The following is a 72089-nucleotide window of genomic DNA, read 5'->3' as shown; positions in this document are numbered from 1 at the left end:
AATACCTTTAACGTCCCTTGGATAGGGCATCTTCTCAATTGCTTCAACTTTAGCTCTATCAACTTCAATACCTCTCTCATAAATTTTATGTCCCAATACAATTCCTTCATTAACCATAAAGTGGCATTTCTCCCAATTAAGAACAAGGTTAGTTTCTTCACATCTCTGCAAAACTTTATCAAGGTTTCGCAAGCAACTATCAAAAGAATTCCCATAGACGGAAAAATCATCCATGAATACCTCTACAATACTTTCACAAAAACCATGAAAAATAGCAGACATGCATCTTTGAAAAGTAGCAGGAGCATTACATAAACCAAAAGGCATGCGTCTATAAGCATAAGTTCCATAAGGACAAGTAAAAGTGGTTTTCTCTTGATCTTTAGCTTTAACAAGAATTTGTGAAAACCAGAATAACCATCAAGAAAGCAAAAATGAGTATTTTTAGACAATCTTTCTAGCATTTGATCAATAAATGGTAAAGGGTAATGATCTTTCTTAGTAACTTTATTAAATTTTCGAAAATCAATGCACATTCTATACCCTACAACTACTCTTTGAGGGATGAGCTCATCATTATCATTAGGCACAACAGTCATTCCTCCTTTCTTGGGAACGCAATGCACAGGACTAACCCATCTACTATCAGTAATAGGATATATAATACCAGCTTCAAGAAGTCGTAATACCTCATTCCTTACCACTTCCTTCATCATCGGAATTAGACGACGCTGATGTTCAACAACAGGCTTTGCATCATCTTCCATATTAATAGCATGTTGGCAAATAGAAGGAGAAATCCCTTTCAAATCATCAAGAGTGTAGCCAATAGCTCCTCGGTGCTTCTTCAATATTTCCAATAACCTTTCTTCCTCAATCCCTGAAAGCTTAGAACTAATAATAACAGGATATATTTTCTTATCATCAATATGAGCATATTTAAGATTATCAGGCAAAGGCTTTAAATCAAAAACAGGATCTTCCTTTGGTGGAGGTGTTGTACCCAAATCTTCCACCGGTAAATCATGCTTGAGAATAGGTTGGCGAAGAAAAATTTCCTAAAGCTCATCTCTTTCTTTCCTAAAAACTTCACTCTCGCTATCCTCCAAATGTTGCTGCAAAGGATTGTTAGGAACAAGAACGATAGATGCACACTGTTCCATTTTAAAATCATTACTAGGCAAATCAGCTTTATAAGGAGTTTTAGTAAATTTAGAGAAGTTAAACTCATAAGATTCACCAGCAAATTTAGTCAAAATTTTCTCTTTCTTGCAATCTATAATAGCTCCACAAGTATTTAGAAAAGGTCTACCAAAAATAATAGGACAATAATCACTAGCAAATAGAACCAAGTACCAAAAAGTCAGCAGGATATTTAATCTTACCGCATAAAACTTCCACATCTCGAACAATACCAATTGGAGAAATAGTTTCTCTATTAGCCAGCTGAATAACCACATCAATATCTTCAAGTTCACAAGAATCAATTTCGTGCATAATCTCCGTGTAAAGCTCATACGGAATAGCACTAACACTTGCACCAATATCACATAATCCATAATAGCAATGATCACCAATTCTAATAGATAGCATAGGAACACTAGCTTGTTTGGGTTTATTAGGATGTGAAACAATATTAGAAGCATCTTCACAGAAAATAATATGACCATCCTCCACATTTTCAGTCACAAGATCTTTAATTATTGCAACAGCAGGTTCAACTTTTATTTGTTCTTCAGGTTCTACAGGTTTCTTTTCACTTTTATGAACTGCACTATTTATAACAGAGTACTCCTTCATTTTAGCAGGGAAAGGAGTTTTTTCAATATAAGCTTCAGGAATAATATGATCAGCAGTTTCTACTACAACACATTTATTAATAGATGAATCAATTTTATCTTTATACGGTTCATGATACTTATCAAAATTCTTCTTTGGCAATTCATAATGAGAGGCAAAAGCTTTATAAAGATTTGCAGCAACTTGAGAATCAAGACCATATGTAGCACTCATATTACGAAATTTATCAATATCCATAAAAGCTTCAATGCATTTATAATCATAAATTATACCTGATTCTCTATCCTTGTCGTTCTCCCAACCTTCAGTATTTTCTTGGATCCGATCAAGAAGGTCCCTTTTAAACTCTTCTTTGTTGCGTGTAAATGATCCAGAACAAGAAGTATCCAGCAAGGTCTTGTCTTGAAAAGAAAGTCTTGCATAGAAATTATCAATAATAACATTACCAGGAAGCTCATGAATGGGGCATTTGAGCATTAAAGACTTCAATCTCCCCCAAGCTTGGGCAATACTCTCTCCATCATGAGGCCAAAAATTATATATGCGATTCCGATCCTTATGAATTTCACTTGGAGGATAGAACTTAGAATAAAACCGGGGCACAATATCATTCCATTCAAGAGAATCCCCATTATCCAGTAATTTATACCAATGCGCCGCCTTACCAGACAGCGATAGAGAGAATAGTTTCTTCCTCACTTCATCCATAGCAATACCTGCACATTTGAATAACCCGCATAATTCATGCAAAAACAGTAAATGATCACCAGGATGGACAGTTCCATCCCCTTCATAGCGGTTATCCATAACACGTTCAATAATTTTCATAGGTATTTTATATGGTATCACTTCCTCACCTGGCGCCTCATCCACTACCATTGCAGTAGTAGTAGATTTCCCAAATAAAAATTGAAGAGAAGATCTCTCCATAATGACTTATAGCAGCAGGCAGAAATAAAATCAGCACAACAGTAAAGGTTTTCCTTACCAATTCCACTTACCAATAGCGCTTCACTCCCCGGCAACGGCGCCAGAAAATAGTCTTGATGACCCACAAGTATAGGGGGTGTATCGTAGTATCTTCGATAAGTAAGAATGTCGATCCCAACGAGGAGCAGAAGGTGTTGACAAGCAGTTTCGATGAAGGATTCACTGTAAATGCTCACAGACAAGTATTCAGGGGGTTTTGATGTAACAGTTGAATAAAGTACGAGTAAGTAAAGTGCGAGAGTAATAATTGCAGCGAGTGGCCCAATCCTTTTTAGCACAAAGGACAAGCCGGTTTGTTTACTTATGATGACCAAATGTTCTCGAGGACACACGGGATTTTAGTCTAGTGCTTTCGCTACATACGGCTAAATAATCTTCATTGTTATGATAAGTGTTGTGTGGGTGAACCTATGCTAATGTACCGCCCTTCCTAGGACTAATACATACTTGTGATTATACCCCTCGCAAGCATCCGCAACTACAAGAAAGTAATTAAGAATAAATCTAACCACAGCCTTAAACTCTGAGATCCTGCGATCCCTCCTGCATCGATATACCAGCGGGGGTTTAGGTTTCTGTCACTCCGGCAACCCCGCAATTGGCAAACGAATACAAGATGCATTCCCCTAGGCCCATAAATGGTGAAGTGTCATGTAGTCGACGTTCACATGACACCACTAGAAGAATAACACCACAACTTAAATATCACACCATTGAATATTACTCAACCATAGTTCACTACTAACATTTAGACTTCACCCATGTCCTCAAGAACTAAATGAACTACTCACGAGACATCATATGGAACATGATCAGAGGTGATATGATGATGAATAACAATCTGAACATAAACTTGGTTCAATGGTTTCACTCAATAGCATCAACAACAAGTAGAGATCGATACCGGGAGAGTTTCCCCTATCAAACAATCAAGATCAAACCCAAATTGCTACGGCGGTGACGGTGTCCAGCGGTGATGACGGCGGTGATGATGGTGGAGATGATGATGATGGTGATGGCGATGATGTCCAGCTCGATGACGGTGACGATGGCGTCGATTTCCCCCTCCCGGAGGGAATTTCCCCGGCGGATTCCTGCCCGCCGGAGAGCTCTTTTCTCTCTGGTGTTCTCCGCCCCGCAGAGGCGGCTGTAACTCTTCGCGAGGTACCCTCTGTGGCTTAGGTTTTCGGGACGAAGGATTTCGCGAAGAAAAGGAGGCGAAAGGGGTCGTGGGCCCCCCAAACCACATGGCGGCGCGGCCAGGGCATGGGCCGCGCCGCCCTAGGGTGTGGGCCCACCCTGGGTCCTCCTGGCCCCTCCTTCTGGCTTCCTTCGTCATCTTGAAAAATAGGATTTTTGGTATAATTTCCTCCCACAGTTGATCTTCCGAAATATTGCGTTCTGACGGTGCTTTTTCCAGCAGAATCCTGGCTCCGGTGCTTGATCCTCCAATAATGATGAAACATGCAAAATAGATGAAATAACATAAGTATTGTGTCCCAATATGAAATATATCAATGAATAACAGCAAATTATGATATAAAATAGTGATGCAAATTGGACGTATCAACCGCCTACTCTACCTGTCGCCACCCAGAGGACCACCGTGACGCCAGGAACACCACCGCGCCCTCGCCTAGCTCGCTAGACCACCGGAGACGCCGCGCCCTTGTCGAGTTCGCCGCAGCACTTCGGGCACTCGCTCACCTATAAAAGGAGGCATCGCCTCGACGATTCCTTCACACCACCACTCCTCCCTCTCCTTCCTTGATCTCCCAGCCACCTCGCCGCTCCACATTGACCACCAGAGCCGCCCAATTTCTACCTCACTGCCGCACGCCGCCGTGGAAGCTCGCCGACGATTGGAGCCACCCCAGGACGAGCCGCCGGTACCTGGAGCTTCGCCGTCGTCCACCACTTCGTCGAGCATACTGCCCACCATCGCTGGAGCCACGGTGAGCTCTCCGACCCCCTAGGCTCGCCGCCAGACCCTCGGCCTCTCGCCAGCGACGACGATGAACGAGCGCCGTTGGATTAGATTCTAATCCAACGCCTCTGTTTAAAACATACCGCTTCGGTGACGCTGAGTCACTGACGCGCGGACCCCACCCTGTCAGCGCGCCGCGCGTCTGTGGACCGTGGCTGGGCTGGACTGGGCTAGACTGGGCCGTTTTAATTCGAATCTGGCCCAGTTTAGTTTCCCGCCGGCCCTTTTAATTCAAACTCCATTTAAACATTTCCAAATAATTTCAATACTGCCCAAACTTTGAAAATCAATAGATTCAAATTGGCTTAACCAAATTCAATGAAATTTATATGGTTGGAAAGCTATGGAAAAGATCTACAGAATGCCCCTGGTCTCATGACCAGATTAGTTGTAGAATTAATGTGATAAAAAGAAGAAGGCAGGGACTTTTCCCTATTAAAACAATTATTAAAAATCAACCAAAATAGATATTAACTTAATTCCAACTCTAATAGCTCACATTTGACTTACACTAATTGATTATGTAATAAAATGGTGTGGTCACTTTGCATGATCATGCCCTAGTTTAATTAATGGACAATATGGCTAGTTTATGTAGTGGATATTGTCCAAAACTATTAAGTAAATTATATGAAGTCTTATACTTCATTTAAACTTTGTCTCAATTGAATTCATGTGATGTTTGGACCCCTGGCCAAACTCACTTATATGAATTACTTGGAGATTTAAATCATATGTAGCACTATTAAATAGTATGAGGTGGTCTACCTCATTTAAATCATTTTCTCAAATGATAATGATGAATGTTTGACTTAGGTCAATATAAGTTCATATATGATTGTTTGAGAAATTAAATCTTAAGAAGATTTCAATGAGAGGAAATTATTTCTCAAGAACCCTATGGAAACTATCATTTACATATTAAATAAGAAGAAGTAAATTCTCCTCAAGCAACACAACCCATGCACCCTAATTAGATTATTTGTGTGCATAGAATAGTTTGTGTGTTTATATGTGATACATGGAATAGCCATTGAATTAGTGAGTAATTATACTCGTATTCATGATTTAGACGCTAGCACCGGAGAGTACACTGAAGAAGAAGGTTGCTACCAAGAGGAGGAGGAGGAGAATTTTGAGAACTACCAAGGCAAGCTAATATTCTTGCAAAGTGCAAATTAAGCTCTTTGGGGCAAGGCACCATGAATCTTACCTTTTCTTACATAAGCCTATCCCAAGTTTATACATTACAAGTTTTTACTTGTTTTCTCAAGAAGTGACTTTTATAGTTAACTTGGTCAAAGTAAAGAAGTTTACTAGAGTAGTAAAGTTAGTCTCCATCAAGCAAAGCAAGATAGCACCCCTCATGATTTAGAGCTAGTGCTAATGAATAAAACTTGACTACTCTAGATGGGAACAATGTGACTTGAAATGAATTTGAAACCTTGGAATGATGATGCATTCCATTGAATGATTTTGAAGGTGAATATGACAAAGAGAAGATGGTGATTTTTGATAAACATGATATTGGTTTGAATGCGATACCTTTCCAATATTAAGTACCCCCACAATACCTGATTATGGGTAGGGCTTAACTGGAAGTTTATGCATCTTAGTATGGGTTCCCTCTGAACACACGTCATAGGGGTTACGCTTGAGGCTGCCTCCGTTGTTGAGAAATGATGTGAAATTGAGGTGAATTGTACGGCCAAGCCCTGTGCAGTTCCCAGGTTGACAGTTGGTCTTCACTGGGAGGCCAAGCTCATGGGGAGAGGTGCTCATACTAGGATTTGTAAGTGAAAGGTTATGGTTGATGATCCGCGTACTGTGTTACGATGATTCGGGGTAATCCCGACGGATGAAATCAAATGTTGTGGCACAAGTGTGCAACCTCTGCAGAGTGTCAATCTATTCGAATAGACGCGTCCACGGTTACGGACGGTTGGAAAGGCCATACAGTTTCCGATGTCATATCTTTGAAAATGATGTTGAAAGAGGATGTTGAAATGACTTGTGGTGAATTGAATTGAAATCACCACTTGAATGGTGGGAATGACACTAATGTTCCCACTGGAGTTAGTTAGCACTTGAATAAGCTTTTCTCAAATACTTGTGAACTAAAACTAGCTTTATGCAAATAAACTAGAGCTTAGCAAACCTTACTAGAATGTCTAGCACTTACATTAGTATTAGTTTGCGAGTACTTAAAGTACTCACGGCTTTGTCCCTGGCTATTCAAATGGCCAGAGTATGAAGATGAACAAGGAGATGACCAGCAGGACGCCTACGACAACTAGGAGTCTTCTGACGTCAAGCGTTGGCCTGTGGACTAGAGAGTCCTTGTATCTTACGCTTCCGCTATGAACTTGTGTTTGTTCGTTGATCAATAGATCAACTATTCGTGTAATATGGATGATGTGATTCCACTTGTAAGACATTATGGTTTGTAATGAATGATGACTGTGATACTTAACTATTATGCCTCGCAACAACAATATTCCTGGGATTGCGATGTATGACATAATAGGCATTCGGACTTAAAAATCCGGGTGTTGACAACAGCAGCGGTGATGGAGATGGCGGTGGTGTCGATGGAGCTGCCTTCCGGGGGCACTTCCCCATCCCGGCGGCGTGCCGGAACAGAAACTCCTGTCCCCCAGATCTTGGCTTTGCGATGGCGGTGGCTCTGGAAGGTTTCTCGTACCGTGGCTTTTTCGTATCGAAGATTTAGGTCAGGGACCTTTAAATAGGCGAAGAGGCGGAGTCGGAGTCGGAGGGCTGACGAGGCGGTGACACCATAGGGGGGCGCGCCCCCCTGGGGCGCGCCGCCCTGGCATCTGGTGGCCATGTGGCCCCTCTCTGGTTCCTCTCGGGTGTTCTGGAAGCTTCGTGGAATTTTAAGACTCTGGGCGTTGATTTCGTCCAATTCCGAGAATATTTCCTTACTAGGATTTCTGAAACCAAAAACAGCAGAAAATAGGAACTTGCACTTCGGCATCTCGTCAATAGGTTAGTTCCAGAAAATGCATAATAATGACATAAAGTGTGAACAAAACATGTAGGTATTGTCATAAAACAAGCATGGAACATAAGAAATTATCGATACGTCGGAGACGTATCAGAGAACTACTCCCTCCTCATCATGGGAGTCAGCAACGGCGATGGAGATGGTGGTGGAGTCGATGGAGATGGCTCCGGGGGAATTCCCCATCCTGGCAGGGTGCCGATACAGAGATTTTTGTCCCCCGAATCTTTTCTGCGATGGCGGCGGAGCTACGGAACTTTTCGTGGGTGGAGGCTTGTATCTCTAGGGTTTTTGCAGTCGCTTTATATAGGCGGAGATTTAGGTCGGTGGGGTGCCTGATGGCCCCACACCTACCCCTAGGTGCGGGCCAGGGCTAGGCCGCGCCTAGGCATGGTCTGGCCACCCTGTGGCCCTCCTCTGTCTATGCTGTGGACTTCGTCTTCGCTCCGGGGAAAATAGGAACTTTAGCTTTTGTCCAATTTCGAGAATATTTCATGTACAACTTTTCTGAAATACAAAACATCAGAAAACAGGGAACTGACACTGTTGTCAATATGTTAGTTCCAGAAAATGCATAAAAGTGCCACGAAGTGTAAACAAAACATATAGCAATTGGTGTAAAACAAGCATGGAGCATCAAAAAAATTAGATACGTTTGAGACGTATCAAGCATCCCCAAGCTTAACTCCTTCTCGTCCTCGAGTAGGTAAGTGATAACAAAAATATTTTTTGAGGTGACATGAAGCCAACACAATCTTGATCAAGCATTGTAAAGCATTGTGAGCTGGGATCAAAGTACTCTAAACATATGCATGATAGATATAATTCTAACAATAGAACTTAGCAACTATGTTATAACATGACAAGTAACTCAAACAAAGGATCATAAATAATAGTGCATTGAAAGCAACTGGTGTGTTTATGATCATAGAGTAAACATAGCAAAGTGGTACTCAACATGCCCTTTATGGAATAGCAAAACATAAATGCTAGGACACCTTCAAAGTTCAAAAAGTGACTAGATACAAGTAATTTTAAAATAAGCAATAGTCATAATCATGAATCAATCAATAATAACTTTGGGACTATGCACATTGCACTAATAATGACAACTATGCTCTCTTAATTGGTGCATAAAGTACAAGATGAAGACTCAACATAAAAATAAAAGAGAAAAACTTTTTGCAGAGTAAGCAAGATTAACAAGTTTTATAAACCTTCCAAAAAGTATGGTACTTATTAGCTTTGAGCTCTCATTACCCCTATGATACGCGTACAGCACGCGTCCGTTGGGAACCCCAAGAGGAAGGTGTGATGCGTACAGCGGCAAGTTTTCCCTCAGTAAGAAACCAAGGTTTATCGAACCAGTAGGAGCCAAGAAGCACGTTGAAGGTTGATGGCGGCAAGATGTAGTGCGGCGCAACACCAGGGATTCCGGCGCCAACGTGGAACCTGCAAAACACAACCAAAGTACTTTGCCCCAACGAAACAGTGAGGTTGTCAATCTCACCGGCTTGCTGTAACAAAGGATTAGATGTATAGTGTGGATGATGATTGTTTGCAGAGAACAGTAGAACAATTGCAGTAGATTGTATTTCAGATGTAAAGAATGGACCGGGGTCCACAGTTCACTAGAGGTGTCTCTCCCATAAGATAAATAGCATGTTGGGCGAACAAATTACAGTTGGGCAATTGACAAATAGAGAGGGCATGACCATGCACATACATGATATGATGAGTATAGTGAGATTTAATTGGGCATTACGACAAAGTACATAGACCGCTATCCAGCATGCATCTATGCCTAAAAAGTCCACCTTCAGGTTATCATCCGAACCCCTTCCGTATTAAGTTGAAAACAACAATGTACAATTGCATTAAGTATGGTGCGTAATGTAATCAATAACTACATCCTCGGACATAGCATCAATGTTTTATCCCTAGTGGCAACAAGACATCCATAACCTTAGAGGTTTCTCACACTCCCGCATTCACGGAGACATGAACCCACTATCGAGCATAAATACTCCCTCTTGGAGTTACTAGCAAAAACTTGGCCAGAGCCTCTACTAATAACGGAGAGCATGCAAGATCATAAACAACACATAGATATAAATTGATAATCAACATAACATAGTATTCTCTATCCATCGGATCCCAACAAACACAACATATAGCATTACAGATAGATGATCTTGATCATGTTCGGCAGCTCACAAGATCCGACAATGAAGCACATAAGGAGAAGACAACCATCTAGCTACTGCTATGGACCCATAGTCCAGGGGTAGACTACTCACTCATCACTCCGGAGGCGACAATGGCGGTGTAGAGTCCTCCGGGAGATGAATCCCCTCTCCGGCAGGGTGCCGGAGGCGATCTCCTGAATCCCCCGAGATGGGATTGGCGGCGGCGGCGTCTCTGGAAGGTTTTCCGTATCGTGGCTCTCGGTACTGGGGGTTTCGCGATGAAGGCTATTTGTAGGCGGAAGGGCAGGTCAGGGGGCCACACGAGGGGCCCAGATGACAGGGTGGCGCGGCCAGGGCTTGGGCCGCGCCGCCCTATCATCTGGCCGCCTCGTGGCCCCACTTCGTTAGCTCTCCGGTCTTCTGGAAGCTTCGTGTGAAAATAGGCCCCTGGGCGTTGATTTCGTCCAATTCCGAGAATATTTCCTTACTAGGATTTCTGAAACCAAAAACAGCAGAAACAAAGAATCGGCTCTTCGGCATCTCGTTAATAGGTTAGTTCCAGAAAATGCATAAATATGACATAAAGTATGCATAAAACATGTAGATATCATCAATAATGTGGCATGGAACATAAGAAATTATCGATACGTCGGAGACGTATCACCCTATCATAAGCATCTTGAATGGTTAAAGTTAATGTGAATCAAAAATGTGCTATATGCTTGCAAATCACAAGTTGAAAATCTCATGCCCCTTGAATGCGAGTACCTAAACCTCATGCTACTCAACTTAGGTTCCAAATAAGTTCTTGTCATTGTAAGTATACATGTATCATTGAGAACCGCCAATGGAGTACCTCTTGCCCGATGATATGGAGGTACTCTTGTAGGAGCAATCCCATGTCAAAATGACAAAACAAACAGACAGTGAGCATCTCGGCAATCTTTTATTTACTATGGGTATAGATTTTTATTGAAAATGCTTTATAGAATGCTCACTATGGTTTAGTTTTAAATTTCCACCATGAATGATGCATGGCTTAGATTAGCGGACAAAGCGTTTCCCTAACTCATATACAAACTCCATGTACTTATAAGTTTCCATTTTATTTTGCACCGTTAGGCATCTATAGACAAAAGATCATGACATCAACTAAATACAAGTACAATGTCGAAAGTGTTCCCCATGAAAGCATGGTTCTACTAACTCCCAACTCGCAATTTGAAAACATATAAACTACATAAGATAGGCACAATGATTAAGTTTATTAAGTGCAAGAAAGTAAATGTGCCATCAAGTTCGTGAAAGCTTTACTGACTAATTTTCTCATGCCAAAATTTAATTTGGAATATAAATAAAAACATAATGAAGATACTTGGAATAGCAATAATTCTAGTTGGTAGATATGGTGGACACAATTGGAAAACTTTGTTTCATGGTGGTTGGATGCACGAGTAGAGATTATACTCACTATAGGCGGAGGCTAGCAAAAGACTGGGAGCGAACAACAAAGAGAGCAATAATGGTCATAATCATGCATAGCGACAAAACATTATCAACCAAAACATAAAGTGATATTACAAGTAAAAAACTAAATGATCATATAGGCTTTTGACTGGTTATAGTCATAACATGGTATAAGCATGCGCCAAGTCAACCCAATAAAGCATCAAAGGAGAATACCATAATATTATGCTTTTATGATAGAACCAACACACGATTGTTTCAATGACGCATTATGCACTCTCAGCCATTTGAAATAAGTCATGCTACAACAATAAATAATAAGCATATGACAAGAATAACATACAACATGATATGCCAAAGTCTATGCCACAGTCTAGACAAGCTTCCTTTTGCATCACTGTAGTCATGAAATATTTTACTCGTATCCAATACCAATCAACTTATTTGAAATACTCCCAGAGATGAAATACATTATGGACCAGAGAGATAATCATACAAAAATAAAGAATACTAACGAGCTATGAACAAATTTCAAGTGACAGAACAAGAGCTAAACGCAGTACTAGAAAACTAGAACACACGCAGAACAATAACCGCGAAAACTAGTGCAATGAAAACGGAGGGTGTCTCTCTTCCACGCAAGAATGCTAGGATCAACCATATTCTACAGCAAACAAAAGAAAATAAAACTAAAAACAAAAATAAAGACGCTCCAAGAACAACACATAGTGTATGAAGCAATAAAAATATAGCGCATAGAAAGATGGCATGTTGCTTTATTGATGAAGAGGCGGCATCCCCAAGATTTGACGCTTGTACCTCTTGAATATGTCTTGGAGTGCAAGGGCATCCCCAAGCTTGAGCTTTTGTCCATACCTCATCTCATCACATCATTCTTCTCTCCCTACACTTGAAAACTTCCTTCATACAAAACTTCACACAATTCTTATTAGCAACATTAGTACAATCAAAATAAACAAATCTATTTGGGTTCAGTTCTAACATATATCAAACATCTATTAAAGAATTAGATACTGTAGCAACTCTTCAAAAAGCTCTTTAATCAAAAGAACTCAAAAAGAAAGAGATTTAAGAGGCAAATACAAATAGTGCAGAAATCTGTCAAAACAAAACAGCGGGTAAAGATTGATTTTGTCGAAAATCCTATGTTGCTCATCTCGAAAAGTGGTAAAATAATGAAATTTAGATAATAACCTGAGGCATATGTATAAAAAATGACAGCTCAAAATTCCGCTTTGGCCATTTTTACGAATTTTTATGGTAGCAACTCAAAATCTATTTTCAGGACAGCAACTTCCCCAAATCTTACTTTCTTCCTATTAGAGGTTATTCTTGGCACCAAAACGATAATGAGAGGTTATTACATAGGTAATAACTTCTAAGACTCAACAAAAAAGAAAAATTACAGAAATAAAACAATGGATTGTCTCCCATAAGTGCTTTTCTTTAACGCCTTTCAGCTAGACGCGGTAATTTGAGAAGATGCTCACATAAGAGATATGAATTGAAGTAAAAGAGAGAATCAAGAAGCAAATATAAACACATTTAAGTCTAGACCACTTCCTATGCATAGGAATCTTGTCACAAATAAATCCACAAAGAACAAAGTGACAAGCATACAAAGATAGAACAAGAATAACTTCAAAACTTTCAGCATATAGAGAGGTTCTTTAGTACCATGAAAACTTCTACAACCATATTTTCCTCTCTCATAATAACTTTCAGTAGCATCATGAATAAACTCAACAATATAACTATCACATAAAACATTATTATCATGAGCCACATGAATAAAATAATTATTACTTCCCACATAAGCATAGTCATTCTTATTAGTTGTAGTGGGAGAAAATTCAACAAAATATCTATCATTATTATTCTCATCACCGTAATCATCAAATATAGGAGGCATACTGTAATCATAAATAATTTTCTCCTCAATAGTAGGTGGACTGAAAATAACATAATCATCATTGTAATCATCATATATTGGAGGCATAGTATCATCATAGCTAATTTCCTTCTCAAAAGTTGGGGAACTAAAAATACCATTTTCATAAAAACCAGCTTCCCCAAGCTTAGACTTTTCCATAGCATTACCAATAATGTTGTTCAAAGAACTCATACTAATAACATTGCTAGTAGCATGCAAGTAAAGTTCCATAGGTTTTTTAATTTTCTCTTCAAACACCTGATGTCCTAACTCAAGATAAATACTATAAAGCTCTCTAATTTTGTTGTTGTTTTCCATTAAGACTAACTATTGAAAATAAAAACAAGAAACAAAAAGATGTAATTTCAGAATCTAACAGAAATAACTTCGAGCACTCACCAGCAACTAGTAAACTTAGTAGCCAGAGGATGTGAGTACCTTTTACCTTACCTCCCCGATAACGGCGCCAGAAAACAGCTTGATGTCTACGCACGCTTCTATTCTTGTAGACAGTGTTGGACCTCTGGGTGACGCGTAAAGCACACGCCCGTTGGGAACCCCAAGAGGAAGGTGTGATGCGTACAACAGCAAGTTTTCCCTCAGTAAGAAACCAAGGTTATCGAACCAGTAGGAGTCAATGAGCACGTGAAGGTTGTTGGTGGCGGAGTGTAGTGCGGCGCAACACCAGGGATTCCGGCGCCAACGTGGAACCTACACAACACAATCCAAATACTTTGCCCCGACTTAACAGTGAGGTTGTCAATCTCACCGGCTTGCTGTAAACAAAAGATTAAATGTATGGTGTGGAAAATGATGTTTGTATGCGAAGAACAGTAAAGAACAATGTTTGCAGTAGATTGTATTCAGATGTAAAAGAATGGACCGGGGTCCACAGTTCACTAGTGGTGTCTCTCCAATAAGAAATAGCATGTTGGGTGAACAAATTGCAGTTGGGCAATTGACAAATAAAGAGGGCATAACAATGCACATACATATCATGATGAGTAGTGTGAAATTCAGTTGGGCATTGCGACAAAGTACATAGACCGCTATCCAGCATGCATCTATGCCTAAAAAGTCCACCTTCAGGTTAGCATCCACACCCCTTCCAGTATTAAGTTGCAAACAACAGACAATTGCATTAAGTATGGTGCGTAATGTAATCAACACAAATATCCTTAGACAAAGCATTGATGTTTTATCCCTAGTGGCAACAGCACATCCACAACCTTAGAACTTTCTGTCACTGTCCCAAATTCAATGGAGGCATGAACCCACTATCGAGCATAAATACTCCCTCTTGGAGTTACAAGTATCAACTTGGCCAGAGCCTCTACTAGCAACGGAGAGCATGCAAGATCATAAACAACACATATATGATAGATTGAGAATCAACATGACATAGTATTCCATATTCATCGGATCCTAACAAACGCAACATGTAGCATTACAAATAGATGATCTTGATCATGATAGGCAGCTCACAAGATCTAACATGATGGCACAACGAGGAGAATACAACCATCTAGCTACTGCTATGGACCCATAGTCCAGGGGTGAACTACTCACACATCAATCCGGAGGCGATCATGGTGATGAAGAGCCCTCCGGGAGATGATTCCCATCTCCGGCAGGGTGCCGGAGGCGATCTCCTGAATCCCCCGAGATGGGATTGGCGGCGGCGTCTCTGGAAGGTTTTCCGCATCGTGGCTCTCGGTACTGTGGTTTTCGCGACGAAGGCTTTAAGTAGGCGTAAGGGTAGGGTTGGAGGCAGCGCGAGGGCCCCACACGCTAGGGCGGCGCGGGCCCCCCTTAGGCCGCGCGGCTCTAGTGTGGCGGCGCCTCGTCGCCCCACTTCGTGACTCCTTCGATCTTCTGGAAGCTCCGTCGAAAAATAAGACCCTGGGCGTTGATTTTGTCCAATTCCGAGAATATTTCCTTTGTAGGATTTCTGAAACCAAAAACAGCAGAAAACAGCAACTGGCTCTTCGGCATCTTGTCAATAGGTTAGTGCCGAAAAATGCATATAAATGATGTAAAGTGTGTATAAAACATGTGAGTATCATCATAAAAGTAGCATGGAACATAAGAAATTATAGATACGTTTGAGACGTTTCAACCTCCAAGTGCAGAGGTTTGTAGAACATCAAGGTTTATCGAACTCAGGGAGGTAGAGGTCAAAGATATCCCTCTCAAGCAACCCTGCAATTACGATACAAGAAGTCTCTTGTGTCCCCAACACACCCAATACACTTGTCAGATGTATAGGTGCACTAGTTCGGCGATGATATAATAAAATGCAAGTGATATGGATGAATATGAGTGGTAATAACAATCTGAAATAAATATGGCAGCAAGTAAACATGAAGTAAAATAGTAAATAAACTGTGATTCGATGCTTGAAAACAAGGCATAGGGATCATACTTTCACTAGTGGTCACTCTCAACAATGATATCATAAAGAATATAAATATAAGCACTTCAGTGTGCTACTCTGAAAGACTCTCCGGCTGGATAACAAACACTAATCCACTGCGTAGGTCTGCAAAAGCAAACCTTTAAAATGTATTCCCAAGTACTAATGAACACTCGCGCTGCACTTTGAGCATTCATAGGAGGTACTAGCACACCACAATTTCATAGAGACATCCAACTCAAATCATAATTCAGTGAACAAGTATTCTGCGAAATATAGCCTCAGAGACCCACACGGTGCACACACTCCACCTTTACACACGTGGGACAAGGAGTCTCCGGAGATCACAGAAGTAAAGTTCACTTGAATAACATAATGATATCTACATTACAAAGCTCATAGTCACATAAAGATCACACCATGGGAGAGAGAGATAAACCACATAGCTACCGGTAGAGCCATCAGCTCCGGGGGAGAACTACTCCCTCCTCATCATGGGAGTCAGCAACGGCAATGGAGATGGCGTGCAGTCGATGGATATGGCTCCGGGGGCAATTCACTGTCCCGGCAGGGTACCGAAACAGAGATTTCTGTCCCCCAAATCTTGTCTGCGATGGCGGCGCAGCTACATAACTTTTCGTGGACAGAGGCTTGTATATCTAGGGTTTTTGCGTTGGGATATTTATATAGGCGGAGGATTTAGGACGGTGGGGTGCCTGGTGGCCCCACACCTACCCTAGGCGCGGGCCAGGGCCATGTCGTGCCTAGGCATGGTCTGGCCACCCTGTGGCCCTCCTCTGTCTCTGCTCTGGACTCCGTCTTCGCTCCGGGAAAAATAGGAACTTTGGCTTTTGTTTCGTCCAATTCTGAGAATATTTCATGTACAACTTTTCTAAAATATAAAACAGCAGAAAACAGGGAACTGGCACTGTGGCATCTTGTCAATAGGTTAGTTCCAGAAAATGCATAAAAGTGACACGAAGTGTAAACAAAACATATAGAAATTGGTGTAAAATAAGCATGTGGCATCAAAAATTATAGATATGTTTGAGACGTATCAACGTCCTGGCTGGCTTTTTCTGATAGGGTTTTGGCGCTTGCTCAGTGGGGCAGGCAGCATGTTCTGTACTGCAGCTGCTCTTGCGGTTGTGGTTTCTCCCTCTGATCTACTTGGGTTGCGTTGCTGCAGGTGCTGGCCTGCTGGGGTTGGTGCGTCCGTCGTGGTGCCACCGATCCAACGTCGAGCGACGTCTGGTTCCGAGTCTGGCCGGGCTTGTCCAACCAGCTCTTGCGTCCTTCCTACGGGTGAATCTAGTTGGGGCTACGTCTTAGTGTTGTTTGGGTTGGAAGTGCGGTAGGGAGCTATGTTCTGTCCGCTCTGCGTCCTCGTGACGGCGACCAGATTTTGACTCGGTGGGATCTAGGCGAAAGCTACGCATGGTCTTGCCATTGCCGGTGACGGCGTCACCTATCAGGTGTCGTTCCCTTATTGAAGGCGTCCTGATGTTGATTCCCCGTTTTGAATTGACGGATTCCGTCCCTCCGCCTCAACCTGCTAATCTTGGTGGCCCCGCTTCGGGCAAGCTTCTCTTGTAGTGTCTTGTGGATCACCCTTTGATCTCTCGCTGGTGTTCCGGCCCTCTCACCTCGTCGGCCTGGCTGCTTTTACACGGCCTTGCTTCGGTAGCTGACGACCCGCCTAGTGCCTTGGGGGGCTTTGCTAGGTTGGCGTCTGGCCGTAGTCTCAGGTTGGTGTGCATATCCCAATGCCATTGGAAGATGTTGTGTTTCTGGTCTGGACCTAACCCGAGCACGGGGGGTGGTAGTTCGAGTTCTGGGTGAAAGCTTTGCGGGCCCTCAGTCTCTACCGACGATGATGACGCATTCATGCGCCATGCACCTTCTTGGAGGCGTCGCCGCAAGACCCCCTCACCTTTAGATCATCAAGTTCTGCTAGGCTGCTGGCCCGTCGTCGAGTCCTCCTTGAGTTGTTGTGTTGATGCGTAGGAGGTTTGTTGGCGTGGACTTGGACGTGCCCGCTCCGATGCAACATATGACAAAGCTGCCTCAACCTGGCGCATGGTGGCGTTCTGTGTTGTCGTTTGTTGTTAGCTTTTCGGTGTGCGCTTCGTGTGTGTGTGTGTGTGTGTGTGCGTGTGTGTGTTGTAACTCATGGTGTAACTCCTGGCTGGTTGATGTCTTCGTTAATTCAAGGCGGGCTCATTTTGAGCCTTCCGTCTAAAAAGTACATTGCTTCCAATGCTACTCATCTTTGCTTCCCCCAAAACTAAATTTTGCTTCAAACGACTTTTTTGCTTGTGGCTAAGAATTTGCTTCCAAGGGTGTTAAGTTTGCTTCGGTTTAACGGAAAATATCAATATAGCCTGCTTCTTTATGAAGCATATTTTGTTTCCAGTGTCGCTGTACATTGCTTCTTACCCAAATAAACTTCGTTTCTATGAAGAAATATTATGAACGGAAATACATATGCTACATTCTTAATGTTACTTGCTTCGTACATAGGGGATAAAAGTTCGCTTCTATAACCGGAAATAAAGTTCGCTTCTATGAAGAAATATTATAACCGGAAATACATATGTTACATTGTTAGTGTTACTTGCTTCATACATAGGGGAATAGAGTTTATGTATATGTCTACATTGTTCAAACAACCGAGCGACATGCTTGCGAGGAAGGTTGGCGAAGTTTGATGCTATATAGCTGTTGATGGGGAGCATGCACCACGCACGCCTATTGAAGGCCACTTGCAAAAGAATGCAACTACATCATCACAGACCACACGAACATGGTTGCGGAGGTTCGTCCCGCTGCAACCTTCACCATGCTGGAATCATTATCATAGATGACGGTCACACATATTGGTCCACTCGTTCCATCTTCAACATGCTTTCACTACACGCCCGACGTCTATGCCGGGGATCGCCTGCTATACAAGGGAAACTTATTTGAGAAACATAGTAGCATGGTCGGCATCATATGAAGCACATCTTACTTATATTAGAAGCATATACCTAAAAAAGAAAATAAATATTGATGAATCAACGGTTGCCGCCAAATCAACCCAATGTCTCATTGATATATAATGATTCAGGAGCATGGACTAATTGAATTGTAAATTTCATGCTCAATATGTAGAAACCCAAGAGAAACATGGATGGAAAGATAAGAATTCATACAATGGCACTAGTTGAAGAAAATCTAGTAGGGGAACTTGTCTTTTGCAAATTGGCATGCTTCTCGATAAATTTAGTAACATTTTTGTGGTTCAAGTGATGTCACATAACATCTCTATATTAGACGCATAAGTTAGAAATCAAGGATACATGCTTAAAAATGCCTCATTTATTTTAACGACTCACGCTTCATGAACAAAGATGACTCTATCCATTAAGCTTCTATCTTGCTCGGGGACGAGCAAGAGTCTAGCTTGGGGAAGTTGATGAGTGCATTTTTAGAATGTTTTACACCATTATTTCATATAGATATCTCTGAGTAGCAATAGGATTTTTTTATTTTACTGCGCTTCTGTGCCCTTTTATGCCTGTCTACGCATGATCTCAAAATATTAAGACAGTGATGAAATATCAATAAAAAGTATATTTTTATGGTATTTTGAAGTGATAAAAATCATCTAAGCACTAAACCATGCACGCTGGGTGAAATGGGAATGCGAGGATAAGTTCCAGTAAGTTTAGCGGTCATCGGTACGAGGGGACCCCGCCCATACCATCTGTCGTACGCCGTATCATGAGCACCACCTCGTCAAATACTTTCATCCCGCGCAGACGGCAGAGAGATATGAGACACAAAGCTTTGGAAAACATAGAAACACCACCTCTCAGATATATGTAGAGGAGGAACTTTGGAGAAGACATCATACGGGCTGCTACACAGATCATTGGAGGACAAGGCATCATCCCCTTCATCATCAACCGCTTCATTTTCATCACCATCACTGATTCCATTCTCCTCCAACCATAGTTGTGATCTTGATTGCTATTGTGGATTTGTATTCGAATTCATACCAATACTTTCATCCCATCCATAAGAATATGATGATGTTCTTGATTGTTTCCATGTGTGAGTAGTTCCTCTTGTTCTCGGGGAGATGGAGAAACCCTAGCATGAATATGAGATGAATCTAAGATGATCTATAGTTTTAATTTAATTAACGTGTGTTAGTTCTCTCTCTTGATATTATAGGTTGTGCACCATGTAATATTTGACTTACGGTCTCGAGAGGGAACTACCCTTTGAGGTTGTAATTTGCCCCAACTTACATTGAGGTTGTAAATCTCACCGGTTTGCTGAACACAAAGGATTAAACGTATCGAATGGAAGGAGATGTTTGCAGAAAGTAAACAGAACATGATTGCAGTTGAATTTATCAGTAAATGAAATAGGATCGGGGTCCACAGTTCACTAGAGGTGTCTCTCCATAAAGAAATAGCATGTTGGGTAAAAAAATTACAGCTAGACAATTGACAGAATATCGATCGATACATGACAAGATGATTACTATGATAATTTGGTATTGGGAATTACAACATAATATGATGAGGACATCCCTACCATACTACTACCTCCGTCATTGCAAGATGAAGATAAAGTTGTTGTGAAGCTCAAGTCCAATGAAGTTAGGATTGGACCTATTACAAGGGCTCGTGCGAAGCTATTTAAACAACAGGTGAACTTGTTCCTAAACGATACTTTGATTGATGAGAACTTTATACTGCCTAAGTCATGTTACTTATGTATGATCAGGTATGAAGAGGGAGCAAGCATCGCTCGAGGAGGAGAGGAGCAGCTGGACGTGAAGATGGACGTGAAGCTAGACATGGAGCTGGACATGAAGACATCCCATGGACTTGCGAGGGAGGAGCGGGAGGCATGCACGAGAGAGGAAGCCAAAGTCCAGGTCGGCCCAGCATCCGGTCAGACCGGCCGGTCCCTGGCCCGGTCCAACCGGGCGGCACGCCGGATCCGCCCCGGTGCCAACCGTACGCTGCGCTTATGCCAACCAGGAGCTATACTGCAAGACACGACACGTCCCCGGTCGCCACCCGGCACCAGGCCCGGTTTGAACCGGACTGGCCCGGTCCCAGGCCCGGTCGACCGGCCCCCAGGCCGGCCGAGTCCGAGTCTGTCTCAACCAGATCTATTCTGGGTCAGTTATTTTTGTATCTTTTCGACCTGAGGTCGTCATGAACGCCTATTTAAGTGCCCAGGACGCCCCCATAATAGCTTTAGACCACGTTTAAGATAAACCCTAGTTCATAGTTGATTGCTTTGCAACTCTATTGAATACCTACACCATAATGCCTTGATTTGGTGTAATTCTGAAAGTTTTGTGTGATCTGCTATTCCATTGGGAATTAGAAGGTTGCAACTTACCGCTTCGTGGTCGGCGGCTACGTGCGCAAGTGTGTGAAGTTGCGAATATCTTGCAGGGTTGAGAGATGTTGCATTGGCGTCAGGGACCAATCGAGAGATCTCGTTGCGTCATACAAGTTATCTTCCACTTCATCATCAAGTTATCTCCGCTGTGTTCATCCCGTGATCATCATCACCACCATTGCTTACTGACAAGATCGGGCCACCCCTTATCATCTTGGTATCAGATTTCAGTGTTTCCTCGGTAAGCCATCCACAATATCCACCCCATAGTTGAGTTGTGAGTGTTTCCTATCCAGAAAAAGCCAAAAATATTAGGATTAGGGTTTGCCATAGCCTTATGTTGCACTAATTTCGAGTTTTAGTTGCTTTTCGTAGTTGTTTTGCGTATCTTTTTCTTCCATCTAGTATTGTTAGGGTTTGTGTTTCCGCTTTCATCTAGAGTCAGTTTTTGTTGCTCCGAGTCCACATAGCATACAGTGTGTTTGTCCAAACCATAGCCACAACCTTTCGATATAAGTGACTAGGAACTTCCCCAGAAGAGAGTAGTTTTACCGCTCGACAGTCTGCTCATTAGGGTTTTGGTGCTTTGCATTATCTGTTGGCCGTGTTATCAAGGAGTTGAGTCATAAAAAAACAACAAAATTGAAAAAGAAGCAAAAAGAGCTACATAGCTGCGTGTTATACGAAAGAAAAATCAAAAAAGAAAAGTGAAGTGCTAGTAGAATCAAGTGAAGGCCTAAGTTTTTCTTTAACTGCACCCGTAGTTGAGCAATCTTGTGCCTGTTCCGTTGAGCTTTGCTAGCGTCTCTCGAGTGCATTGCAACCTTTCATCCATATAGTTGCATTGCCATATGTATCGCCTTGTGTGAGTATCATTGGTTGTCTACGGTCAGTGCTAGAGCTTGTTATTGGTACAAATAGGTAGCCCACCTATAGCCCCACATATACCCTGCTTTGTCGTGTGATTGTTCTCATATCCTTGATATTCGCTTCGCTACATCCGTGCACTAGTCATCACTACAAGTGGTAAGCAATACTAATTCACTTTGGAGCGGTAAGATTTCCTTTTCTTATCAGTTTTGAGTGAGTTGTGAGAGTACCACCATATATATTTGTTTTAGTGCACTAATCTACTAACCATGTCTTCTAGTGATGAGAAAATTGTTAACCAGAAAAACAAGGATGCTGCTGATGTGATGACATGGAGGGAGTATGAAGCTCTTCGTAATCAGATGCGACGTGAATTCTGCGTTCAGGACGAAGAACTAAAGGAGACCATTGACGGGGTTTCCAAAAAGCTGGATAGTACTAATGCGAACGTCAATGCTATGCAAGATCAAATGACGGATATTCAGCGCAATATTCAAGCTTTGACACTCGCTGTTGATAATTTGACCCAACAATAACAACACCATGAGGATGAAGATGCTGAGCTTCAAGATGAAGCACCTGGTGTTGGCCGTGGTGTTGGGTGTGGTAACCGCGGTCATGGCTTTGTTGAACTCAGACGCCAAGGTCGTGGGTTTGAGGAAGAAGACAGATTGGGTAAGCCAAAGTTCTCGATACCCAAATTTGAAGGAGGTGCTGATGTTGAAGAATACCTCACTTGGGAGCTGAAGATTGAGAAGTTATGACGCTTACATACTTATACCAAAGATAGGAAGGTCAAGCTTGCTTCCTCAGAATTTGATGGTTATGCATTGCGTTGGTGGGATGGAGTGACACACACTCGTCAAGAAGATCGCGAGCTGCTAATTCGTACATGGCGAGAGATGAAGGAACTTATGCAAGCTCGTTTCGTGCCCACTAATTATTTGCGATCTATATATGATAAGTTGACCCTATTGAGAGAAGGTGTGAAGACTGTTGATACTTATTTCATGGAGATGGAGATGCTTATGCAGCGTGGCCGTGGCCGTGTCCGTGAATCACTTGAGATGACAATGAATCGTTTTCTACATGGTTTGAAGTTTGATATCAAAGGCATTGTTCTTCATCACAGTTACACATCTATGAATGAGTTGCTACATCACGCAAGAGAAGCTGAATCACATTTGGCTGAAGAAGCACAAGTTAAAGGTCGTGCTACGGGAGCTGGGCGCTACACGCCTAGGGCGCCTCCATCCACGGCACCGACGCCATCCTTGCATCCTGCACCTTATTCTACTCCATCTAGTAAGCCGGTCTCCACTGTGTCCAATACAAAGAAGCCTGAACCTGCTGCAAGTACGAGTGGTTCTAGCATGTCTACTGCGCGCAACCGTGATATGAATTATCATACATGTGGTGGCAAGGGTCACTTCAAGAGAGATTGTCCTAACCGCAAGGTCATGATTATCAATGAGGACAATGAGTATGAGACTGGAGATGATGTTGATCCATATGCTCCAGAAGATGATGATTATGACAGCGATGGTGTAGATGCTTATCCGTCTGAAGCTCGCACTATTGTTGTGTCTCAGCATGCTCTTAATGTGTTGCTAAGTGCATCTACTCAGCGCTGCAATTTGTTCCAAACAAAGGCTTTAGTTGGTCCTGACAAGGTTTGCAAGGTGATTATTGATGGCGGGAGTTGCCGCAATTTAGCAAGCAAGGAGTTTTGCACCAAGCTGAAGTTGAAGTATCTACCGCACCCGCATCCATACTATATTCAGTGGTTGAGCGACAATGCATGGTGAAATGAAGGTAAACCACATGGTGCGTGTTGAGTTTGAGATTGGACCGTATAAGGATTCCATTGATTTTGATGTGATTCCTATGACGGTATGTCACCTACTATTGGGTCGGCCATGGCTCTATGACCGTTCTGTGCAACACAATGGTCGTGCCAATACATATCACTTAGAGTTCAAGGGCAAGAAAATCAACTTACAACCTATGTCACCATAACAAATTGTCAATGAATCTCGTCAGAAAGTTGAAGTAAACTTGGAGGATGCACCTATAGATAGGCGAGAGAATTGTAATGCCGTGAGTGATATAACGAAAGTGAGAGAGTGAATTCCTTAGTGCTTTTAGCCACCAAAGAGGATATGAGAGAATTTAGTGAGGATCCTACAGCCATGCCTCTTGTGCTCATGTACAAGGGTGAGGTTTTGCTTTCTAACAACATGACCCCTCTTTCTCTTGGTGTTTCTAATGTTTTGCAGGAATTCAACGATGTGTTACTGGAGGAGGTGCTCGCAGGATTGCCACCATTGCGTGGTATTGAGCATCAAATTGATTTGATCCCCGGCGCATCGCTGCCCAACAGGACGCTGATGACCCACAAGTATAGGGGGTGTATCGTAGTATCTTCGATAAGTAAGAATGTCGATCCCAACGAGGAGCAGAAGGTGTTGACAAGCAGTTTCGATGTAGGATTCACTGTAAATGCTCACAGACAAGTATTCAGGGGGTTTTGATGTAGCAGATGAATTAAGTACGAGTAAGTAAAGTGCGAGAATAATAATTGCAGCGAGTGGCCCAATCCTTTTTAGCACAAAGGACAAGCCGGTTTGTTTACTTATAATGACCAAACGTTCTCCAGGACACACGGGATTTTAGTCTAGTGCTTTCGCTACATACGGCTAATTAATCTTCATTGTTTTGATAAGTGTTGTGTGGGTGAACCTATGCTAATGTACCGCCCTTCCTAGGACTAATACATACTTGTGATTATACCCCTTGCAAGCATCCGCAACTACAAGAAAGTAATTAAGATAAATCTAACCACAGCCTTAAACTCTGAGATCCTGCTATCCCTCCTGCATCGATATACCAACGGGGGTTCAGGTTTCTGTCACTCCGGCAACCCCGCAATTGGCAAACGAGTACAAGATGCATTCCCCTAGGCCCATAAAGGTGAAGTGTCGTGTAGTCGACGTTCACACGACACCACTAGAAGAATAACACCACAACTTAAATATCATAACATTGAATATTACTCAACCATACTTCACTACTAACATTTAGACTTCACCCATGTCCTCAAGAACTAAATGAACTACTCACGAGACATCATATAGAACATGATCAGAGGTGATATGATGGTGAATAACAATCTGAACATAAACCTTGGTCCAACGGTTTCACTCAATAGCATCAATAACAAGTAGAAATCAACACCGGGAGAGTTTCCCCTATCAAACAATCAAGATCAAACCCAAATTGTTACAGCGGTGACGATGTGCAGCGGTGGAGACGGCGGTGATGATGATGAAGATGATGATGATGGTGATGGAGATGATGTCCAGCTCGATGGCGGTGACGATGGCGTCGATTTCCCCCTCCGGGAGAGATTTTCCCCGGCGGATCTCAGCCTGCCGGAGAGCTCTTTTCTCTCTGTGTTGTCGTCAGAAACCCACCGGTGGGCAGCGACGGGCAACACCGTAGAGCCGGGAACAACCTAGAGCTGCGGCTGGCTAAGGTCCCTCCGAGCGACGGCCCGCAAAGCCTTCTGGTCACACGTCCGATGCTGATGCAAGGGCGTGCCACCTGACCTATACCTGGTCAGGAAGGTGATGGAGATGCCTCGCTTAGTTTCCTGCATGGCATACACGTAAACATTAAATACGAGCCTCGATCGGCTCTCAGGTTATCCTGTGAATCGGCTCAGGGAGCCGATCCACCCATGATTCGTACGAGGTGCACGAATATATGGTGGTCCTGCTTGATCAAGATAAAGCTAATGAGATCTACGACGATTTAGGGTTTTCACCGCATAATCGGATCATCCTACTCACGGTTGGGCCTCGCGGCCACGCACGGTGATCGTAAGCCGATCCTAAACAAGGCCTAAAAACCAACACAAGGTTGATCCCCGGAACATCCTGTTTAGGGCCAGCGAACGACACCCTACGTGCCGCTGGATCCTCCACCCCTTTGTAAGGCCTAACTATTGCAGATATTAAACTAATCCTTGTAGAACAAGGAGCAATCGTAACGGATCAGATCTACTAAATATCGATCAAGCGGGGTGCCGCCCCCACACCTAAGATAGGTGTGAGGGCGGCTAGACATGCAAGGGTTGCACTACGATAGCATGTTACGCGAAGAACTATGCTAACCCTAACACATCTATGATAACTACGCTGCTCGCCATCAACAAGGCTTCAGTACGAGCAACGCATGAACAACGTGGAGCTTGTGCTGCCTAGATCGCAAGATGCGATCTAGGCAGCATGTTGCTTACCGGTAGAAACCCTCGAGACGAAGGAGTTGGCGATGCGCCGAGATTGATTTGTTGGTTGAACGTTGGTTGTTGTTTATTCCATAAACCCTAGATACATATTTATAGTCCAGCGGACTTTCTAATTTAGGCGTGCACCTAACCGTGCACGGGTAAAATTCTATCTAAGATACGATCTATTATATTACAGATATATGGGCAATCTAGCCCAACTTTGCATATAAGGCCGATCTACGTATTTTCTCCGTATATAATCTTCAAGCCCATCTTGATCGTGGCCCACCTCTGACTTGGTCAAATTCTGGTGATAACACATGCCCCCCTGGTTTTGGAATTATCAATTCCAAAATCACTCCGTTTTTTCTTCGTCGGGTCATGTCATGGCAGAACCGTTGCAGTATCCTTTATCATGATGTCTTGTCTCCTCAACTTCTTGCAAAACTTGATAACTTTAGCACCATTTCCTTGGAAACCGCAATGGCTTTAAATCCCCCATTAGGCTCCTCCTTATTAAACTGTGCCGATTGACTAGCCTCCTTCATCCCCTTCCTCTGTTCTCGCTATCGGCACTAAAAAACCCTCTTTCCCTGTAGCAATGTCTTCTTCTCCCTCCGTCTCCTCCGGCCTTTCTTTCCAATCTTCTTCCCCAAGCGAGCCAATGTCGGAGCCCGAGTGGGACTTCGATCTCATGTCAGACGGCGACATGCCCTGACCGATGAGGAGGGCGACCTCCACCTCCTCGTTGAAGGGGAACTGGAGAGCGAAAACGAGGATGACCTCTCCTCCTGGAGGAATACCACTTCCCATGATAAGGAAGAGGAAGACGAGGATGCGGAGGAAGAAAAGGAGGAGGATGATTCCTCCTCCTCCACTGGATACCCGCCAGTGAAGCGCCTCCGTGTTTGGGCAGATAGTGAAGATGACGATGACGACGCAGAGGAAGAAGCTCCGGTCGAGGGCTGGAGCAGCAGTGACGAGGAGTTCTCCGGAAGCAGCGCCGGTGACAGCTACGATGCCGACGACGAGGGCAGCGAGGATTAGTGACATAGCATTAGTAGTATGCGAGCAATCGGCTCTTCTTTTGTTCCTCTTTGAGCAATCGGCTCTTCATTGTAAAAAACCCTCCTTTGTTAATGAAGAAGCATTTCCAGTCAATTGTTTTGCCGATAGTCAAAGTCACACAATCCCCAAAAGGAGCCGATGGCACCGCATCGGTCTCTATCATAAAAACACGAGTAACGTCGACCTAGCCGCCCTCCAAATGGTAACCTGCGACCTCCATCTGAAAAGGCAAACTCAGATCCCCAAATCGCCACCTGAGCAGTTCCAACCCACAACCACCTACACAGATCTCGACCGCGCCGCCCCCAGCTCCTTCAACGCATCCCATGGCGGAATCATCCAATACCGATACCACGGCTTCCGGACTGAAGGTAATCCTCAACCTCCTCTCGCCGTTCGACTTGACATGGGATTAATGGCAAACACCTGAATTAATGTCTCGCTCCGCTACTAATTTAGGTTTCAGACATTCTTCTGCCACATCCTTCTCTCGCAAATTCGATGTGCCTCGGTCCTCGTTCTTCTGAGAGCCCTGCCCTGTTAATTTCGTGCGAAGCTAACAGAATCCCCTTTGTGAGCCAGAACCTAGATCTGACTTCCTAGGCCGACTGCTTGCGAGCCTGGCCTAATCCTCCTGAGGGTTGGGTGGCATGGTATAATAGAGTATCAAAAACCCACTATGTCACTTGGGAAACCATAGGGATAGCCGATGCCCTGTCATTATCATTATCTCCTCTTGAGAAGAATGAGAACATCCTGAAAACCATCGGCTACTTCTGGTCTGATGCATTGAACTGCTTCATGTTTGGTCATGGCCCTATGACACCGACCCTGCTGGATGTGGCCATGATCACAGGGCTAGACATTGCATCCCCCAGTCCTTCTGCATTCAAACTGCCAAAAGTCCCTTTCACTCTTTCCTCTAAAAAAGAGTGTACCAGCTGAGGCGCCTATCTCAATCGTTATATGAAAACCAAAGGCCCCGTGACAGAGAGGGAGCACACAGCCTTCCTGAATTTCTGGCTGGAGCACTTCATATTCTGCGGCCCATCACTTCCTCCCACCAAGAATTACCTCTCCCTGGCCTATGAACTTGCTAAAGGCACCCAACTCGGCCTAGGCAAACTATTTCTTGGAGAGATTTATCGATCCCTTCAACTGATGTCTGTCAAACTGTTCTCTCGAAAGACAGTAAAAACTGGCGGCCCCTGGTGGTTCATTCAGTTGTGGGCCCAACTATACTTCCAAAACCAAATCCCAGACTTCCCATCGCTGACCACCTGCACCTTTCCGGATGTAAATGGAAAGGAAATTCGATGCACCAGCTACGGCCAAGCCCTGTATGGTCTCCCGGGCAGCAGGCTGATCCCCAAGGAAGCAGCAGGGTGGTTTAAGATTTTCTTCCAAGGTTTGGACAACCCCCTGTTCCACCCTTATACTGAATCGGCAAATTTTGAAAACCCAGTCTCTTTCCGATTGGATGACTTTGCCGATGACGCCAAAGACACAGCATTTGTACTCCCTCAAGAATAGTCATTTCTTCCTCACTGATGGCATGAGTACATCGAAAAGGAACATAAAGACCGGTTATGAGAGTTAACAACCGAGTAGCAGCCCGACAGCTTGGTCTCGGACAGGTGCCTCCACACTTCTTCTTACACCACCTGACAGCAAGTAGAGCTGAACTGCCTGACATCCTTACTGCCAAAAGGTGTTATACCTTCTTTGATGCTTTGGCCATCCCAATTCCCCACAACCTCCGTTTCTCCTTCACTACCGATGGTTTTGAAAATTGGTGGTCTATGTGGAAGACCCACGTCTTCAGGAGGGCTCTAGGACCGCTGCTGAGAGAGCTTGATGCCGAATATGACATCCCTGCAGACCAGGTACCATCACTTAAGCATTTCTTGTAACCGCACCATGGTGATCGTCTGTGACCTGACTCTTTCTCCTGGCAGCAACAAGATGGTCCGGCTCCCACACAAGCCGACGGTTCCCCTTTCGTATTCCTTCCTCCGGCACCAGTGGTTCTCTTCTGCCAGAGTTCGCCACCCCTGAAGAAAGTCATAATGCAGAGTCAGCCGATTTCACCGAAATCGGCTCCCAAGAGTAAAGCATCCTCGGGGCCAGTTGCCCCCCGAGCCTCGATTCAGGCGAGGACGGCAGTGAGGAAGGTGGCTGCCAGGAAAACCCTGAAGCGTAAGGCTCCTGCCCAAGAAAGCCCACGTGTAAGTTGGCTCGGACCCCGTCCATATTTATCCACCTTCAAAGAGTTTTTACAATACGCTCGTATTCCTTTTCTACAGACTTCCACCGAAAAAACCTCCAGCAGGGCCGAAGATTCCAGTCAGGGGGACTCGAGCTCGGGCAATTCTGAGAGGTCCACCACCCAGAGCCAGACGGCTTCACCAGCGCCGGCTTCCAAGAAAAGGTCGATCACTGAACCTCCTGCTCCCCAGGCCCCGACCAGATCGGGGTCACGCACGAAGCGCCGCTGCGTTAAAAGGGCTCGTAAGAACCCACGAGCCTCTCCATCAAGCCAGGAGGTCTCAAACGTAATTATCTCCCCGGTCATACTTCATGCTTTCCCGTCGTCATGGGTGGATCGGCTAATCACTTCCTCTTGCAGGCCGAAGAAACTTCTAGCGGAGACGTTGAGGAGATACCGATGCCGTCCGCCACCCTGGACCTAGCCACCTCGGCGATCGCGGCTGCCCAAGTGGCTGACCCATCTCAGTCCACAGAAAAGCCGATCGTCACGACATCGGCTGTTCCTCCTACAATGGGAGAGGTATGCCCCTCCTCCTTGGCTCCATCAATTTCTTCATTGCATGCTAACTCACTTTGTTTGCCCTATCAGGGTTGTGATCTCTCGAGCTTGCTGACGTTCGATCCAGAATCCATCGAACCCACTCCTCCCAAGGCAAGCGGAGAGCCGAGTCCTAGTACGGTCCATGGTCCGCTCCAGCGTCTCAAAGACTTGCTTTCTGCCTCAACTGAGACTCTGATTGAAAATTCCGAGGAAGCCAAAGGCATCCTCGAGGACATCCAGCCCCATCTCCCTATGACACTGCAAGTGAAGCTCTGGCCCGCTGTTACCCTGTCGGTCTTTAAGTCAAGGGTGCAATCGGCTCGACAAAGGATTACTCTTCGCCGCTCCCAGCTTTCGCTGAGAGCCGATATTGCCGAAAAGTGTCGACGGCTCAATGAGAAGAAGGCTGCTCTGGACGCCAAGACGGACACTTCTGCCAATCGCGCCGAACTCGAGACCCTGCGCAAGGAGCTGGAGAGTCTTGAAGAGAGGGTAAGGGTGACCAAACAGCTCATCCAAGACAAGGAAGCCCTTATTGCCCGTTCTCAAGACGAAGCAAAAGGCCTCACAGCCGATCTGAAGACCGATCTGGCTGAAATTCGTACCCTGAGCAATCAGCTGGTGACGGGTAAGGACGAGGATGACGAGGCTGAGATCGCTGAGGCGGATCGCATCCGTGTTGACGCCCTTCTCGCCCTCGGCGTATTTCTTCAGTAGGGCCTTCAGAGACAGATGATGTTTCGCTGGACTGGATCTTTCTGTACTTGCTACATCTGTACTTGCAAAGTGTTTTTTTTATTGGCCGTTTTTCCGTCGGCTCCTGGCATTCCTTGCCCATGCGTCTGTCTGCTGCTGATCATGTGCCTCCCCCGAGCCGAATCTGTCAGGTGACTGCAGATATCGGCTCTGTATCATGCCAAGGCACTGTATTTGCACGTCGGCTCCGTTGGGATTCGTGTAGCCGACGTGGCCGCCGTTCATTAGATCACCGTTGAACCCAAGCCGACCGTGTGGTGAGGATAATTTTAGCCGATTCGCTGGATCGAAGCGCTCCCTGAAGGCTTTGTAATATCCTTACATAGATCTTCGGGGGTCAACCCCAATGTTATTACTACACGGCCTTCGTCACGTCGATGCGCTTGTTGTCCCACCGGGCGTGCCAGAATGTGTTGTCGTCAGAAACCCACCGGCGGGCAGCGACGGGCAACACCGTAGAGCCGGGAACAACCTAGAGCTGCGGCTGGCTGAGGTCCCTCCGAGCGACGGCCCGCAAAGCCTTCTGGTCACACGTCCGATGCTGATGCAAGGGCGTGCCACCTGACCTATACCTGGTCAGGAAGGTGATGGAGATGCCTCGCTTAGTTTCCTGCATGGCATACATGTAAACATTAAATACGAGCCTCGATTGGCTCTCAGGTTATCCTGTGAATCGGCTCAGGGAGCCGATCCACCCATGATTCGTACGAGGTGCACGAATATATGGTGGTCCTGCTTGATCAAGATAAAGCTAATGAGATCTACGACGATTTAGGGTTTTCACCGCATAATCGGATCATCCTACTCACGGTTGGGCCTCGCGGCCACGCACGGTGATCGTAAGCCGATCCTAAACAAGGCCTAAAAACCAACACAAGGTTGATCCCCGGAACATCCTGTTTAGGGCCAGCGAACGACACCCTACGTAACGCTGGATCCTCCACCCCTTTGTAAGGCCTAACTATTGCAGATATTAAACTAATCCTTGTAGAACAAGGAGCAATTGTAACGGATCAGATCTACTAAATATCGATCAAGCGGGGTGCCGCCCCCACACCTAAGATAGGTGTGAGGGCGGCTAGACATGCAAGGGTTGCACTACGATAGCATGTTACGCGAAGAACTATGCTAACCCTAACACATCTATGATAACTACGCTGCTCGCCATCAACAAGGCTTCAGTACGAGCAACGCATGAACAACGTGGAGCTTGTGCTGCCTAGATCGCAAGATGCGATCTAGGCAGCATGTTGCTTACCGGTAGAAACCCTCGAGACGAAGGAGTTGGCGATGCGCCGAGATTGATTTGTTGGTTGAACGTTGGTTGTTGTTTATTCCATAAACCCTAGATACATATTTATAGTCCAGCGGACTTTCTAATTTAGGCGTGCACCTAACCGTGCACGGGTAAAATTCTATCTAAGATACGATCTATTATATTACAGATATATGGGCAATCTAGCCCAACTTTGCATATAAGGCCGATCTACATATTTTCTCCGTATATAATCTTCAAGCCCATCTTGATCGTGGCCCACCTCTGACTTGGTCAAATTCTGGTGATAACACTCTGGTGTTCTCCGCCCCGCAGAGGCGGCTGTGACTCTTCGCGACTTCTCCCCCAGAGCTTAGGTTTTCGGGACGAAGAAATACGCGAAGGAGAGGAGGCCAGAGGGGGCTGTGGGCCCCCTCCCCACATGGCGGCGCGGCCAGGGCAGGGCCCGCGCCGGCCTGTGAGGGGGGCCCATGGTGGCCCTCCTCGGCTCCTCCTTCTGGCTCTCGTCATCTTCTGGAAAAATAGGATTTTCCATATAACTTTCGTCAATTGTTGATCTTCCGAAATATTGCATTCTGACGGCGCTTTTTCCAGCAGAATCCTGACTCCGGTGCGCGATCCTCCAATAATCATGAATCATGCAAAATAGATGAAATAACATAAGTATCATCTCCAAATATGAAATATATCAATGAATGACAGCAAATTATGATATAAAATAGTGATGCAAATTGGACGTATCAACTCCCCCCAAACTTAGACTTCGCTTGTCCCCAAGCGAAACTGAACTCGGTAAACAGGACCACATGTTTATGGAGTGAAGAGTCGATAAATCAAATACGGACAAGAAGCATCATATTCATTCACACAAGACATTCTAGTAAACAACTTCCTCATATAATTCAACTTGAAACAAGTATAAGGTAATCACAAATAAAGGTGCATAAGAAATCATAGCTGGTGATGGCAAACTTCGTTCTTGGTCAAAGAACAATTAACAGGTTATACTTATCTATCGAGCAGCGCTCTTATGTTAAAGTTTATATGGCACAACTTGCATACTCAATCATAATAATCTTCTTATGATCATTGATAACTTTCAAAGCTATATTCATTCAGATAAAACTTGTACTAAACAGGGAAAAGTAAAAGACATGATGAAGTAAATTACAATATAATGGTTTGATCACAACAACTCAAATGCTTGCTTAAGATGGAGGGAAATAGGTTTACTGACTCAACATAAAGTAAAAGACAGGCCCTTCGCGGAGGGAAGCAGGGATTAAATCATGTGCTAGAGCTTTTTTAGTTTTGAAATCATATAAAGAGAATAAAAGTAACATTTTGAGAGGTGTTTGTTGTTGTCAACGAATGGTAGCGGGTAGTCTAACCCCCTTGCCAGACAAACCTTCAAAGAGCGGCTCCCATTTTATTTTTATTTTTGTGTGGCACTCCTTCCAACCTTTCTTTCACAAACCATGGCTAACCGAATCCTCGGGTGCCTGCCAACAATCTCATACCATGAAGGAGTGCCTTTATTTTAGTTTTATTATGATGACACTCCTCCCCTCCTTGCTTTCTCAAGCCATGGCTAACCGAATCCTTCGGGTGCCGTCCAACAATAACATACCATGGAGGAGTGTCTATTTAGGTTAATTAATTTGGGACTGGGAATCCCATTGCCAGCTCTTTTCGCAAAATTATTGGATAAGCGGATGAAGCCACTAGTCCATTGGTGAAAGTTGCCCAACAAGATTGAAAGATAAAACACCACATACTTGGAAAGGCAGGAAATACCATGTAGTAGGTAGTTATGGTGGACACAAATGGCATAGGTTTTGGGTTGAGGTTTGGATGTACGAGAAGTATTCCCTCTCAGTACAGGTCTTTGGCTAGCAAGGTTAATTAGCAAGCATAAGAGTCGAGGGAAACAAACAAATATACATGTGATAGAAACAATCATGCATCTTCCTTGTAAGCACAAACAATTTTAACTTCAGAATAATAAGCTATGAGCTAACAAGAAAGGAAGACAATGAAACAACTACATGTATTTCTCTTTTCTACTTAAACCTCAAAGTGTTGTTGCTATTGACCAATGCTAAGTTTGCCAAAACCAAATAGATTTATTCAATGCTCCCAAAGTGATACCAATACTAATAACAAGATTAATCATATAATAAGGATTGCAAACTAAAATAAGATGTGCAATATGTAAATGATAAGACTTCTCATTAATATTTCATAACGATAACTCACACCAAGGGATACATAGACAACCAACCAAAGGAGAGATACTTCCACACTGCAACCCATCTTATATGATAACTTCCCTACTCATGATATGACACTACTTGACAGTAAAAAGTAAAAGGTAGTGATGATGTGATACCGCGGCACTCCCCCAAGCTTGGAACAAACCAAGGGGATGCCAATACCGATGATGAATTACTCCTTCGGCGATGATGGTGATGAATTCTTGACAAGCTTCTCAACAAGCTCCTGAAGCTCATCAATCTTGTACATGAGGTTGCGGATCATCTCCGAATTGTGCTCGACGCGGTTAAGAAGTATGTCCGACGGCGAGTCCCAACTCTTGGAGTTATTTCCCCACTCTTCAACCTCAGGCTTCATCCTTCCTGCAGTGTTAGAACGATCTATATCCCAATTGCTAGGCAATGCTGCCTTGGGAGTCCTTTCAATTTGACTATTGAAAATTAGATTGCGGAAGGGGTGGTGAGTGCCTGAAGAAGATGTCTTTGGAGCTAGGTAATGACGTGGAACTCTTCCTCCGGTGCGAATTCTTGCGCTCCTGTTTGCACTAAGAGGGTTATCCACCACCTCGATGCTTGCGATGGTAGCACGTGGGTATGCGCGCGAGTCTTCCTCCACTTCTTCTTCATCTTCTTCCTTGACGCTCTCGTCCACCTCTTCCCACTCGGGATCTTGAATATCCTCATCCGAAAGCCCCTTGCCCTTGTTCTTGGAGACCATGGTGCTCCTAGATTGAGAACAAATCCTGGCAGAAACAGCTCGAAACAAAACACGTCGAGAAAACGATATACGGACCTCCAGGGGTCCGGGGGATTATATAGCAGGAATTTGTATGTCATAGGGAAAGTACCAGGTCGAACCAGAGTCGGAAAGAGGCGACGAGGCGGCCAGCTCATAGGGCGGCACGGCCTGGCTGGGGCCCGCGCCGGCCTATGAGGGCACGCCCTCGTGCGTCTCCTCCACTCCGTTTCGATCTCGTAATTTTTCATATTTTTCAAAAATACCAAAAACATTGTTCGGAAAGTAAATTGCGAACTTTTTATTACCAGTACTGTTACCTATTCAAAGTTGAGTTCTGACGGACTGTCAATTTGTCCTTTGATGAAAGCCTCCGGTGTTTCCACTCGAATAACATCAACATCTACATTGTAAGAATCACCTGAGATATAATGCTTGAGTCTTTGTCCATTCACCACTTGTGTAGCATTGCCTTGGAGAGAGCTAATTTTAATTGCTCCTGAACGATACACCTCCTCAACAACATATGGTCCTTCCCATTTCGAGAGTAATTTCCCTGCAAAGAACCTGAGACGAGACCGATACAATATGACTTTATCCCCAATATTAAATTCTCTTTTGATAATTCTTCTATCATGCCATTTTTTAACTTTCTCTTTAAAGAGTTTAGCATTTTCATAAGCTTCACTTCTCCATTCATCTAGAGAACTCAATTGCAGCAACCTCTTCTTACCGGCTAGTTTAGGATCTTTATTTAGTTCTCTAACAGCCCAATAAGCTTTGTGCTCTAGTTCTAAAGGTAAATGACAAGCTTTTCCATAAACCATTTTATAAGGTGACATTCCCATGGGATTTTTATAAGCAGTTCTATAAGCCCATAGTGCTTCCTTCAATTTACTAGCCCAATTCTTTCTAGTTTTATTAACAGTCTTTTGCAAGATAGCTTTAATTTCTCTATTTGATAGTTCTACTTGCCCACTAGTTTGAGGATGATAAGCGGAAGCAATTCTATGATTAATACCATATTTAGCAAGAGTTTTTCTAAAACCACCATGAATAAAATGAGAACCTCCATCAGTCATAATATATCTAGGGACTCCAAATCGAGGAAAAATAATATCTAAAAGCATTCTTAAAGAGGTCTCACCGTCAGCACTTTTTGTAGGTATGGCTTCCACCCATTTAGTAACATAATCGACAGCAACAAGTATATGAGTGTTACCTTCTGAAGAGGGAAAAGGTCCCATGAAGTCAAATCCCCAACAATCAAACGGTTCAATAACAAGAGTATAATTCATAGGCATTTCATTGCGTCTGGAGATATTACCAACCCTTTGACATTCATCACAAGATAAAATAAACTTCCTTGCATCTTTGAAGAGAGTTGGCCAATAAAAACCTGATTGTAGAACCTTTTGCGCGGTTCTATCTCCGGCGTGATGTCCTCCATAAGCACTACCATGACATTTACTCAATATCTCTTGCTGTTCATATTCGGAACACATCTTCGCAGAATACCATCCACTCCTTCTTTATATAAGTGTGGGTCATCCCAGAAATAATGCCTCAAGTCATAAAAGAATTTCCTCCTTTGCTGAGCTGAAAAGGTTGGAGGCAAGTACTTGGAAATAATAAAGTTAGCATAATCAGCATACCAAGGACTGTCTCGCGAGCTCACCTTTATTACAGCCAATTGTTCATTTGGAAAACTATCATTAATAGGAACAGGATCATAAGCAATATTTTCCAATCTAGACAAATTATCAGCAACAGGATTATCAGCACCTTTCCTATCTACAATATGTAAATCAAACTCTTGCAACAGAAGTACCCATCTAATAAGCCTTGGCTTAGCATCTTTCTTTTGCATAAGGTATCTGATTGCAGCATGATCAGTATGTATAGTAACTTTTGAATCAACAATATAAGATCTAAACTTATCACAAGCAAAGACTACAGCTAACAATTCTTTTTCAGTAGTAGCATAATTTCTTTGAGCAACATCAAGGGTTTTACTAGCATAATGAATAACATTCAATTTTTTATTTACTCTCTGTCCAAGAACAGCGCCTACAGCAAAATCACTAGCATCACACATAATTTCAAATGGTAAGTTCCAATCAGGAGGTTCAACTATAGGAACAGTTGTTAAGGCTTTCTTTAGAGTTTCAAAAGCTTCCTTACAATCATCATCAAAAACAAAAGGTACATCTTTTTGAAGAAGATTAGTAAGAGGCTTTGAAATCTTGGAGAAGTCTTTAATAAACCTCCTATAAAACCCAGCATGACCAAGAACACTATGAATACCTTTAACATCCCTAGGGTAGGGCATCTTCTCAATTGCTTCAACTTTAGCTCTATCAACTTCAATACCTCTCTCTGAAATTTTATGTCCCAATACAATTCCTTCATTAACCATAAAGTGGCATTTCTCCCAATTAAGAACAAGGTTAGTTTCTTCACATCTCTGCAAAACTTTATCAAGGTTCCGCAAGCAATTATCAAAAGAATTCCCATAGACAGAAAAATCATCCATGAATACCTCTACAATACTGATACGTCTCCGATGTATCGATAATTTCTTATGTTCCATGCCACATTATTGATGTTATCTACATGTTTTATGCACACTTTATGTCATATTCGTGCATTTTCTGGAACTAACCTATTAACAAGATGCCGAAGTGCCAGTTGCTGTTTTCTGCTGTTTTTGGTTTCAGAAATCCTAGTAACGAAATATTCTCGGAATTGGACGAAATCAACGCCCAGGGGCCTATTTTGCCACGAAGCTTCCAGAAGTCCGAAGAGGAGACGAAGTGGGGCCACGAGGCGCCCAAACCATAGGGCGGCGCGGCCCCCCCCTTGGCCGCGCGGCCCTGTGGTGTGGGGCCCTCGTGCCGCCTCCTGACCTGCCCTTCCGCCTACTTAAAGCCTCCGTCGCGAAACCCCCTGTACCGAGAGCCACGATACGGAAAACCTTCCAGAGACGCCGCCGCCGCCGATCCCATCTCGGGGGATCCAGGAGATCGCCTCCGGCACCCTGCCGGAGAGGGGAATCATCTCCCGGAGGACTCTACGCCGCCATGGTCGCCTCCGGAGTGATGTGTGAGTAGTCTACCCCTGGACTATGGGTCCATAGCAGTAGCTAGATGGTTGTCTTCTCCCCATTGTGCTATCATTGTCGGATCTTGTGAGCTGCCTAACATGATCAAGATCATCTATCTGTAATTCTATATGTTGCGTTTGTTGGGATCCGATGAATAGAGAATACTTGTTATGTTGATTATCAAAGTTATATCTATGTGTTGTTTATGATCTTGCATGCTCTCCGTTACTAGTAGATGCTCTGGCCAAGTAGATGCTTGTAACTCCAAGAGGGAGTATTTATGCTCGATAGTGGGTTCATGCCTGCATTGACACCTGGGACAGTGACAGAAAGTTCTAAGGTTGTGTTGTGCTGTTGCCACTAGGGATAAAACATTGATGCTATGTCTAAGGATGTAGTTGTTGATTACATTACGCACCATACTTAATGCAATTGTCTGTTGCTTTGCAACTTAATACTGGAGGGGGTTCGGATGATAACCTGAAGGTGGACTTTTTAGGCATAGATGCAGTTGGATGGCGGTCTATGTACTTTGTCGTAATGCCCAATTAAATCTCACTATACTCATCATGATATGTATGTGCATGGTCATGCCCTCTTTATTTGTCAATTGCCCAACTGTAATTTGTTCACCCAACATGCTGTTTATCTTATGGGAGAGACACCTCTAGTGAACTATGGACCCCGGTCCAATTCTCTATACTGAAATACAATCTACTGCAATACCTGTTCTACTATTTTCTGCAAACAATCATCTTCCACACAATACGGTTAATCCTTTGTTACAGCAAGCCGGTGAGATTGACAACCTCACTGTTTCGTTGGGGCAAAGTACTTTGGTTGTGTTGTGCAGGTTCCACGTTGGCGCCGGAATCCCTGGTGTTGCGCCGCACTACATCCCGCCGCCATCAACCTTCAACGTGCTTCTTGGCTCCTCCTGGTTCGATAAACCTTGGTTTCTTTCTGAGGGAAAACTTGCTGCTGTGCGCATCATACCTTCCTCTTGGGGTTCCCAACGAACGTGTGAGTTACACGCCATCAAGCTCTTTTTAAGGCGCCGTTGTCGGGAGATCAAGACACGCTGCAAGGGGAGTCTCCACTTCTCAATCTCTTTACTTTGTTTTTGTCTTGCTTAGTTTTATTTACTACTTTGTTTGCTGCACTAAATCAAAATACAAAAAAAAATTAGTTGCTAGTTTTACTTTATTTGCTATCTTGTTTACTATATCAAAAACACAAAAAAATTAGTTACTTGCATTTACTTTATCTAGTTTGCTTTATTTACTGTTGCTAAAATGGCCAACCCTGAAAATACTAAGTTGTGTGACTTCACAACCACAAATAATAATGATTTCTTATGCACACCTATTGCTCCACCTGCTACTACAGCAGAATTCTTTGAAATTAAACCTGCTTTACTGAATCTTGTTATGCGAGAGCAATTTTCTGGTGTTACTTCTGATGATGCTGCTGCCCATCTTAATAATTTTGTTGAACTATGTGAAATGCAAAAGTATAAAGATGTAGATGGTGACATTATAAAATTAAAATTGTTCCCTTTCTCATTAAGAGGAAGAGCTAAAGATTGGTTGCTATCTCTGCCTAAGAATAGTATTGATTCATGGACTAAATGCAAGGATGCTTTTATTGGTAGATATTATCCCCCTGCTAAAATTATATCTTTGAGGAGTAGCATAATGAATTTTAAACAATTGGATACTGAACATGTTGCTCAAGCTTGGGAAAGAATGAAATCTCTGGTTAAAAATTGCCCAACCCATGGACTGACTACTTGGATGATCATCCAAACCTTCTATGCAGGACTAAATTTTTCTTCATGAATTTATTGGATTCAGCTGTTGGAGGTACCTTTATGTCCATCACTCTTGGTGAAGCAACAAAGCTTCTTGATAATATGATGATCAATTACTCTGAATGGCACACGGAAAGAGCTCCACAAGGTAAGAAGGTAAATTCTGTCGAAGAAACCTCTTCCTTGAGTGATAAGATTGATGCTATTATGTCTATGCTTGTGAATGGTAGGCCTAATGTTAATCCCAATAATGTTCCGTTAGCATCATTGGTTGCTCAAAAAGAATATGTTGATGTGAATTTCATTAAAAATAACAATCACAATGATTCTAGGCCATACCCTGCTAATGGTAACTCTTATGGTAGATATGTTTCACCTAATGAAGAAAAGATGCTAGAAATTGAAAGATCCACCAAGAGCTTTATGCAATCACAATATGAGCAAAATAAATTGTTTACTAAAACTATGAATGAGCAATCTACCTTGTTGAAGAATATAGGGAATCAACTTGAAAATCTGAATAGGGAGATCTCAGGTTGCAAACTAAACTTGCTAATCTTTGAAAACCGAATCTCATACATGTCTGCATCACAATCTTCTCTAATTAATAAAATGGCTGCTAAACCTGAGGATTTAGATGACAAAATTACTACTACAGCAAATGCCATCCAAGTTAGAATTAATGAGAATATAAGATTAATGGCTGAACTGCGTGCTAGGTGGGATAGAGAAGAAAATGAAAAACTAGCTAAAGAGAAGAATGTAGCTAAAGTTTGGACTATTACCACCACTAGTAATGCTAATGCTACACATGTTACTGCACCTCCTACTAATAATAATAAAAGAATTGGAGTTAGCAATGTTTCCACTTCTAATGCAAAGCGCGAGAAACTGCCTGAAACTGCTAAAACTGCTGAAACTGCCTGTGATAAAACTGCTGAAATTTTTTCCAACATTGGGGATGATGATCCCATTGCTTTAGATTATAATGGTTTGAATTTTGATGATTGCCACATCTCTGAAGTTATAAAGTTCTTGCAAAAACTTGCTAAAAGTCCTAATGCTAGTGCTATAAATTTGGCTTTCACGCAACATATTACAAATGCTCTCATAAAAGCTAGAGAAGAGAAACTAGAGCGCGAAGCCTCTATTCCTAAAAAGCTAGAGGATGGTTGGGAGCCCATCATTAAGATGAAGGTTAAAGATTTTGATTGTAATGCTTTATGTGATCTTGGTGCAAGTATTTCCATTATGCCTAAGAAAATTTATAATATGCTTGACTTGCCACCGCTGAAAAATTGTTATTTGGATGTTAATCTTGCTGATCATTCTACAAAGAAACCTTTGGGGAAAGTTGATAATGTTCGCATTACCATTAACAATAACCTTGTCCCCGTTGATTTTGTTGTCTTGGATATTGAATGCAATGCATCTTGTCCCATTATATTGGGAAGACCTTTTCTTCGAACTGTTGGTGCTATCATTGATATGAAGGAAGGTAATATAAAATATCAATTTCCTCTCAAGAAAGGTATGGAACACTTCCCTAGAAAGAGAATGAAGTTACCTTTTGACTCTATTATTAGAACAAATTATGATGTTGACACTTCGTCTCTTGATAATACTTGATACACACTTTCTGCGCCTAGTTGAAAGGCGTTAAAGAAAAGCGCTTGTGGGAGACAACCCATGTTTTTACCTACAGTACTTTGTTTTTATTTTGAGTCTTGGAAGTTGTTTACTACTGTAGCAACCTCTCCTTATCTTAGTTTAGTGTTTTGTTGTGCCAAGTAAAGTCTTTGATAGTAAAGTAAGTACTAGATTTGGATTACTGCGCAGTTCTAGATTTCTTTGCTGTCACGAATCTGGGTCTACCTCGCAGTAGGTAGCTCAGAAAATTAAGCCAATTTACGTGCATGATCCTCAGATATGTACGCAACTTTCATTCAATTTGAGCATTTTCATTTGAGCAAGTCTGGTGGCCTAATAAAATTCGTCAATACGAACTGTTCTGTTTTGACAGATTCTGCCTTTTATTTCGCATTGCCTCTTTTGCTATGTTGGATGAATTTCTTTGATCCACTAATGTCCAGTAGCTTTATGCAATGTCCAGAAGTGTTAAGAATGATTGTGTCATCTCTGAATATGTTAATTTTTATTGTCACTAACCCTCTAATGAGTTGTTCTAAGTTTGGTGTGGAGGAAGTTTTCAAGGATCAAGAGAGGAGTATGATGCAACATGATCAAGGAGAGTGAAAGCTCTAAGCTTGGGGATGCCCCGGTGGTTCACCCCTGCATATATTAAGAAGACTCAAGTGTCTAAGCTTGGGGATGCCCAAGGCATCCCCTTCTTCATCGACAACATTATCAGGTTCCTCCCCTGAAACTATATTTTTATTCCATCACATCTTATGTGCTTTGCTTGGAGCGTCGGTTTGTTTTTGTTTTTTGTTTTGTTTGAATAAAATGGATCCTAGCATTCACTTTATGGGAGAGAGACACGCTCCGCTGTAGCATATGGACAAGTATGTCCTTAGTTTCTACTCATAGTATTCATGGCGAAGTTTCTCCTTCGTTAAATTGTTATATGGTTGGAATTGGAAAATGATACATGTAGTAATTGCTATTAATGTCTTGGGTAATGTGATACTTGGCAATTGTTGTGCTCATGTTTAAGCTCTTGCATCATATGCTTTGCACCCATTAATGAAGAAATACATAGAGCATGCTAAAATTTGGTTTGCATATTTGGTTTCTCTAAGGTCTAGATAATTTCTAGTATTGAGTTTGAACAACAAGGAAGACGGTGTAGAGTCTTATAATGTTTTCAATATGTCTTTTATGTGAGTTTTGCTGCACCGGTTCATCCTTGTGTTTGTTTCAAATAAGCCTTGCTAGCCTAAACCTTGTATCGAGAGGGAATACTTCTCATGCATCCAAATACTTGAGCCAACCACTATGCCATTTGTGTCCACCATACCTACCTACTACATGGTATTTCTCCGCCATTCCAAAGTAAATTGCTTGAGTGCTACCTTTAAACAATTCAAAATTTATCACCTCTGATTTGTGTTAATGTTTTATAGCTCATGAGGAAGTATGTGGTGTTTATCTTTCAATCTTGTTGGGCAACTTTCACCAATGGACTAGTGGCTTCATCCGCTTATCCAATAATTTTGCAAAAAGAGCTGGCAATGGGATTCCCAGTCCCAAATTAATCAAACTAAATAGACACTCCTCCATGGTATGTGATTGTTGGACGGCACCCGAAGGATTCGGTTAGCCATGGCTTGAGAAAGCAAAGGTGGGGAGGAGTGTCATCATAATAAAACTAAAATAAAAAGGCACTCCTTCATGGTATGAGATTGTTGGCAGGCACCCGAGGATTCGGTTAGCCATGGTTTGTGAAAGAAAGGTTGGAAGGAGTGCCATCCAAAAATAAAATAAAATGGGAGCCGCTCTTTGAAGGTTTGTCTGGCAAGGGGGTTAGAGTGCCCACTACCATTCGTTGACAACAACAAACACCTCTCAAAATTTTACTTTTATTGCTCTCTATATGTTTTCAAAATCAAAGCTCTAGCACAAATATAGCAATCGATGCTTTTCCTCTATGGAGGACCATTCTTTTACTTTTAATGTTGAGTCAGTTCACCTATTTCTCTCCACCTCAAGAAGCAAACACTTGTGTGAACTGTGCATTGATTCCTACATACTTGCTTATTGCACTTATTATATTACTCTATGTTGACAATATCCATGAGATATACATGTTATGAGTTGAAAGCAACCGCTGAAACTTAATCTTCCTTTGTGTTGCTTCAATGCCTTTACTTTGAATTATTGCTTTATGAGTTAACTCTTATGCAAGACTTATTGATGCTTGTCTTGAAGTGCTATTCATGAAAAGTCTTTGCTTTATGATTCACTTGTTTATTCATGTCATATACATTGTTTTGATCGCTGCATTCACTACATATGCTTTACAAATAGTATGATCAAGGTTATGATGGCATGTCACTCCAGAAATTATCTGTGTTATCGTTTTACCTGCTCGGGATGAGCAGAACTAAGCTTGGGGATGCTGATACGTCTCCGACGTATCGATAATTTCTTATGTTCCATGCCACATTATTGATGTTATCTACATGTTTTATGCACACTTTATGTCATATTCGTGCATTTTCTGGAACTAACCTATTAACAAGATGCCGAAGTGCCGATTCTTTGTTTCTGCTGTTTTTGGTTTCAGAAATCCTAGTAACGAAATATTCTCGGAATTGGACGAAATCAACGCCCAGGGGCCTATTTTGCCACGAAGCTTCCAGAAGTCCGAAGAGGAGATGAAGTGGGGCCACGAGGCGCCCAAACCATAGGGCGGCGCGGCCCCCCCCCTTGGCCGCGCGGCCCTGTGGTGTGGGGCCCTCGTGCCGCCTCCTGACCTGCCCTTCCGCCTACTTAAAGCCTCCGTCGTGAAACCCCCTGTACCGAGAGCCACGATACGGAAAACCTTCCAGAGACGCCGCCGCCACCGATCCCATCTCGGGGGATCCAGGAGATCGCCTCCGGCACCCTGCCGGAGAGGGGAATCATCTCCCGGAGGACTCTACGCCGCCATGGTCGCCTCCGGAGTGATGTGTGAGTAGTCTACCCCTGGACTATGGGTCCATAGCAGTAGCTAGATGGTTGTCTTCTCCCCATTGTGCTATCATTGTCGGATCTTGTGAGCTGCCTAACATGATCAAGATCATCTATCTGTAATTCTATATGTTGCGTTTGTTGGGATCCGATGAATAGAGAATACTTGTTATGTTGATTATCAAAGTTATATCTATGTGTTGTTTATGATCTTGCATGCTCTCCGTTACTAGTAGATGCTCTGGCCAAGTAGATGCTTGTAACTCCAAGAGGGAGTATTTATGCTCGATAGTGGGTTCATGCCTGCATTGACACCGGGACAAGTGAGAAAGTTCTAAGGTTGTGTTGTGCTGTTGCCACTAGGGATAAAACATTGATGCTATGTCTAAGGATGTAGTTGTTGATTACATTACGCACCATACTTAATGCAATTGTCTGTTGCTTTGCAACTTAATACTGGAGGGGGTTCGGATGATAACCTGAAGGTGGACTTTTTAGGCATAGATGCAGTTGGATGGCGGTCTATGTACTTTGTCGTAATGCCCAATTAAATCTCACTATACTCATCATGATATGTATGTGCATGGTCATGCCCTCTTTATTTGTCAATTGCCCAACTGTAATTTGTTCACCCAACATGCTGTTTATCTTATGGGAGAGACACCTCTAGTGAACTGTGGACCCCGGTCCAATTCTCTATACTGAAATACAATCTACTGCAATACCTGTTCTACTGTTTTCTGCAAACAATCAGCTTCCACACAATACGGTTAATCCTTTGTTACAGCAAGCCGGTGAGATTGACAACCTCACTGTTTCGTTGGGGCAAAGTACTTTGGTTGTGTTGTGCAGGTTCCACGTTGGCGCCGGAATCCCTGGTGTTGCGCCGCACTACATCCCGCCGCCATCAACCTTCAACGTGCTTCTTGGCTCCTCCTGGTTCGATAAACCTTGGTTTCTTTCTGAGGGAAAACTTGCTGCTGTGCGCATCATACCTTCCTCTTGGGGTTCCCAACGAACGTGTGAGTTACACGCCATCAAATACTCTCGCAAAAGCCATGAAAAATAGCAGACATGCATCTTTGAAAAGTAGCAGGAGCATTACATAAACCAAAAGGCATACGTCTATAAGCATAAGTTCCATAGGGACAAGTGAAAGTGGTTTTCTCTTGATCCTTAGTTTTAATAGCAATTTGTGAAAACCCAGAATAACCATCAAGAAAGCAAAAGTGAGTATTCTTAGACAACCTTTCTAACATTTGATCAATAAAAGGTAAAGGGTAATGATCTTTCTTAGTAACTTTATTAACTTTTCGATAATCAATGCACATTCTATACCCTACAACTACTCTTTGAGGTATGAGCTCATCATTATCATTAGGCACAACAGTCATTCCTCCTTTCTTAGGAACACAATGCACAGGACTAACCCATCTACTATCAGCAATATGATATATAATACCAGCTTCAAGAAGTCTTAATACCTCATTTCTTACCACATCCTTCATCTTAGGAATTAGACGACGCTGAGGTTCAACAACAGGCTTTGCATCATCTTCCATATTAATGGCATGTTGGCAAATAGAGGGAGAAATCCCCTTCAAGTCATCAAGAGTGTAGCCAATAGCTCCTCGGTGTTTCTTAAATATTTCAAATAACCTTTCTTCTTCAAACTCTGAAAGCTTAGAACTAATAATAACAGGATATATTTTCTTATCATCAATATGAGCATATTTAAGATTATCAGGCAATGGTTTTAAATCAAAGACAGAATCTTCCTTTGGTGGTGGTGTTGTACCCAGATCTTCTACCGGTAAATCATGATTAAGAATAGGTTGACGAAGGAAAATTTCATCAAGCTCATCTCTTTCTTCCCTAAAAACTTCACTCTCGCTATTCTCCAAATGCTGCTGCAAAGGATTATTAGGAGCAAGAGCAATAGATGCACACTGTTCAACTCTAAAATCATTATTAGGCAAATCAGCTTTATAAGGAGTTTTGGTAAATTTAGAGAAGTTAAACTCATAAGATTCACCAGAAAATTTAGTCAAAATTTTCTCTTTCTTGCAATCTATAATAGCTCCACAAGTATTTAGAAAAGGTCTACCAAAAATGATAGGACAATATTTACTAGCAGCAGAACCAAGTACCAAAAAGTCAGCAGGATATTTAATCTTACCGCATAGAACTTCCACATCTCGGACAATACCAATTGGAGAGATAGTTTCTCTATTAGCCAGCCGAATAACCACATCAATATCTTCAAGTTCACAAGGACCAATTTCGTGCATAATCTCCGTGTAAAGCTCATAAGGAATAGCACTAATACTTGCACCAATATCACATAAACCATAATAACAATGATCTCCAATTCTAACAGATAACATAGGAACACTAGCTTTCTTAGACTTATTAGGATGTGAAACAATATTAGAGGCATCTTCACAGAAAATAATATGACCATCCTCCACATTTTCAGTCACAAGATCTTTAACTATTGCAACAGCAGGTTCAACTTTTATTTGTTCTTCAGGTTCTATAGGTTTCTTTTCACTTTTATGAACCGCACTATTTATAACAGAGTACTCCTTCATTTTAGCAGGGAAAGGAGTTTTTTCAATATAAGCTTCAGGAATAACATGATCAACAGTTTCAACTACAAAACATTTATTTATAGATGAATCAATTTTATCTTTATACGGTTCATGATACTTATCAAAGTTCTTCTTAGGCAATTCATAATGAGAGGCAAAAGCTTTATAAAGATTTGCAGCAACTTGAGAATCAAGACCATAAGTAGCACTCATATTACGAAATTTATCAGTATCCATAAAAGCTTCAATGCATTTGTAATCATAATTTATACCTGATTCTCTATCTTTGTCGTTCTCCCATCCTTCAGTATTCTCCTGGATGCGATTAAGAAGGTCCCTCTTAAACTCTTCTTTGTTGCGTGTAAATGATCTAGAACAAGAAGTATCCAGCAAGGTCTTGTCTTGAAAAGAAAGTCTTACATAGAAATTATCAATAATAACATTACCAGGAAGCTCATGAATGGGGCATTTGAGCATTAAAGACTTCAATCTCCCCCACGCTTGGGCAATACTCTCTCCATCATGAGGCCAAAAATTATATATGCGGTTCCGATCTTTGTGAATTTCACTTGGAGGATAGAACTTAGAATAAAACCGGGGCACAATATCATTCCATTCAAGAGAATCCCCATTATCCAGTAATTTATACCAATGCGCCGCTTTACCAGAGACAATGATATAGAGAATAATTTCTTCCTCACTTCATCCATAGCAATACCTGCACACTTGAATAAACCGCATAATGCATGTAAGAACAGTAAATGATCACCAGGGTGAACAGTTCCATCCCCTGTATACCGGTTATCCACTACACGGGCAATAATTTTCATAGGTATGTTGTCTGGTATTTCTTCCTCACTGGCGCCTCATCCACTACCTTTGCGGTAGTAGTAGATTTTCCAAATAAAAACTCAAGAGAAGATCTCTCCATAATGAATTATGGCAGCAGGCGTAAATAAAATCAGCACAAACAAGAGAAATTTCCCTTACCAATTCCACTTACCAATAGCGCTTCACTCCCCGGCAACGGTGCCAGAAAATAGTCTTGATGACCCACAAGTATAGGGGGTGTATCGTAGTATCTTCGATAAGTAAGAATGTCGATCCCAACGAGGAGCAGAAGGTGTTGACAAGCAGTTTCGATGTAGGATTCACTGTAAATGCTCACAGACAAGTATTCAGGGGGTTTTGATGTAGCAGATGAATTAAGTACGAGTAAGTAAAGTGCGAGAATAATAATTGCAGCGAGTGGCCCAATCCTTTTTAGCACAAAGGACAAGCCGGTTTGTTTACTTATAATGACCAAACGTTCTCGAGGACACACGGGATTTTAGTCTAGTGCTTTCTGTGGGGACCCAGACTAACTGTCCGAAATACCCTGTTATGTATACAGTTCACGATCCCATGATCAGTGCGCCGTGAACACATAACCGAACTGATATCAAATTACACCATCCATTATAAAGCGGAATAAGAAAATTACAATAAGGTCTCATGACCATTACTTACATAATAGCCTTGAAGGGCCTAACTAAACATCAGAGTAGCATCTTCACTTCAACAGCGCGGAGCCCAAGTCATCTGCCATAAACCCTACAGGCAACTGACTGGGAAGACGTTCCTAGCTCGCATAGACGTCGTCAACTCCTTCTTCATCGGTCGAACTGCTTCAAGTCTGGCCAAGTAAATAGCCAGGGACAAAGCCATGAGTACATTGGAATTGTACTCGCAAACCATCACGAAGGTACTTTGCAAGGGTGCAAGATAACAAGTGCTAATCTAAGATGACAAGAGGGAAGAGCTAATTTCCCTTGTGGAAATAGCATGAGAAAGAGAGGTAGTTTCTCTTGTGGATATAGCATCCCAACATCGCAGTTGAAGGGGACACTAAGAAAGTAGTAAGACATTTCTATGCCTTGTTTGAAGAAGACACTCCATATAGGTCCTATGGCATCGCTATATCTTTATTGAAGATGATACTTCAAAAGATAGACTACGACATCTCTATATCTTTATTGAAGAAGAGTTCCCCTACATGAAACACTAGGAAGGGTCACCCAATTTTTGTTTCATTTTCCTCGACCATCTCCATATGGTCGGCACCAGCCTTTCCGTACCCTTCCGGTACATCCAACACATTCTCTTTCTTTGTAAAGCACTTTATAAAACAAGACTCGACACAGCTCGGCAACGGCCATCCCAACCGTCCATGACCGCGGACACGGCTATTCGAATAGATTTGACTCTGCAGAGTTTGCGCACTTTCCCCACAAGATCTGATAAATCCGCCGGGATCATCCCCGGTTCGTCATACGAAAGTATGCGAGTCTCGGATAATCAGTCGAAGCCTTTCGCCCATTCAACTCAGCAAGAGGTCCTACCCTATGGAGTATGTACCTCCCCGGCACCGTGGCAGCTCACCTCCTCTTGAGCGTGGCTCCACCGCCAAGCCAGGAGACCCATAGTGTCTTCCGGACGGGTCAGCCCCAAAGACCTCCCGTTATACTATTGTCCCAACCATGACAACCCGGACTCGGGGGTAATCGTACCCTTGTATAGTTGTGCGGTGCCTCATGCTAAGAAGAACAAACGTCAAGCTAAGCCCCGTGCCCACGTTGGAGTAGTGTGGTTGCGCGGGTTAATTGTTCCGGGCGAATACAGAGAACCATGTGTCGTTTTTCTCAAAAACCCAAGTCACACACATTTCCTCTTTCCAACCATCTTTGTCAAGATCCTTTCCTTTCATAAACCATACGCTTGGGTAAGATTGCCTCACCCAAGGTTTTCATAAACATTTACAACAAGGTAAACCTTGAGGGGTTCCCAACCTAAAGTTTCATGAGTTGAACTAATACAACACTATGGCCGAGATGAGGGTCATCACGCCATTGAGGGTATGAAAAAGAGGTATTGGAGTGGATCATACTTGTTTGAGCTAAGCATGTATTATGACAACATAAGAGAAAATATACTTTCGGATTTGTGGTGTTATCTAACCCAAATCAATAGATAGGGATGAGAATTGACCAACAGCAACACCATTTAGGGAATTAGGCATACTCATCACAATTTGAGAATACACCAAGATCGTGGTATTGATACCTCTACACCAGAAGGTGGTGTAGTATGAATCTTGTCCCGAGGTGGAACATGTTCAAGCTAAGAATAGAAAACAAGTTGGATAGCAGTGGCCATGATACCATACACCCAACCAATTACCAAGACCTTGACAAGACAAAACTAATAGAGGTACCATGCTTGCATCCAAGCATAGATGACAACAATATGGAGATCATCACACATAGAACCAAGATGCTATTGATAGCACAAGATGACATCCAAGGAGACATCATATCAGAGATCAAAAGATGGCTTGCCTTGGTTGGCTTGTTTGTCCCTGGTCTTCTTCAAATTCTTCAATTTCTTCAAATCCTTCCCCTCCTTCAAACCCGACAACGTCCGAATCTATCGTCGCAAAATAAAAAGGCATACAAACAATACAATCACTACACTATTTTAAGGTAATACAAGCAAGTCAATCAATCAAGGCTGAAGTTACAGAGGGTTTGGTTTTGAAAATACATAAACTCAAATTAACCACTTAAATTATTGATAAAGGCAAAAAGGGGTTAACTTTAAACATTTAGGGTTCAAACCCTAAATGGTTCACAAATCAATTATCTAACTCTCAAACTTAAATAAAAAGAAGGTAAAACAAAGCTAACAAACTTGGTTTCACGGAAAAAGGATTTTTCTACAATTTTATATCAAATTTTGAATTTGAAACTACATAGGATAAGATATATCTACCAGAAATTCTAGAAAAATCGTAAGAATATGGGACCAGTGGCATTTGAAAGATATTTAAATTTAGAAACTAACGCAATTTGTTTCATTGAATATGAATCACTAGAACTCGAGATATTGCAATTTGACGTTTATTGTTAGAACTAAAAGTTTAAGGATTAAGCTAAACAAAAACATGTTGCAGACCAAAACTAACTGGCTCGTGTGGGACAGAACGGGTCAGCCCACCAACGTGTCCGTGTGTGAGAGAAAAAGATCAAAAATCTGACTATGGGTCTCACTTGTCATTCTATTACTTAAAACTGAATGGGTAAGCTGCCCTTGGATCTAGATCGAACGGTTGTTATCTACCCAAAAGACTTAATTAAGTTGCTTTAATATCCATGCTCACAGGCTACGTACATGAATCGTCTTCAAACTCCTGCATCTGCTAGCTGAATACTACGACGGGTCCTCGGGAGCTCACCTGCGACGTCCGGAGATGATGGAGTCGACGTGGTAGCAACGCGGGGACTCGGTGCAGTACACTTGCTCGCCTCCCTGGTGCTGGCGAGCTCGTGGTCGACGGCGCAGACGGCCGGGTTGCGGGCAGGGCGGTGCTTGTCGGGCGCATGAGCATGAATGGCGGCTCGGGAGCTCGTCGTCCGCCGGCAGGAGGTGTCGTGGACGTCGAGGAGGGACGGAGAAACGCCGCTTCAAGTCCAGCTCGAGCAGGTACTCCTCCACATGCGGCAGCAGCATGGTCTTCTATGGCGAGCTGCTCGGATGTTGAGGGTAGCGGCGGCTCCGAGGCTCCCTGGAGATGGAGGAGAGGCGGGCTAGGATCGTGGCACATAGGGGAGATGAACGAGACAGCAAAAAGGAGGGTAGAGAAGGACGAGGCCGAGCACGACCTTGAGTGTCTCCGCTCGGTGGTCCGTGGCAGAGAAGGGCTCCCGCCGGCGAGGGAGCGGTCGAGGCTGCCCAGCTGCGCTCTGGCTGTCTAGGAGGGGCGAAGAGGAGTGCTCTGAGAGCGGTGTGGCGAAACGCAGAGACTTGGGGCGGCTTTTATAGCCTCCAAGCGGCGTACAGTGGACGCGGTGCAGGGCGGCGGTGTATGGGTCCATGGGCTCGCCATAGGGCAGCCGGGGCGGTGGGGAGCGTCAGCGCCTTGCTGACGTCGTGGTAGTGACATCACGCGGCTGGCGTCAGCACAGCAGCAGGGAGGGCATGCGCGCGTTGGTCGCGGACGAGCGCGTCCAGGCTCGGACGGTTGCGTGAGCGACGCGGTGATCACGCGCCTTGATCACGGGCAGATTCCCAGGTGCAAACGTGTGCGGAGGAGAGAGTCCAGGGACGGTTGCGGACGTGGTGATCGTTCTCAACTTCTCATGCCGATCACGGCCAGGTGCGCCTGGCGCGCGTGTGTGTGCGGAAGAGAGGGTCAGGGTCGTGTGGTGGTTTGCTGCTCACGCATGCGAAGTAATACTCGCCATGGAACGGACGTGGGCTACGAAACGCGTTCATCATGTGTGATGCTGGGGTTTACGGCTTCGTCCAGCGAGTTGTACGTCTTGCAAACTCGTGGAGCAGCGTAGGTCATCTAGGTCGACTGGCATAGTGGCATGAGGTTCTCTTCTTTTGGCCGGGATTCTGGGAAGAAAACAAAGGGGCCGGACATGGGAACAGCTAGCTCAGCGAGGCTTCCTCAAGATTTTTTTTTTTTTTTGGCTAAAAAATGTAGTGAACCAATGCGCTCAGAGCTGTTCAGAATGGATTAGGAGGTTTGGTGTGGTAGAATACTATGGCTTAGTGTTAAAAGATCAAGGGTTGAGTGGTAGCAGAGATAGAAAAGAGAGTTTCGTCCAAATCTGCCGAAAATTGGGGTTGACTTGGATTTCAAAATTTCTAAGAAGCAGTGTGGTTACCATGGTCAGAAATGATGGGTTAGCTGTGGTGTGAAGTCACGCTAGTTTTGGTATTTTTCTGAAAGGGTTTGGTCACTTTTTGGTTTTAATTTTTAAAATTGGCCGAAATAGAGGTAAGGTTGAAATTCTAAATTTCAAAAACAAAAATGATAGGGAGGGTTTTTGAGTTACACTATGAGAGAGAGGATCAATAATTTGAATAAGGAGGTAGAACAAAGTCGAGAGAGAAAAACAGGCGAAGATATAAAATCTTCAAAATATTATTTTTAAATAAACAAACTAAAATAGAAAGTGATTTCATAGGTCATAGACAAGGTTTTGTTTGCAAAAAGAGGAGGATTTCAAAATAGAGTTGGAGTGAGAATCTTGGTATGAAAGGTCCTTCTAAAAGAGTGTACAAGATCAGGGTGGTCCCGTTAGTGCCATCGTGCCCAGAAGATATGTGTTGGACAGGAGAGGTCTGATGGAGATTTAAGCACAAGGTTTTTTTTTTTTTGGTAGAGCTATGGTCCTATAGTTTCAAAGTAGAAGTGGAAGATAATGGAGTGAGTTTTGTCCTGATTCTAATTAAGGTGAACATCCTCTTTGATCAATTTGTTTTTAGAGCACACAAATATGTATTGGTAGATTGGGCCATATACCCATTAGACTAGAACCACAAACAACAAGTCACAAATCACACTAATCAAACAAGGTCATCAACAACAACTAGACAAGGATCCCAAGAATAATTGTTGACCAAGTGCTCAGCGATGATCATGTCATGACAGGATTGAAAAAAAAGGGTTTCAAATGAGGGAGTAAAGCTTTTGCAAGATTTTCCAGAAAATAGTGGAGACATGAACATCTCCTTATTTTTATAGCTTTTCAAATGTGTTTGAAATCCATCTGTAAACGTTTCTAAAATGAGGGTTTGCAAAATAGTGGGATCATACCAACTTGTTGGTTTTTCTAAGTTCAATAAATACTTAGCTTGGAAAAACCAATGTTTCAAATAAATCCTGGTTCAACGTTCTGGGAAAAGTTAAATTACTTGAAATGAGAAGTGGCCAAGATAAAGTTTTTGTCAAATAGATAATAATATTTTGAATGACATGATCACTAGGGCACTAAGATTGAATTGGTTCACAATTCTGTTCAACTACCAACTCAAACAGATATACTTAGCACATCAAACAAGACAAACAAACAACAAATATTATTTCAAGGGGTTGATCACAAAAAAGTTTTTGTTGGCCCTCATTTTCACACCACTAAAATTTGTTTAAACAAGGTTATAAAAGTTGGGGTGTTACACTTTCGCTACATACGGCTAATTAATCTTCATTGTTTTGATAAGTGTTGTGTGGGTGAACCTATGCTAATGTACCGCCCTTCTTAGGACTAATACATACTTGTGATTATACCCCTTGCAAGCATCCGCAACTACAAGAAAGTAATTAAGATAAATCTAACCACAGCCTTAAACTCTGAGATCCTGCTATCCCTCCTGCATCGATATACCAACGGGGTTCTGTGTTTCTGTCACTCCGGCAACCCCGCAATTGGCAAACGAGTACAAGATGCATTCCCCTAGGCCCATAAAGGTGAAGTGTCGTGTAGTCGACGTTCACACGACACCACTAGAAGAATAACACCACAACTTAAATATCATAACATTGAATATTACTCAACCATACTTCACTACTAACATTTAGACTTCACCCATGTCCTCAAGAACTAAACGAACTACTCACGAGACATCATATGGAACATGATCAGAGGTGATATGATGGTGAATAACAATCTGAACATAAACCTTGGTCCAACGGTTTCACTCAATAGCATCAATAACAAGTAGAAATCAACACCGGGAGAGTTTCCCCTATCAAACAATCAAGATCAAACCCAAATTGTTACAGCGGTGACGATGTGCAGCGGTGGAGACGGCGGTGATGATGATGAAGATGATGATGATGGTGATGGAGATGATGTCCAGCTCGATGGTGGTGACGATGGCGTCGATTTCCCCCTCCGGGAGGGAATTTCCCCGGCGGATCTCAGCCTGCCGGAGAGCTCTTTTCTCTCTGGTGTTCTCCGCCCCGCAGAGGCGGCTGTGACTCTTCGCGACTTCTCCCCCAGAGCTTAGGTTTTCGGGACGAAGAAATACGCGAAGGAGAGGAGGCCAGAGGGGGCTGTGGGCCCCCTCCCCACATGGCGGCGCGGCCAGGGCAGGGCCCGCGCCGGCCTGTGAGTGGGGCCCATGGTGGCCCTCCTCGGCTCCTCCTTCTGGCTCTCGTCATCTTCTGGAAAAATAGGATTTTTCATATAACTTTTGTCAATTGTTGATCTTCCGAAATATTGCATTCTGACGGCGCTTTTTCCAGCAGAATCCTGACTCCCGTGCGCGATCCTCCAATAATCATGAATCATGCAAAATAGATGAAATAACATAAGTATCATCTCCAAATATGAAATATATCAATGAATGACAGCAAATTATGATATAAAATAGTGATGCAAATTGGACGTATCAGACGCCATATAGAACGAATCCCGAAGAGACGAAAGAGATACAGAAGCAAGTACAAGCGCTACTCGACAAAGGTTATATCCGCATAAGCCTTAGTCCTTGTGTTGTTCCTGTTATTCTAGTTCCTAAGAAAGATGGTACATGGTGCATGTGTGTAGATTGTAGAGCAATAAACAACATTACTATTCGATATCGTCATCCTATTCCCCGTTTAGAGGATATGCTAGATGAATTAGAGGATATAGGATAGTTATCTCCGATATGTTCATCCCGTGATGCTTGCAAAACAGTTGACAAGGGTCAGCGGTGGAGTTTGTTTCAGACTCAGTGCATTATAAAGGGCAAGGCTTGCAAGTTGATGATTGATGGTGGTAGATGTACTAATGGCATAAGCAAGGCGATGGTGGCAGCTTTGGGGTTGTCTACATGGCGTCTTCCTGAACCTAAACGTCTTGAGTGGTTCAATAGCTGTGATATGCTGAAGATTACTCATAAGGTGCGTGTGCCATTTGCAGTTGATGACTATGTTGATGAGATAGAGTGCGATGTGTTGCCATTGGAGGTGTGCGGATTGCTACTCGGACGTCCATGTCAGTATGATCATAATGTGACACATGCTGGGAGAGCAAATACATATTCTTTTATGCATGGTGGCAAAGAGCGGACTTTGAAGCCTTTGGGTGATGACCATATCAAGTCCTATGTGGAGTTAGTGGTGCGTAAGGAGAAGTTGCACAAATCTAAAGTGCGACATGAGGTGCATGATGTTCCGAGCATTGATGTTGGTGATGTTTCAGCCATGCCTGTAGATGACAAGCCAGTTCTTGTTGGTGACAAGACGGATGAAGCTACACTTGTTGTTGATGTGGATGTTTCAGCATGTGCTACAGTTCCAGTTTGTGTTGATGCTAGTATACAGACAGATGATATTTATGCCGATGGTGCTTCAGTACATATGGCGCAGATGCGCATGGGAGGAGTGGGAGGCGAGGAGGTTAGAGAAGCCAGTGTTGTTGGTGTTTCGCGATGGCCCGATCATAATCCGGTCCCAGACCCGGTCAGAACCGGACCGACCGGTCACAGACCCGGTCAACCGGTTTCTGGGCCGGCTGTGGCGCAGCGCGTCAGTGGAAACAGTGGGCAGCGGCACTACCGTGTTTGGAGTACTGCAGTCCGATTTTCCGCGACATTGCGGATGCATCGAGGCAAGGATGGACGTGTGAGACATTTATGTGGCCCATGCATTACACATCTTGTGCAGGGTCATGTTCAGCAACACAGGGTTCCGTCAAGATCTCCGAACAAGAAGGTAATTGGCGCCGCAGTCCAAGTTCATGTGGAGAAGAAAGGAGGCGCCAACTGCTGTATCAAGTCAAGAAGGCCGCGAGGGAGGATGTGGTGTGGAAGGCAAGCAAGACTTGACAACGGCAAGGATGTGTCATGTTCATATCACGTCACCTTTTCCAGAAGACCCTCATGCGTTGGGGACAAAGCTTCTTGAAGGGGGGAGGATGATATGGGCATGGAGGCCTATGTGGAGGCCAATTTCAGGACTCCACCAAGCTAGGCGATACGCCATCGAGGATTCAGGAGTGACACGCTAGGACGACCTACGCCATGTAATAATTAAGTCTAAGGTTGTGTCATTCATTCTATGTTAGGAAATAATGTAGCCAGGTCATGCGGTGGGCCAAATTAGGGTTATTAGTGTGTCAGTTGGATTTGGGCATATCAATCCAACTAGGGCTAGGCCCATAGTGGGGTGCCCCAGCCCAGTAAGGGCTGGCCGGCCATCCACCCTCTCATATAAGGTGGAGGCACGGCTAGGGTTTAGGTAGACAAGTTTAGACTAAAGTTTAGGGTTTACCCCATTGCGTGTGTTCACGTGTATCATCCTTCCGGGGGTACGACGCTACCGTTTATTTAGTATATCCGCTGCGAAGGTTCTTGTGTTCATCAAGGATTGTCTAGCTCAAGGTTTGAGGCGTATCGTTCATCGATCCGTTGCTTGCTGGATTCGTTCCCTCTTCTCCAGGCTGCGTTCATCGCGTTGTTGGGAGTATTTACTACCCCTGGTTCTCGTTGTGAAAGATCGGGCAACACCCGAGGAGGATCTGCTGGGATTCCCCTTATCATAATACATATACCGTAATCCAACTGCGTCTATGAATAATAATCCACCTTCAGGTTAGCATCTGCACCCCTTCCAGTATAAAGTTGCAAGCAACAGACTATCGCATTAAGCAATGTGTGTAAAGTAAACAATAGAGTTACCCTCGGATAAAATATTGTTGGGTTATCCCTAGTAGCAACAACACATCTATAACCTTAGAAGTTATAAAGTCACTCTCTAGGAAACTAGAAGCATGAACCTACTATCGAGCATAAATACCCTCTCTTGGAGTCACAAGTATCCACTTGGCCAGCGTTTCTACTACCAACGGAGAGCATGCAAGATCACAAATAACATATGACATGAATATATAATCAATCTTAACATAGTATTCAACATTCATCGGATCCCAGCAAACCAAACATATAGGATTACATAAAGATGATCTTGATCATGTAGGGCAGCTCACAAGATCGATACATGAAGCACATGATGGAGAAGACAACCATCTAGCTACTGCTATGGGCCCATAGTCCAGGGATGAACTACTTACGCATCACTTCGGAGGCAGGCATGGCGATGTAGATGCCTCCGGCAACGATTTCCCTCTCAGGGTGCCGGGAAGAGCTTCAGAACCCGCGAGATGGGTTCAGGGATGGCGGCCGCGACAGAACTTTTCGTGGATGGAGGCTCAGGTATCCAGGGTTTTCCCGAGAAGATGTATAAATAGGCGGAGGATTCAGGTCGGTGGGGTGCCTATGGGCCCCACACCTACCCTAGGTGCCCTGGTGCGCCTCTTCGTCCCCCCTCCGGACTTCGTTTTTGTTTCGGTAAAATATTGACTCCGGCTTTTGTTTCATCCAATTCCGATAATATTTCATGTACAACTTTTCTGAAATACAAAAACTGCAGAAAACAGGGAACTGGCACTATGGCATCTTGTTAATAGGTTAGTGCCGGAAATCATGTAAAAGTGCAACGAAGTGTAAACAAAACACATATGAATTGGTGTAAAACAAGCATGGAGCATAAAAAATTATAGATATGTTTGAGACGTATCATGGGGTAAGGGGGAAAAGGAAAAAAATCTGATTTAAAGGCTATTGGTCCACTATAAATCTTCTCTTCCAGGATTCCACATTTGGTGCAACATTGTTGAAAAGCATGTTATCTATCTCTTTCCATATGCTCCAGCCCCCCACAATAAAGATTTCCATAAACATGGGAGCTGCCCACTGTGTCCTGCCTTGCTCAATTATTTGTAACCTGTTACCAAGTGCATGCCAATGTAGATTCAAGGTAGCCCAACATTTCTGACCGAACTGACAATGGAATAGCATGTGTTCCATCGTTTCTTTAGGGGGATAGGCAATTATATCCAGAATTTAACACAAAATTTCTTCCAGTAAGCATATTCCGTGTATTGAGTCTATCTGAGAGTACAAGCCAGCAAAAGAATTTCATCTTTGGCACACATTTTGATTTCCAAAGCCATGAGAAGGAAATGTGTGGCTTAAGTTCTATGAAGCAAACAAACTCAAAGCGTATTTGTCTGAACCCTATTCATATCTCCATTTGGCCTCCACATCAGATTTGGATTACGATATGAGCATCATTCCTCTGAATGTCTCTGAAAGTGCATGGAGCCCCCATGTGTGGCTTTGGTAATTAATTACAATCCCTATAAAGTAATGCTTGCCTTGAGTTATATTTGTAGGAGTTGTCCATAGGCAATGCTTGAAACATATGTTGGCTTCAAGATTGTAATAAGAAGAAAATGAACAAGATCAAGTGTCAAGTATGTCTTGAAGATGAAGATGAAGTGAGCCCTCAAGTTACTTCAAGACATCAACATGATGAAGAATGAAGAAATGAAGTGCAAGTTCAAGATGAGTCAACTCGGAGAGATCTTATGCTTGAAGCTTGTCATCCATATGGTGTTCAAGGATATGTGAAGATGCGCCGAAGAAGAAGCTCTCCCATAGTTGAGTATGGGGGAGCAATTCGCATGACTTCATCAAGCAAGCACAATCAAAAAAGGCGTTCCATCTTGTTGCGGTCAAGACCGTCATCATCAAGCTCAAGTGGAATGCGCAAGGTTAAGGTTTGCTCTTGACAGGGTTTCTTCCTCACCGGTCTCATGGTATAGTTGGAGACCGATTTATAGTTTAGTTGTCGTACTATCAAGAGGGCTCTCGAGTGAGTAATCCTTGAATCATCTTTCTTGGTTGTTATTAGGATCTTATCCATGTGATGTAATAGAGCTTGTGCTTATTCTCATGATAAGCTCTAGTTCATCGAAAATGGATTTCGCATAGATCACTTGTTGCGTTTTCGAGTTTGGTGATTTTCTCGGTTTCTCATGTTGAGGTGTTGCACCTCTAAAAATAATAGAAAATCACCCCCACTAATTTCCATATTTTGTTGGGTAAGCTCTTGTCGTCCTCTTTCTAACAAAATTGGTTTCACTCTGTTCGGAGCTACCAATCTTTAGATATTGTTTTTACAAGTTTTCTAGGCCGGATTTTCCGGGCCGGATATTTGCAAAATATCCGCCCCCTGAAATTTGGCTAAGGACTTTGGGAAATGTCGCGCAATAACCTTCTGGACCAGGGCCGGACATTTGCCCGGATTTTCCCAGAATATCCTGCAACGGCTCGATTTTCTTGGGGGTATAAATACCCCCTTCTTCTACTCTCTCTCCTCCATTGTTGATCTTGGGAAGCTTGCCCTATCTCTCTATCCCTCCATGATTCTTGCCCCCTTTTGAGGGAAAAGAGAGAGGAGATCTAGATACACACTTTGACCTGTTGGAGATATGCCCAAGAGGCAATAATAAAAGTGGTTATTATATATATCTTTATGTTTATGATAAATGTTTATATACCATGCTATAATTGTATTAACCGAAACATTGATACATGTGTGATATGTAAACAACAAAGAGTCCCTAGTAAGCCTCTTAACTAGCTTGTTGATTAATAGATGATTAGTTTCATAATCATGAACATTGGATGTTATTAATAACAAGGTTATATCATTATATGAATGATGTAATGGACACACCCAATTAAGCGTAGCATAAGATCACGTCATTAAGTTATTTGCTATAAGCTTTCGATACATAGTTACCTAGTCCTTTCGACCATGAGATCATGTAAATCACTTATACCGGAAAGGTACTTTGATTACATCAAACGCCACTGCGTAAATGGGTGGTTATAAAGGTGGGATTAAGTATCCGGAAAGTAGGAGTTGAGGCATATGGATCAACAGTGGGTTTTGTCCATCCCGATGACGGATAGATATACTCTAGGCCCTCTCGGTGGAATGTCGTCTAATGTCTTGCAAGCATATGAATAAGTTCATAAGAGACCACATACCACGGTACGAGTAAAGAGTACTTGTTAGGAGACGAGGTTGAACAAGGTATAGAGTGATACCGATGATCAAACCTCGGACAAGTAAAATATCGCGTGACAAAGGGAATTGGTATCGTATGTGAATGGTTCATTCGATCACTAAAGTCATCGTTGAATATGTGGGAGCCATTATGGATCTCCAGATCCCGCTATTGGTTATTGGTCGGAGAGAGTTCTCACCCATGTCAACATAGTTCGCGAACCGTAGGGTGACACACTTAAGCTTTGATGTTGTAATAGTAGAACTTGAAATATGGAATGGAGTTCGAAGTATTGTTCGAAGTCTCGGATGGGATCCCGGACATCACGAGGAGTTCCGGAATGGTCCGGAGAATAAGATTCATATATAGGAAGTCATTTTATAAGTTTGAAAATGATCCGGTGATTTTATGGAAGGTTCTAGAAGGTTCTAGAAAAGTCCGGAAGAAATCTCTAAGGAAGGAGGAGTCCCGGAGGGACTCCACCTCCCATGGCCGGCCAACCCTAGAGGGGGGAGTCCAAGGTGGACTCCACCAAGGGGGCCGGCCACCCCCCCCCCCCCTCATGGAAGGGTGGGACTCCCTTCCCACCTTGGGTAGGTTTCCCTACTACATGGAAGGTTTTGGGTTGGGGTCTTATTCGAAGACTTGTAGTCCAACACTTGGGGGTTCCACCTATATAATGAGGGGCCAAGGGGAGGGGGCCGGCCACCACAAAGCCAAGAGCTTGGCCGCACCCCATAGAGGCCGGCCACCCCCTCTCCCCAAACCCTAGCCACCCCACTCCTCCCCCTCTCCCGCAACGCTTAGCGAAGCTCCGCCGGATATCTCCATCGCCACCGTCACCACGCCGTCGTGCTGCCGGATTCAAGGAGGAGCTACTACTTCCGCTGCCCGCTGGAACGGGGAGGTGGACGTCGTCTTCATCAACACCGAACGTGTGACCGAGTACGGAGGTGCTGCCCGATTGTGGCACCGTCAAGATCTTCTACGCGCTTTTGCAAGCGGCAAGTGATCGTCTACCGCAGGAACAAGAGCCTCATCTTGTAGGCTTTGGAAATCTTCAAGGGTGAGTCTCGCCCGTCCCCTCGTTGCTCCCATCTTCTAGATTGCATCTTGGCTTGGATTGCGTTCTCGCGGTAGGAAATTTTTTGTTTTCTATGCAACGTATCTCTACATGACCAAACCATATCATCTCTTTGTGAGTATATCTTTGGGATCTAGATCTTGGAGAATTTTGTGTTCTCCTCTTTGTTCTTCCTCCCTTATTCCCCAATAGCTTTTGTAGCTTTGTTGGAATTTGAGAGAGAAGTACTTGAGCATCTTTATGGTGTTCTTGCCATTGCATTTGGTGCATAGGTTTGAATTCTCCACGGTGATTCGTGGAAGTGAAAGCAAGAAGGTTGTTACTCTTGGGTTCTTGGAACCCTAGACGGATTCTAGGCCTTTGTGGAGATTTTTTGGGAGCCTCCAATTAAGTTTTGGATGCGTGCCCCAAGCTTTGTGTAAGGCCCGGTTTCCGCCTCGAAGGAAATCCCTTAGTGGAACCGTGACCTAGGCCTTTGTGGCGAGGGTCACCGGAGAATAAGGTGAGGCGCCTTCGTGGTGCTCGGTGTGTGGTGTGACTCCCGCATCTTGGGTGAGGCCTTTGTGGCGTTGGTCTGCATCGAGCAACCACACCTCAAGGTGAGGCCATTTGTGGCATTCGGGAGAGCTAAGCCATCGCGCCTCTCCAACGGAGATTAGCACTCGCAAGAGTGTGAACTTCGGGTTAAATCATCATCTCCCGCGTGCCTCAGTTATCTCTATACCCGAGCTCTTTTTTTATGCACTTTACTTTGTGATAGCCATCGTGCTTGAAGTTATATATCTTGCTATCACATAGTTGTTTGTATTGCTTAGCATAAGTTGTTGGTGCACATAGGTGAACCATAATATATAGGCTTTGGGCTTGACAAAGTAAACACTAGTTTTATTCTGCATTTGTTCAGCCCATCTCGTAAAAGTTTTATATCTCCTATTCACCCCCTCTAGGCGACATCTGTGTCCTTTCAGTCTCTCACCTCCTTCTCACGGTTAAAGTTCTCAGCTAAGGGTGCCAACATAAAGAAATTTCTGAACCGAAACATCTTCGGATGAGGAGAAGGAGAATGCCCTGGGATATTAATCAGAAATTATTCCATTTAGCCACTTGTCCTTCCAAAAGAGCACATAACCACCATGTCTAATTTGGGTAGATGTTATCCCTCTTTATATAGGTATCAATTTGAAAATATCTCTCCACCGGAAGGAACCACATGGGTTCATATTGTGAGACACTTTTTCAGTATATTATGAGTTCCATAAAAGATGCACCCAAGGTGTCTCAACCTTATTTTAAAACTTGTGCAGATATTTCAGTAGTAATCCTTGATTTTGTCATTTCAAATTAAGTATGCCAAGTCCTCCTTTTTTTCTTTAGGACACAAACCATATCCCAAGCAGCCACAGAATTACATTTCTCCCCATACTTTGTTTTCTTATTCCAAAGACAATGTCTTGTGATTTTCTCCACATGTTCGAGAATCTTTGGATTGATTTGAATAGACCACATTGTAAAAGTATCGATGGAGGCCAGGAGAGAATTAACCACGGTTACTCTACCACTATATGACATCATAAGGAACATTGCATATACTCTTCTCTCTAAACGGTCTACCGATGACATCAAACTTTGAACATATGGCTTTGTTGTACCCAAGGGCAATCCCAAATAAGTGAATGGCATCGAGGCAATAGTGCAACCAAATAAATCAGCAATTCTTCGCACTTTTGCTACGTTTAGATTAATGGGAATCAAGGAGGACTTGTGAAAGTTTATTTTTAACCTAGTGGATAGAGCATATTTTTCCAAGATGTTTTTCATTATAGTAACATGATGGGGACAAACAGTCATTATAATAAAAATGTCATCAACATATTGAACAATAGGGTAATCCATACTCCAAAATCTGAGGAAAAAGGTGCTTGAATAATTCCATCCCTAAAAGCCTTGTTGATAGCAGGTTGCAACAGATCATCAGTTAAAACAAAAAATGAGTGGAGAGAGAGGATCCTCTTGTATGACTTCACGCTTACAATGAAATTGTATCCCACATACACCATTAAGAAGAACAACCGACATTCCAGAACTAAAGATAGTGTCAATCTAGTCTATCCACTTGGCATCAAACCCCATTTTGCTTTATAATTTCGAGCGGGCAGAGTGATCAATAGCGTCACACACTTTTGTAAAGTCCAACTTTAGCAAGATTATTTCCTGTCTGGAAGTTTCACACTGGTATAAAATTCCAAATCCCAAGCTAGGCAGCCCTGGATATTCTTTCTTTGAGGAATCCATATTAATTTTTGTGAAATTGTTTTAAAACCTTCTGTTGCAACCTATTAGCCAACAATGTTGTTACAATCCTCATAGTACAATTCAACAAAGTAATTGGTCTGCAATCATTTATTCCTTCAGGTGTGGCAACTTTTGGAACCAAGGCAATGTGTCCCATATTAACACTGGCCAAATTCAAATTCCACTCATAGAGTTCAAAGCATAGCTTATAAATATCTTTCTTAATTGTATTCCAATAGGCTTTTAAAAATAAGCCCACCTCATGCAAAGCAAAAAAAGGTCCCTTAGCCAGGCCAGGTTGCAAAGCAGAAAATGAGCTTGGCCCTACATGTGAGCCTGGCCGAGTTGACCCGCCCGAAAAAGAGGATTTTAAAGTTTGAACAGTTTTCAAAATTGAATATTTTTTAAAATTTGAATGTTTTACGAATTTTAAAAAATAAAAAGGGAAAAAGGAAAAAGAAACAAAAAGAAAGAGAAAGAATAAAAATGCAACGAAAAAGAAGGAAAAAACCGAAATAGGCCGGGCCCTATACCCGACCAGAGGTGTGCGGCATGCTATACAGACCTACCTGATCGGTGTATAGGATTTACCGGAAAAAAGTGTGTCCCGCACGTCCTCGAAAGGCCCCGCGATGGCTAGCTAGGGCACCTCGTGCAGCCAGCGGTCCCTTCCCTGAACTGTTATGTTTCCTCCCCCACCTGCGCATCCACTACCCCCTTCCCAAATCCCGCCGCTCCTCGTCCGACACCACCGACGGGCAGCCGCTCAGCCGGTAGCAGGGCCTCCTCCGAGAGGTCGATCTGCACCACCACCACGCCGGTCCCGTTCCAGGCACAACCCCATCCATCCCCTTCTCCAAGGGTGTGTTCGGTTTGGGAATGGGGTGGAACGGAATGGAACCGTTCCGCACTCAGAGCACGTTCCTGCGTTCGGTTGCAAACTGGAATTTAATGAAGTGGTTCCTACAAATGGAATATTCCCTCTAGATCCGGAATGAAGTGGTTCCTCCGATTCGGCCGGACGAGGTGGAACGGGTGACTATCACACGCTGATTAATTAAATTTAGCAATAATTAACCAAGTTTAGCAATACTTAATCAAGTTTAGCACTACTTAATCAAGTTTAGCAAATAATTAGTTGAGTTTAGAATAATTAATCGGGTGATTATCTCACCCATTCCATTCCATTCCATTCTCACCCCATTCCAAAACCGAACACAAGGATGGAACCGTTCCGTGACAAAATTTTTATCCAAACCGAACACATGGATGGAACGGTTCGTGCCGGTGCAATGGAATGGTGTTCCACCTCATCCCCAAACCGAACACACCCCAAGAGAGGCATCTGAGGTAGCAGTACATCTTTGTGCTCTCCCTCTTTTTCTTTGCAAAAGGAACTGTGAAGCCGACCGTCTGATCATCCCGCGCGCGTGCCGTGTGTGGGCGGGAGTCATCCAGGCCGTTGGATGGAGCGCGTCCACTGGTACTAAACCACGCGTCCCAAATTTCCACCCTCAAAACCCCCGAATAATCCCGCCTCTAAACCCTAGCCGCCGGCACTGCCCCGCCCATATTCCCCTCCGCTCCCCTCCTCCTCCAGAGCCCAGACCCATTCGGTCGGGCGGCGGGCGGGCGAGCGGCGAGCCAGCGGCGAGCGAACCACCCCCGGCAAGGCAGATTCCTTCTTCCGGTAAGCCCTGGATTTGTCTCGATTCGTGCTGTTTTGCTCTCCCCATCTCCCGATCTCCCTGACTTGCCCCAATCCCTAACCCTAGCCGCCTGCCCACCACCCCCTGTCGCATCCAATCCGGGCTCCCCCTACCTATCCCGCCGTCTAACTGCCCGTTGTCAGCAGAAGCAGCACGCGGCGGCGGAACCAGCCGTTTCGGGCCCGTTTTTTTTCTCCTGGATTGGAAACCGCCCGCCTCGATACGTGCCGGAGTTCTATTATCCTGGTACCAGCCGGCGTGTAGATGCGTTCAAGTTGATTCGACCAGCGTATTTACTGTTACAGCCCGGCCTTACATATGCACCCCTTACTCTGTTGATTGCTGTAAATCGCCCCCGCAGTAAAAATGATTAGTATGATGAATCGATCTAGCACTGCCTATTAGTATGATTCGACTTGGCGTGTTCTAGAACCTCGTGGAGCTGGCATGTCGCCCTATTTCCTATTTCCTCATCGTCCAGACACGCGTTAGTAGTAGTAGGCATCGTGATTATCTGCTTGTACAACGCTGCTTTACGGTGGTGTCTATATAATTGTTAATTTGGCATGGCGATTTAGTGTCCACTTGCCCGATGTACACCTAGTTTATTGGCTCCTCTTCAGATACCTTAACACATGGCATGTAGCACTACTGCTTGAAATATGTCTGGCTCGTTTGCTGGGCTACCATTTAACTAGCTTAGCTTTTGAATGTCCTGTTCCACTAGTGCTAGAAGATGTTTTACATGTTATAACCACTATATATTCTCCAAAACACTTCTCTTAGGCTAATATTGTAACTGTCTTTATGTGCTTCTCAATGCAAAAAGCTTCCTCATATATCACCTGTTGTGCAAGACTGAACTACTCCCTCTGGTCCGACTCAACTTTGTCTAGATTTGTATATGCATCTAGTCTAGAAACTTAACATTGATATCTAGACAAAGTTGAGTCCATTAATATGGACCGGAGGGAGTAGTTCAAACTGGTCAAGTAAGTAGCCCCTGGGATTAGGAGAGCTGATGGATGCTATTTCATATTAATTGGTGCTGCTTTATCATAGATTGATTTTGCTAACTGACACAATATTTTTCCTGTTTGACAGGGAAGTTGCAGCCATGGATATCACTCAGGTTCTGCTTGCTGCTCAGTCTCCGGATGCTAACCTCCGCGCCGCAGCAGAAGCCAACATCAAGCAGTTCCAGGAGCAGAATCTGCCCAGCTTCCTCCTCTCGTTGTCAGCTGAGCTATCCAGCGATGAAAGGCCACCAGAGTCTAGGAGGCTTGCTGGTATTATCCTCAAGAATTCGTTGGATGCAAAAGATTCTGCACAGAAGGAGCTTCTGATTCAGCAGTGGGTTAGCCTGGATCCATCAATCAAACTGAAGATCAAGGACTCGCTGCTGATAACACTAGGATCTTCGGTGGCTGATGCAAGGCAGACGTCATCACAAGTCATTGCAAAGGTTGCATCCATTGAGATACCCCGTCGGGAATGGCAGGACCTCATTGCCAAACTGCTGGGCAACATGACGCAGCAGGGGGCATCCGCGCCACTGAAGCAAGCGACCCTGGAGGCGTTGGGGTATGTGTGCGAGGAGATTCCGCCTGAGCACTTGGTGCAGGATCAAGTCAATGCTGTTCTCACTGCAGTTGTGCAGGGAATGAACCAGACAGAGCTAAGTTCTGAAGTCCGTCTTGCAGCAGTCAAAGCTCTATATAATGCTCTTGATTTTGCTGAGAGCAACTTTGCAAATGAGATGGAGAGGACCTTTATAATGAAGGTCATTTGTGATACAGCTGTATCTAAAGAAGAGGAGATCAGGCAGGCAGCCTATGAATGCCTTGTTGCCATCGCATCCACATATTATGTGCACTTATCTCCTTACATGCAAACTATATTCAATCTGACTGCTAATGCTGTGAAAGGAGATGAGGAACCAGTTGCACTTCAAGCTGTTGAGTTCTGGAGCACTATTTGTGAGGAAGAGATTGAACTCCAAGAGGAATATGAGGGATCTGATGATGCCAACTCAACTGTAAATTATCGCTTCATTGAAAAGGCTCTCCCTTCACTTGTTCCAATGCTGCTAGAAACTCTGTTAAAGCAAGAGGAAGATCAAGAGCAAGATGATAATGCTTGGAACATTTCCATGAGTGGTGGAACGTGCCTTGGACTTATTGCTAGAACTGTTGGCGACGCAATTGTCCCTCTTGTGATGCCGTTTGTGGAGGCTAACATCACAAAGCCGGATTGGCGTTGTCGTGAGGCGGCCACTTTTGCATTTGGTTCTATCCTTGATGGCCCCTCCCTTGAGAAACTTGCTCCCCTGGTACAGGCTGGACTTGATTTTTTGCTCAACACAATGAATGATCCAAACAGCCAGGTAAAGGACACTACTGCATGGACTCTTGGGCGAGTGTTTGAGCTTTTGCATTCTCCATGCAGTAGTAATCCAATCATATCAAATGCGAACCTTCCTCGTATCATGACTGTGTTGCTAGAGAGTAGCAAGGATGTTCCAAATGTGGCCGAGAAAGTCTGTGGAGCCATATATTTCCTTGCCCAAGGTTATGAAGATGCAGAGGCGGTCTCATCTTTGCTTACACCTTATCTTCCTAATGTTATAGCTGCTCTCCTTACTGCTGCGGATCGTGGTGATATGACCCATATCAGGCTTCGTTCATCTGCTTATGAAGCGCTGAATGAGATTGTTAGAGTCAGCAACATACCTGAAACTGCAAGCATCATAGGGCAGTTGTTACAGGAGATCATGAGGAGATTGAACCTTACATTTGATCGCCAAATATATACATCAGGCGACAAGGAGAAGCAAAGCGATCTGCAGGCTTTGCTGTGTGGGGTATTGCAGGTCATTATCCAGAAACTGAGCAGCTCAGATGCAAAGTCCATAATTGCCCAGACTGCTGATCAGTTGATGTTGCTGTTCCTCCGCGTTTTTGCTTGCCACAGTGCTACTGTACATGAAGAAGCAATGCTTGCCATTGGTGCTCTTGCTTACGCAACTGGTCCAGATTTTGTGAAATACATGCCTGAGTTTTTCAAGTACCTTGAAGCAGGCTTGCAGAATTATGAAGAATACCAAGTATGCTCCATCTCTGTAGGGGTGGTTGGAGATATTTGCCGTGCCCTGGAAGATAAGATTCTGCCCTTCTGCGATGGAATTATGACCGTTCTCCTCAAGGATCTCTCAAACTCACAGCTAAACAGGTCTGTGAAACCTCCAATTTTCTCATGCTTTGGAGACATTGCTCTTGCTATTGGTGAAAATTTTGAGAAATACCTGCCGTATGCTATGCCAATGCTCCAAGGAGCGGCTGAGCTTCTTGTTGTTTTGGATCAAAGTGATGAGGATATGGTTGATTATGGCAACCAGCTCAGACGTGGCATATTCGAGGCATACTCTGGCATACTACAGGGTATCAAGGGCGCAAAGGCTCAGCTGATGATACCATATGCAGGCCATCTATTGCAGTTCACCGAAGCTGTCTACAAAGATAGTAGCAGGTGCATGTCATTTCTGTTCCCTTGTTTATTACACACATGAGCCTACCCCAACTTGTTTGGGACTGAAAGGCTTGGTTGTTGGTTGTTGTTGTTTATTACACACATGGGCGATTGGTCCTGTTCCTTAACAGTCATATGTATGTGCTTCACTTTCAGGGACGAGAGCGTGACAAAGGCTGCGGTTGCTGTCCTGGGGGATCTTGCAGACACACTTGGGCCCATCTCCAAGGATCTGTTCAAGAGCCACCTCTTCCATGTTGAGTTCTTGAGGGAGTGCCAAGATATGGACGATGAAGTCAGGGATACGGCGTCGTGGACCCAGGGAATGATAAACCAGGCAATAGTTTCTTAGTATGAGAAATTATCTTGCTTTGTCTGCTATGGGGGATGTTCTGTTTTGTTGCTGCGCCAACCAATGCCCGTTTGGCGCAGATGAACGGATGGATACCAAAGTATATGTAGCGTCAGTGGTAGGAACCTTGTTGTAGGAGTCTCCTGTGTTGTTTATCTTGAGTCTGTCAAGTCGTTATGCGTCACATTTTCAGTTTGTCAAGTCGGTATGGGTCACATTTGATGGCAGTGGGTTATGGGGGTTATGGCATTGGACGTCTTGAACAGCTAAATTTGTTGATGTATTCTTCTACTCTGTGTTCATCCATGCTATCCTGCCTGATGTTACTGTTTTTGCATTATAATGTTCTTATCATGGTTTTGTGGATTGAACTATTTCCTAGCTCTGTTTAATGAAATTTCTGCAGTTTATGAGTTGCACTAATGCAGCAGCTGCACTCATCAGGTAAACACGTCGTTACAAAATCTGGAGATTTATTTAGTCATCTTTGCAACAAGCAGCACGTTGCTAGAGCAAGTAGGCAATATTTCGAACTGTTTGTATATACATGTGGAGAAGGAACACTTGTGGCAAACAAAGCAGCAAGGCAACTGAAGCAAACTCTTCAGGCGGCCTCTGTGGAGATGATCTCCAGCTCCGCCCACCACAGCGGCGACACCTTGGGGTGGCCGCGTCTGGTGGCATGGTGGTGATCTCCCTCAGCTGCCTTGCGACCTCTGTCATCGTCGGCGGCCGCCTCGCCTCCCGGTCGGTGCAGGACCGTATCACGCTGTCCAGCCTGCTCACGGTCTCGCCCTGGAGAGGCGCGTTCCTGCTTAGGCCGGGGTCCATCACGTCCCTCAGCTGCCTCTCCCCTCTGAGGAAGCTCGCCGCCCAGCCCTCGAGCAGGCCGCCGTCCGACGCCGTGAACCTGCCGGACATGATCTCCAGCAGCAGCATGCTGTAGCTGTACACCACGTTCTGCAGGCTCGCATCTCCTTGGTGGTCGACGAGGCCTCGTCGGAGCAGCAGAAGACGTCGGCGATCTCGCCGCGAAGTCGTCGGTGAGGTAGACGGTGGACGTGTCGAGCGTCCCGAGGATCTCCGGAGGGCTCAGCAGGTGCATGTGCTCCAGGCAGTAGGCGATCCCACCGCCACTCGCAGCCGCGTCGGCCAGTCCAGGTGACCGTCTTCCCTCACTGCAGCAAACCACACCATTTGTTAATTAGTTAACCTGCTACGTACAGCTCATGAATGTCTGATGGACGAAACTCCATTAGTTGATCACCATGGAGATGCTCCAAGAGCGAGCCGTTCGGAGCATACTCGAACACCATGCATCATCCTCGTGAATGTACGGCTGCTCTTCCTGGCAGTAGCCGAGCAGGTTCACCAAGTTCTTGTGGTTTACTCTGGACAGGCTTGTTATCTGAAAACACATTGGTCATTTCTTGCCACACGTACGTATATTTTTAGAGTAGATCTCAATTTGCCAGTTTCATTCTAGCTTTGTATCCACCTTTTTCCCGAACCGTGTTTCGCAGTGCTTGGAGTCTTGGACCACTCCTTGGGGGAGCTCTTGGTCCCTTGTACATCATGTACTCCGACGGCAGGGAGCCGATGACGTTGCTGAAATCTTCGCAGGCTCTGACCTCTTGAGCGACGGTACGCCTGCAGCCAGCTCCCAGTCACTCCCAAGAAACACAAGGAAAACCATGTGGAAACTTGGCACGGTTTTCAGTGAGGAGCCCAACCTGTGACGAACGCCTTCTGCAGCTGCCCGCAATATTACTAATACTAGTTGAATGCCCGTGCGTTGCTACGGTCTCTCGTATTTCTTTTATCGTACTGTACATGTTCACACAATGGACATGCATAGTTTAAAATTTTAGTCACATAGCATTCCAAAAGCATTAATATT

At 43.7% G+C, this 72089-nt stretch overlaps 1 protein-coding gene, 1 long non-coding RNA gene and 1 pseudogene across 2 annotated transcripts; 1 reads left to right on the top strand and 2 right to left on the bottom strand.

Annotated features, from left to right (window-relative positions):
* Window positions 1-48901: 48901 nt before the first annotated feature.
* LOC127345932 (uncharacterized) lies at window positions 48902-52291 on the bottom strand. The gene is made up of 2 exons (XR_011754400.1): window positions 51756-52291; window positions 48902-50947 (listed from the first exon to the last, which is right to left on the bottom strand). It is a non-coding gene; the product is annotated as an uncharacterized lncRNA (long non-coding RNA).
* A 13840-nt stretch (window positions 52292-66131) lies between these two features.
* On the top strand, window positions 66132-70480 carry LOC127345931 (importin subunit beta-1). Its single transcript, XM_051372472.2, has 3 exons — window positions 66132-66290; window positions 67414-69837; window positions 69994-70480. Exons 2-3 carry the CDS (start codon window positions 67427-67429, stop codon window positions 70187-70189), a joined length of 2607 nt encoding a protein of 868 aa, XP_051228432.1. The 5' UTR covers window positions 66132-66290; window positions 67414-67426; the 3' UTR covers window positions 70190-70480.
* Window positions 70481-70793: 313 nt separating this feature from the next.
* Window positions 70794-71401, bottom strand: LOC127338938 (probable inactive receptor-like protein kinase At3g56050; annotated as a pseudogene).
* Between the last annotated feature and the right edge of the window lie 688 nt (window positions 71402-72089).

Source organism: Lolium perenne, chromosome 3 (genome assembly GCF_019359855.2).
Source record: "Lolium perenne isolate Kyuss_39 chromosome 3, Kyuss_2.0, whole genome shotgun sequence".
In the NCBI taxonomy this organism is placed as follows: Eukaryota; Viridiplantae; Streptophyta; class Magnoliopsida; order Poales; family Poaceae; genus Lolium; species Lolium perenne.
Note: the sequence above shows the minus strand (reverse complement) of the source record. Positions and strands in the feature narration are given on the sequence as shown.

Coding starts and splice junctions, on each gene's coding strand:
- LOC127345931 (XM_051372472.2), top strand. CDS start 67,427: ATGGATATCACTCAGGTTCTGCTTGCTGCTCAGTCTCCGGATGCTAAC. Junction 69,838..69,993: donor GTCTACAAAGATAGTAGCAG/GTGCATGTCATT, acceptor CTTCACTTTCAG/GGACGAGAGCGTGACAAAGG.